Genomic DNA, 58844 nt, shown 5'->3' with positions numbered 1-58844 from the left:
AACCTTGGCAACATCATGGACCCTTCTTTGTCCCATTGATCCAACAGGCAACGCTCAGCTCTACCTTGACCATCAATCCAGAATCTGATTGCTTTGCCAGAAATGTTTTTCTTGTTTCTGAGTCATGAAAGGTCACAGCAGGACTTGAAACTGGCCCTCCTGGGCAAAACACCCTTTCTGGGTCCCCCATTTCTTATTTGTAGGATGAAGGCTTCAGCCTCCTAGACTTTGCCTGAGTTCCAAATGGCAGATTCAAACAGCTGCTAATCAGGGAAACAGGGAATGCAGAAACAATGGAGGAATAGTCAAGAAACTATAGTGCAGTGATTAAAGCAAGATCCTGATCCTCCTCAAGGGATATACATAACAATATCTTTGAGTTCTTTTGAACGAACTAAGGTCCCCAATAAGGCCCCCACCCACGTGGACGATGGTAACTTCTGGCTGAGCACAAGATTCCTTTAATACCGCCCTGTTACCTCACCATCAACCAATCAGAAGAAAGTCAAAAACCCTGCAGCCCTCACCCCCAAATTTTGCCTATAAAAACTTCTCCCAGGAAACCACCAGAGAGTTCAGACTTTTCAAGCATAAACCACCCATTCTCCTTGCTTGGCCCTGCAATAAACCTGCCTCTGCTCCAAACTCCAATGTTTTGGTTTGTTTGGCCTCACTGTGCTTCAGGCACAAGAACTTGTGTTCAGCAACAAGAGCCTTTCAGTAGCTCTGAAGGGACTGCTTCAAAGAGGTAGGGGGAGAAGCCAGTATATATATGATTTTTGGCTAGGGAATACATGCAGTTAAGCACATATCTCGGTAAAAGATTATTACTACTCACAAGGAACAGATATCTCAGTTAATGATTTTAGTGCTTTTCTATGTATGGGAAGATCCAAGAATCTGGGTTCATTAAATTTCTTCTTGAAATATACTATCTAAAGGGCCTGTTTTCAGGCTTCCCTGGTGGCGCAGTGGTTAAGAATCTGCCTGCCAATGCAGGAGACACAGGTTCGAGCCCTGGTTCAGGAAGACCCCACATGTTGCAGAGCAGCTAAGCCTGTGCACCACAACTACTGAGTCTGCGCTCTAGAGCCCACAAGCCACAACTACTGAAGCCTGTGTGCCTAGAGCCCGTGCTCTGCAACAAGAGAAGCCACCGCAATGAGAAGCCTGCGCACCGCAACAGAGAGTAGCCCCCGCTTGCTGCAACTAGAGAAAGCCTGTGCGCAACAAAGACCCAACGCAGCCAAAAATAAATAAATTAAATAAATAAATAAATAAATTTAAATAAATAAAATAAAGGGCCTGTTTTCCTAAAGCACAGAGTGCCTCATCTTGTTTTTCATCCTGAATTCCTCTCAGGAGGCACTACTCTCCATCAGCAACTGCAGTGGCTAATGACTTAATCCTTGTAGCACTTGGATGGAGAGAAACATTCTTTGTTTTACAACAAACATACAGAAAGTCCACAAATAAATTTTTAAAGAGAACATACCTATGCGCAAATTATAAAAAAATGTCCACAAAATGCACACACCTATGCACATACTACCCAGGTTTTTCAAAAAGAAAATTACCAATAACACAGAAGCTCCCTTCATGGCCCTCCTAGTCAGTACAATTCCTCATCCTCCAAGGGAAACCCTATTATTGAGGCAGGAGATAGATGGCCTCCAGGCTGAGCAACTGGAGTTTGTCCCCTGTGGCCAGATACTCCAAGACAAAGATAATAGCAGGGTCAGAGAGGAGCAGAGTCCTGCCCAGATAAAAGATAAAGAAACCATATATTTCTCATTCTCCAGGTCAAGGAGACCTTCCCAACTACACATGCACAGAAAGGCTCCTTGGGGGTCAAAAAGGGAGGGGGCGCCACCCCATAGTAGGTGATATCAACCTACCCATAGGCCTCTTTGCTAGAATCCATCTTGGCTAAGAGATGCACATGCACACAGTGGAGGACCCTGAGATAAACCAAATATGGACTCAGAACCAGGCTAAGCCAGGTGACTTGCCAAAGGAAACCTGGGAAAAATGCCCTATAAAAGTGATTCAAACTACCAGCAGGATGTGACTCTCTCTCTGAGTTCGCCCATGTGAGTCTATTCACACATACTCTTTTTCCTTCTAATAAACACTTTACTTGTTTCACTACTTTCCATCTCTCAGTGGAAATTCATTTCTACAAAGCCAACAGGCCAGGGCCTTGTCACTGTCCCTCATGGTCTAGCAGTTAGGATTCAGGGCTCTCACTGACACAACCTGACTTCAATCTCTTGCCAGGGAACCAAAATCCTGCTTCAAGCCACTGCAAGCCAAGGCCACTGAGATCATTTTAACTTATTATAATATCTGTGGCCAAAAAATAAAATAAAATAAAATTTTAAATAAAAGGGAATTCCCTGGCCGTCCAGTGGTTAGGACTCTGCACTTCCAATGCAGGAGGCATGGGTTTGATCCCTGGTTGCGGAACTAAGATCCTGCATGCCACGTGGCACAGCCAAAAAATTTTAAAAACAATAACATCTGACATGGTTCAGGACACAACTACCCTAAAATATGGCACCTTAGCATATCAAATATTTTAAGTTGAGGGAATCAGAGAAATGACTCAGGGAGGATTCTTTGACCTTCCCCTGAAGCAGGTCATAGGACCCTCCTGTGATAGTTGTCCTTCCTACACCAGAGGAAAGGAGTGTCCTTATCTCTGAAGATGGAGGGACACATAAAGGAATCCAACTGTACAAGACTGCTAAATTTCCTTCAGTTTACTACCCTTAGCTCATATCCTTTTGTTCAATCACATTTTTCTATGGCTTTCCAGTCTGCATCAAACCTAGCATAAAAAAGTGCTCAGACTTAACCACTTTTTTGTGTGTCTTCATTTCCTTATGAAGGTTTTAGGGTCATGTAAAACAGATTTGTATGCTTTTCTCTCGTTACTTTTGCTACAGAGCCCCAGCCAAGAACCTATAAATGTAGAAGAAAAGTTTTGGGATTTTTCCTCCCTTACACATCATAGAAGAGTTTTGCCTGTTTCTTGAACTTTATGTAAGTAGAATCAAGCCTCTCTCCTTTGGGATTGGTGCAAGAGTAGAAAATTTGGGACTTGCCTGGTGGCACAGTGGTTAAGAATCTGCCTGCCAATGCGGGGGACACGGGTTCGAGCCCTGGTCCGGGAAGATCCCGCATGCCACGGAGCAACTAAGCCCGTGAGCCACAACTGCTGAAGCCCACATGCCTGGAGCCCATGCACCACAACAAGAGAAACCACTGCAATGAGAGGCCCAAGCACCACAACGAAGAGTAGCCCCTGCTCGCCGCAACTAGAGAAAGCCCATGCCCAGCAACAAAGACCCAAAGCAGCCAAAAATAAATAAATTAATTTATTAAAAAAAAAAAGAGTAGAAAACTGACCAGTGCAAGAGGACAGAACCACACACACAGGACCACCTAGTATGACAGCAATGACTACAGTGGGACAAGGACAGTCTTTCCAATAAAGCTGGGTCCATTGGATATTCACATGGAAAAAAATGAAAATTGATCCCCATGATTCCAAAATGATGGCAGAACTAAATGTGAAAGGTAAAACAAAATTATAGAGAAAAACATGATTGGGGCTTCCCTGGTGGCGCAGTGGTTGAGAGTCCGCCTGCCGATGCAGGGGACGCGGGTTCGTGCCCCGGTCCGGGAAGATCCCACATGCCGCGGAGCGGCTGGGCCCGTGAGCCATGGCCGCTGAGCCTGCGTGTCCGGAGCCTGTGCTCCACAACGGGAGAGGCCACAACAGTGAGAGGCCCACGTACCACAAAAAAACAAACAAAAAAACCCATGATTTTATGGCTTGGAGTAGGCAGAAATTTCTTAAATAGGAGACAAAAGGGGGAAAAAAAAGATTTGATAAGCTGGAATACATTAAAATTAAGAACTGCTTGGGAATTCCCTGGCGGTCCAGTGGTTAGCACTCAGTGCTTTCACTGTGGCCCCAGGTTCAGTCCCTGGTTGGGGAACTAAGATCCTGCAAGCCACATAGTGTGACCAAATTAAGAACTGCTCATCAAAAAACACCACTGATGGTGAAAAAGTAACCCACAAAGCAGAAGAAAAACATATACATCTTTATGTATATGTGTATATATCTACTATATATAAGATAGACATATATAAGATAGATAGATAACCAACAAGGACCTACTGTATAGCACAGGGAAATCCACTCAATATTCTGTGATAACCTATATGAGAAAAGAATCTGAAAAGGAATAAATATACATATACATGTATATGTATAACTGAACTACTTTACTGTATACCTGAAACTAACACACATTGTAAATCAACTATACTCCAATAAAATTAAAAAAAAAAAAAATTCACGTGCAGAATATGTAAAGAAATTTTCTCACTCAATAAGAAATAGACAACTCAATTTAAAAATAGGCCAAAAATAAATCTGGTCATATCACAAAACAAGATATTCAAATGGCCAATAAATATATGAAAAAGTGCTCAACTTTATTAAGGAAAGGCTCATTAATTTAAACCGCAATGAGATACCACTACTTAACTAACAGAATGGCTATGAAAAAGGCCAAGGTTCAATCCTTGGTCAGGGAAATAAGATCCCACAAGCTTCATGGCACAGCCAAAAAAAAAAAAATTGGGAAATTAAGTGGTGTGACACCTACTTCACTGCTGTGACAATAATGATTATAAAGTTTGTAGAGTTCCCTGCTTCTTAAGGATATCCCTTGAGAGAGGCACAGGCAAAGAGAGAAATGAAAATCTGTGAATATACAGTTGAGACCACACATGGAAAGTTATCTCCAATGAAAGAAGAACTGCTTGAAACTTCTGAGTAGAGTAGCAGAATTCAACAAAAATGTTTTATAAACTGTAACATTAGAAATTGAAGGGAGTTCCCTGGTGGCCTAGTGGTTAGGATTCATGGCTTTCTCTGCTGTGGCCCGGGGTTCAATCTCTGGTCAGGGAACTGAGATCCCACAAGCCACGTGGCAAGGCAAAAAAAACCCCAAAAAACATTGAAGCCTTGGTTGCCTTCTGAGATGGCCCACACTGTCTCTGGAGTGTATATCTCTCTCAATAAATCTACTTCTTACCTATCACTTTGCCTCTTGCTGAATTCCTTCTGCACTGAGAAAAAAATAAAATAAAAAAGAAAAAGAAATCGAAGCCTCTAAAAATTGTCAATGGAGCATTTATTTATTTTATAAATTCCTACTAACTGTATATAAAAAGGGTCTGAACTATGCTCTGTGGTGCTACAGCTTCCTCATCCCCCCCCCCTCCAGTCTGTGACTGTAGAAATTCTCTCCTTTTTCTCTAGAAATATAGCTCTATCTCCAGGGCCCACACTTTTGCAACTTCCACAAGTGCCATTCATGTAAAACTTCAGATCCTGCCTGCTCTATATAGAGAGACCTGAGGAGAACATATTGATTTCAAATATTACTTTATTTTTTTTCACATCTTTATTGGAGTATAATTGCTTTACAATGGTGTGTTAGTTTCTGCTTTATAACAAAGTGAATCAGCTATACACATACATATATCCCCATATCTCCTCCCTCTTGAGTCTCCCTCCCACCCTCCCTATCCCACCCCTTCAAATACTACTTTAAATAAATTGATACTAGCGCCACAGTTAAAGTTTAGGACTACATTCCCCAGCCAGCTCTATTTATCTAAAACTCTGGTGTGCCAGGTTGGATTTCTGTTAGTCTTTCTAAAATAACTGGTTTTAGGAAAATAAAGTTTTCTTATGGTTTTCATGTGTTTGGCACTTTACTGACAAGAATGATTCTTTAAAAAAATTTTTTTAAATTTATTTTTTATTAAAGTGTAGTTGATTTACAATATTGTGTTAGTTTCATGTGTACAGCAAAGCGACTCAGTTATACATACATATATATGTTTTTTCAAATTATTTTCCTTTATAGGTTATTACAAAATATTAGGTATAGTTCCCAGTGCTGTACAGTAGGTCCTTGATGGTTATCTATTTTATACATAGTAATGTGTATATGTTAATCCCAAACTCCTAATTTATCCCCCCCCCCTTTCCCCTTTAGTAACCATAAGTTTGTTTTCTATGTCTGTGGGTCTATTTCTGTTTTGTATACAGGTTCATTTGTATCTTTTTTTTTTTTTTTTTTTAAGATTCCACATATAAGCAATATCTTATATTTGTCTTTCTCTGTCTGGCTTACTTCACTTAGTATAATATGCTCTAGGTCCATCCATGTTGCTGCAAATGGATAAAAATGATTCTTTTAAATGAATTATCAATGTCATAGTTTTTCTACATAGTTTTTCTACATGGGATCAGCAGTTAGAATGATGCTGGTAGTGGGCTGAGCCAACAGGAACCTCTTCGTTCCCAGCTTTTTTTTTTTTTTTTCCTTTACCATGTTTTGCTTCCACCTTTGTACCTCTTAAAGAGTGCAGAGTTATCTGAAAGTCCCCTGGTCAATACCAGGAGGGTGAGCTTTTCATTAGTGCTCTGCTGAGGTTCCCAAATCTTTTCTTTTCTTTTGCTTTCCTTTTTCCAACTTTATTGAGCTATAATTGACAAATAACATTGTGTAAGTTTCAGGTGTACAATGTGTTGCTTTGATACATTTGTAAATTGCAAACCGGTTACCACCAGAGTGTTAGCTACCACCTCCATCCCATCACATAGTGGCCATTCCTTTTTTTGCTGCAAGAACATAAGCGATCTACTCTCTTAGCAACATCCGAGTATAGGATACAGCATTATTAGCTATAATCACCTGTGCTCCACCTCGGATCCCCAACCTTGTTAATCTTATAACTGGAAGTTTGTGCCCTTTTCCAATCAAGTTCACTCATTCTTCCACCTCATTGTTTTTTTTTTTTTGTTTTTTTTTTTGCTATTTTTTGTCAAAGGCAAACAATAAAAAGTGAGCTAGTAGGGAGATTGGTTTTATTCAGGCTAACGCAATAAGGAAAACACCCCCAATCCAAACATCAGAGTGTCTCTGCAGAATGGTTTTGCCTTAGACTTTCATAGGGAGGAATAAGCAAATTATAGGTGGAGGGATTTTACACTTGGGATTGTTATTGTAACCAGGGGACTCTGTTAGTTGAGCAAGAAATGCTTAATCTCTATGTCTAGCTAAGTTTGTCAGGGAGGGGGACAAACAGTCCACCTACTCATTTATGAGACAAAAGAATGGGAATTGGAGAGTGTGTGTCTGGCCCTGTCATAGGAAACAAGGAGGTCACTAGAGAGTCCTATCCTCCTATGGGGAAGAGAGGTTCTTTGCAGTACTGGTTTCTAGAACACAAAATTGCGGGAGGTGGGGGGATTAACTGTCTGGGTTTTCCAGCAGCACAGGTAAAGCTCAATATTGTTGCTCGCCTTTATATATTAATAATTGAACCATGCATATAAATGCCTACTTTATGCTAAGAGAACTTACCTGTCTTCAATTAAACTATTTTTCCCCCCTAGCGATGGTTCACAATGGGGAATGATTGGGCAACGCTTGGAGATTAGTGTTGGGTAGCACAACTTGGTTTGGGTGGGGTGCTACTGGCATCTAGTGGTGGAAGCAGGGGATGCAGCTAAACACCTCAAAATGCACAGGATGGCCTCCCAAAACAGACTTATTTGGCTCCAAAGGAGAATAGTGCTGAGGTTGGAGGCGGGGTGGGAGGGTTGGGGGATTTAGGGGAGTACTGGTAAAATTGCTCAATACTTCCCTTTGGGAACCAGGGCTTTAGAGGCCGGGCAAAAACGTCTGAAAAACTAAATTCCTCCTGAGATGCAGAAAACAAGCAGGCTCAAAGGATTTTCAAATGCATCTTGAATTTCCCTTGGAGTTGTTGATCATTATTCATCTGTCTGTTACCTTTTTTTTGAAACACTGCAGCTCAACTTGTATAATTTTTATATGAAGTTTGTAAAACTTTACTTATAAAAATTCATGGAAGAGTCTCAGATTTTAGCTAAGAGCAAGGATAGGGTAGGGAGCAAACTTTTTCTTTTCTTTTCTTTTCTTTTTGGCTGTGTCACGCGGGCTTGCAGGATCTTAGTTCCCCAACCAAGGATCAAACCAGAGCCCTTGGCAGTGAAAGCGAGGACTCTTAACCACTGGAGTGCCAGGGAATTCCCTATAGATGCGTTCTGGCTCACCAACCTGGAAGCTCTCTGAACTCTGTCATTTTAGGTTTTCATGTTGGCTTCATTACATAGACAAGGTGGATTAAATCATTGGTCATTGGTGATTGGTTCAACCTTCAATACCTCCACAGGTGGGGGTTTGAGGCTGAAAAGTTCCAACCCTCTAATCAAAGTTCAGTCTTTCTGGCAACAAGCCCTGAAGCTCTCTAGAAGCCGCTTAGCCCAGAGTTATCTCATTAACATACCAAAGACACTCTTTTCACTCAGGAGGTTCCAAGGGTTTTAGGAGTCTGTGTCAGAAACTGGGAACAATGACCAAATATTTTTTATTTCTGTTAGTCATCATAGGGACAAATACCAGCCCTCCATTCATACAAGCGTCCCCCCTACCCCACTCTCAGAAAGTACACAGAACTCACCTCAGAAAATAGGTACTTATGGGGAATTCCCTGGGGGTCCAGTGGTTAGGACTCCGTGTTTCCACCATAGGGGTCAGGGTTCAATCCTGGTCAGGGAACTAAGATTCCAAGTACTGGCAGGCGCAGGCCAAAAAAAAAAAGGTACTTCTGCTTTAGAAGACTGTATCCTCCATAAGTCTGATTTAGCTAGTACAGAAATTTAGCTTCAAACCTAAGATAGTATTGATTTAATAATCTGTATACGGGACTTCTGCTGCTGGTAATTGAAGGCTGGGAAATTTAGACCAACTCTCCAACTGAAGACAATGAAAAGTATGCATGTAGTGTACATTAAAAAAAAAAAATCTAAAAAGCAACAAAGATCTAAATACTAGTAAGAAATCACTGCAGTGGAATCTTAAAAAGCCGAACCCATTAAAATAGAGAATAGAATGTGCTTGCCAGGCGCTCTGGGAGGAGGGGTTGGGAATTGAGAGATGTTGGTTAAAAGGTACAAACTTCCAGTTATCAGATGAATAAGTTCTGGGGATCTAATGCACAGCATGGTGACTCTGGTTAACAATACTGTATTGTATACTTGAAAGTTGCTAAGAAAATAAATTAAGCGTTCTTACTACAAAAAACAAAGGGTAATTATGTGATAGAGGGGGTAGCTAACACTATGGTGGTAAGCATTTTTCAAAATATAAGCATTTTACAAATCAGTACATTGTACACCTTAAACGTATACAGAAAAGAAATCACTGCATGGAGACTAGGAGAGGACAGGGTTCCAGAGAGGTGAGGCAGACACTGGGGCTGGTTTTACCCTTGAGGTGGTCTACAAGAAGAGCTAAGGGACCAAGTGAGCTTTAGGTCTCTACAAGACCAGGGATAAAGAGTGAGAGTAAGGGTCTCCCCTCTTTGGGCTGGCTTCCCAAAGGAATGTCTCTGGGGAATAGAGGGGAACTGGAAGCAAACCAGTACGGACTGCAGCCAGGTTTCCCATCACCTGGTAGATGCCAGAAAAAGCTTGTGTAACTACAGTGCATTACTATCAGACAAAGTAGATTTTAATGCAAAAACGTTTGTTACACCCAGAGATAACAAAGGTAACTTCATAAAGATAGAAGCTTGGGTCCACCATGAAAACATAATAATTCTGAATTTGTATTCAATAGTCTATTGATTTTTTATATATATATAACTTTATTTATTTTATTTTTGGCTGCGTTGGGTCTTCATTGCTGCACGTGGGCTTTCTCTAGTTGCGGTGAGCGGGGGATACCCTTCGTTGTGCTACGTGGGCTTCTTGTTGCAGTGGTTTCTCTTGTTGCGGCGGAGCACAGGCTCTAGGTGTGCAGGCTTCCGTAGTTGTGGCTCGCGGGCTTCGCTGTTCCACGGCATGTGGGATCTTCCCAGACCAGGGCTCGAACCCGTGTCCCCAGCATTGGCAGGTGGATTCTTAACCACTGCACCACCAGGGAAGCCCCTCAATAGTCTATTGATTGAACTGCAAGCAGAGATAGTCAAATTCTATATCACACTGGGTGATTTTAGCATATATCACTCCATAATTGATACAATAAGGAGACCAAAAAAAAAATCAGTAGGGCTTCCCTGGTGGCGCAGTTGTTGAGAGTCCGCCTGCTGATGCAGGGGACACGGGTTCGTGCCCCAGTCCGGGAAGATCCCACATGCCGCGGAGCGGCTGGGCCCGTGAGCCATGGCCGGTGAGCCTGCGCGTCCGGAGCCTGTGCTCCGCAACGGGAGAGGCCACAACAGTGAGAGGCCCGCATACCGGAAAAAAAAAAATCAGTAAAAATAAGATTTCAACGTGATTAACCAACTTGACCTATTGGGCATATATAGAAAATGCACTCAATCGTCCACATTGATCTTTCAGCGTAAACAGTTCACCTACTAAGTTTAACCACAAGTGCATGAGAGCAAATCTCAATAAATTTCAAAGAATTAAAATTATACAGAGTATGTTCTTTAGCCACAATGCAATGATACTAAAAACCAATAACAAAAGAAGGAAAAGAGGTCCTCCATATAATTGGATACTAAAAAACGCACTTCTATATAACTCATGGATTAAATAAAAACTCTCAATTGACTTTATTCAAGTCAATTTCTCTGCATAGATTGCAGCAGAAATGAGGAAAATGAGGATGACTCAAAAGGGAGAGATGAAACGAGAACTGGTTTATCTAAGTATAATGTGAAAGCAAATGAGTGTTCACTACAAGTTTACAAACACATGGCCTGCACATCTGATAATAATTTTTTCCTCCAGCTTTATTGAGATTAATTGACTTTGGTTAACACCGGATAATTACACATTTGATTTTACTAGTGCTTAATATAGACAAATTTCTGTACACATATATTAAACTATCTCATATATTCCCATATATGAGATATATTCCCTATATCACTATTAAATATGTAATATTTTGCCAATTTATAGATGTCAACTGAACTCAGAGAGTTAAGTTAGCTGATAAATGACAGGTAGTGAAACACAGGATAGAAGGATTTTTTTTTTTGCTGCTGCTGCTGCTGCATTGCAGCCTGTGGGATCTTAGTTCCCCGACCAGGGATTGAACCCGTGTTCCCTGCAGTGGAAGCTCAGAGTCCTAACCACTGGACCTCCGGGGAATTCCCAGGATAGAAGGATTTAATACAAAGATATCTGATTTGAAAACCCATGATTAATCACTTTGCGAGGAGAACTGAATTATGGAAGAGTCGGGAATTCTGGCATACCCAGTATTTCATTCCCTTTGACTCTTTCTAGAAGCCCACACCCAAGGCAGATGACAGAATCATGAAAAAGAAAATGTTCCAGAGATCAGCGTCCTCAAGTCTCCCTTTATGGCTCTGTTCCTCAGGCTGTAGATGGAGGGGTTCACCATAGGGCTGACCACAGTATTCATCACTGAGGCCACTGCCCTCCTCCTGGGGGAGAGAGTAGCTGCAGAACTAAGGTAAACTCCAACACAGGTCCTACAGAATAAGAAAACGACAGACAGGTGAGACCCAAAGGTGGAAAAAGCTTTATACTTCCCACCAATTGATGGGATCCTCAGGATGGACAAGACAATGCGAGTGTAAGAGAAAATTATCCCTGAGAGGGGACCGACACCTAACAGGCTAGTCACTAGATGCATCAGGATGTCATTGATAAGAGTATCAGAACAGGCGAGTCTGAGGATCTGAGCAAGTTCATAGAAGAAGTGGGGGATTTTCAAGTCTGTGCAGGACAGATGCAACACCATCAGACTGTGGAGCAAGGTGTTCATAACGCTAATGAACAAGGAGCAAAGAATCATCAGACCACAGAGACGGGGGTTCATGATGACTGCATAATACAGAGGGTGGCAGATGGCCATGTAGCGGTCATAAGCCATTATGGTCAGGAGCAAATTGTCCATACATATGAAAACCATGAAAAAATACACCTGAATGAGGCAGCCTGCATCGGTGATGACTTTGTTCCCTGTCTGGATGTTCACCAACATCTTGGGGACTATAGTGGAGGTGAAACAGATGTCAACAAAGGACAGGTGGGAGAGGAAGAAGTGCATGGGGGTGTGGAGGTGGGAGTCTGAGCTGATGGCCAGGATGGTGAGCAGATTCCCCAGCACAGTGATCAGGTTCATGGACAGGAAGAGCCCAAAGAGAAGGGGCTGCAGTTCTGGATCCTCTGAGAGGCCCAGGAGGAGGAATTCTGAGACACCAGTCTGGTTTTCTGATTCCATGTTGTTGATGAGTCTACTGGAAAATAGAGACATGAATTACCATGAAACAGACACACAGACGTCACTTGTTTGAGAGAAGTCATTTAAACAATTATTCCCTTCTGGTTGCTCTACTCATTTCTTCCTTCACCAAGTAATTTTTTAATGACTTCTAAGTACCATACATTTTGTTCTAATACTAAAATTTAAAAATTAAAACATTTTATTAAAAATTAAAATATTTTATTCTTTTAAGAACTATCATGCCTGCATGGCATTTTAAAATCTATGATTAGGGCTTCCCTGGTGGTGCAGTGGTTAGGAATCGCCTGCCAACGCAGGGAACACGGGTTCAAGCCCTGGTCCGTGAAGATCCCACATGCCCTGGAGTGACTAAGCCTGTGTGCCACAACTACTGAGCCTGTGCTCTAGAGCCTGAGAGCCACAACTAATGGGCCTGCAAGCCACAACTACTGAAGCCCGTGCACCTAGAGCCTGTGTTCTGCAACAAGAGAAGCCACTGCAATGAGAAGCCTGTGCACTGCAAGAAAGAGTAGCCCCCGCTCACTGCAACTAGAGAAATCCCATGCACAGCAGTGAAGACCCAACACAGCCAAAAATAAATAAATAAAATAAATTTATTAAATAAATAAATAAAATCTGTGATTAAATTCTCATCGTTTCTTCACATAGGGTCAAACCTGGTTGGATGACTGCACTTTCTCAGAGAATTTTAACTCTGTAGTTAACTTTATACTGAGTCTGCTCAGAATGGCAAATCTCAGGTATTGCTGGAAATTACAAGCTCAAATTCTTTACTGTCTCAATGTGAGAAATAATATCATTAATCCATTCCTTTAAATATTCTACTTTTTACAAATTGGATCAAACCACTCTATTGGAACCTGTCTATATAGAAAGAATTGTTTTGCTGCAATCTGTCATTTGCCATCAGCCTACAGTGAGGGACATTTATAAGAAAAGGTTAAATGATTCTACATCTTGTCTATTGTGGAAGTGTCATACCTGTAGGGGAAATTCCTCCTGTCTGGCCCTTAAAACAAGAATAGCTAATGCTTTTTCTGAAAAACTGATTTAGGGAGTTCCCTGGCAGTCCAGTAGTTAGGACTCGGAGCTTTCACTGCCGTGGCCCCAGGTTCAGTCCCTGGTCAGGGAACTGAGATCCTGCAAGTCTAGAAACTCAGAAAGAGTCATTTTATAGCATATTTCAACTAGTTGTTCCTTGGTAGCTACCTTTTTGGACATGTCTATATGGCAATGGCTTTGTAATTATCCCCTACCCTCCAAGTACTCTTTCTTTTAAAAATTTATTTATTTATTTTTGACTGCGTTGGGTCTTCGTTTCTGCTTGCAGCCTTTCTCTAGCTGCGGCGAGTGGCGGCTACTCTTCGTTGCGGGGCGCGAGCTTCTCATTGCAGTGACTTCTCATTGCGGAGCACGGGCTCTAGGCGCACGGGCTTCAGTAGTTGTGGCACGTGGGCTCAGTAGTTGTGGCTCGTGAGCTCTAGAGCTCAGTCTCAGTAGCTGTGGTGCATGGGCTTAGTTGCTCCGTGGCGTGTGGTAACTTTCTGGACCAGGGCTCGAACTCGTGTTACCTGCATTGGCAGGCGGATTCTTAACCACTGCGCCACCAGGGAAGCCCCTCCAAGTACTCTTGAATGCATTTAACCCTGTGCATTTTTGCAGAGCAATCTTCTTCCCAAGCGTGCCAGGGAAGGTCCAGCACATCCTTCTGGAACACTTCAATGGCATTCTACCCAATAAACCCCCAAGTCTTCACTTTGGCATTCAAGTTCTTCCAACATCTGGGCCCTGTAATAATTACACATGGGGCAAGGTACTCTCAGCAATGAATTTACCTTGTAAAACTGACACTCCATGTGGTTTCATTGAGAAAGCTTCAAGAGTGAATAATTCTAGGAGCTGGTGTGCAAATACCAGCAGGACACATAACTGATGAAGATGTGTCATTTCCTGCTCTAATCAAAAGCAAATTATTCATCTCAGAATACGAGCTTTGGAAGGACACATATTTGTAACAGAAGTGAAGGGAGGATGGAATGCATAGAGTCTTGAGAGAGCAAAGGAAACAAGTGAGCATTTTTAAGCTCTGCCTTCACACTGGCTGGCATGTGGGAGGGAACTCATGAACTAGCCAATGCTAACATCCAGACCCCTTGACAGGATCAGAACCCAGGCAATGGTTTATGAAGCAAAGGAGGAAGGTCAGGTGTCTAGTCACAAAGGAAAAGAAGTTGAACAAAGTTCAAAGGACATTTGTGTCCTTCAAATTAATAAGACATATGCATTAGATAGGAAACGTTCTGAGTACTAGGGACATAGGGAATACTCCAGAAATATTGGCTCTCATTGCCATTATTGTTTTTTATTAATAACAGAATAGTTATTGTTATATTAGTCTTTATGGAAGAGAAAATATTGAGCTTACTTAAGGATGCTCCTCTTCCGCTTAATTTTCTGATGCACAGACTGATCTGTTTAACTGTCACAATTCCAGAAACATGAATGAAATTTCAATATTTGGAAAGTTTAAAAAGGCAAGAAAGAGATTTTGTAATTTTTCTGTTTTTCTTTTTCGTTCTTTTTTTTTTTTTTAGCTTATAAACAATAGGAGTTTATTTCTCATAATTCTGGAGGCTGGAATGAAAGTCTGAGATCAGGGTGCCAGCATGTTGAGTGATGGAGAGAGGTTCGGCCTGGAGGCTAGAGACTTCTTACATCCTTACCTGGCAGAAGGGGTGAGGGATCTCTTTTATAAGACACTAATCCCATTCATGAGGGCTCTACCTTCATGACTTAAGCACCTCCCAAAGGCCCCACTTCATAATACCATCATATGTGGGGGTTAGGATTTCCGCACATATATTCTGGGGGTACACAAACTTTTAGACCATAACACACATATTGGCATAATCCTTTTCATATTTTTTCAGTGTATTTAGGTTTCCTTTCTGTTATTGATTATTTATGTTTTTTAATTTAATTTAATTTTTTATTGAAGTATAGTTGATTTACAATGTTGTGCCAATGTCTGCTGAACAGCAAAGTCACCGTTATATATAATATATATAATATATATGTTATATATTATATATATAATATATATATATACTCTTTTTCATATTCTTTTCCATTATGGTTTATCATAGGATATTGAATATAGTTCTCTGTGCTATACAGTAGGACCTTGTTGTTTTCTGTTTTTCTTAAAGAAAATGTTGAAGACCTTCTCAAAAAATTAAAAATAGAATTACCATATGATCCAGCAATTCCACTTCTGGGTCTGCATCCAAAAGATCTGATAGTAGGATCTCCAAGAGCTATTTATACACCCATGTTCTTAGCAGCATTATTTACAATAACTGAAAGGTGGAAGCAGCCCATGTCTCCAGTGACAGATGAATGAATAAGCAAAATGTGGAATATACATACAGTGGAATATTAAATATTATTCAGCCTTAAAAAGGAAGGGCATTCTGACACATGCTACAACATGGATGAACCTTGAGGACATAATGCTAAGTGAAAAAAACCAGTCACAAAAGAAAAATGCGGTAAGAGTCCACTTATATGAAGTACTTAGAGTAGTCAAATTCATACAGAGAGTAGAAGGCAGAAGGGTGGTTGCCAGGGGCTGGGGGGATGGCAGAATGGGGAGGGGTAGCGTTTCATGAGGACAGAGTTTCAGTTTTGCAACATGAAAATTGTTCTGGGGATGGATGGTGGTGATGGTTGCACAACAATGGGATTGAACTTAATGCTACTGAACTGCATACTTAAAATAGCTTAAAGGGTACATTTTATTTGATATATTTTGTCATGGTTAAAAAAGTAAATGAATTAATAAAAAATCCCGAAGGAACTCTTTCTGGTTTGCTTTACTCATGCTCCGGCCCACTGTGCTGCGAGAAATCAGTTGCCCCTCATTTCTCGAACTTCATAGATGTTCTTAGGGAACAAAACCCCACCCTCGCTTCTGTTTTATGCTTCTCCCTCAGCCAGAGAATCCTGCAGATCAGGGAATACTTAACACCATTCATGGAGACTCAGATCTTACCTCCTCCTGTTCTTGGTAGGATCACATCCAAGTCCGGCTTAGAAGTAACTGGGTGAGTGCTGTCTCCTGGAAGAATCCACGGCAGGAGACAGACTTAGATCCTTACCAACTCTGTCCCCTCAGTCTACTTCAGGATCTTTGGACCTTTCCAAAGAGGCAAGAAAGGACTGACTAGGCGGTTCTCCAAGTGTCTACCAATTGTTCTTAGGAATGAGGGGGAAGGAGCCATCCATAATGAGTCCCCAGGGATCAGAAGCTAAAAGGATAATGAGAATTACAGAGCTTTCAACACCCAGCCTCCATGCTCCACCTACCAGGGGACAAAATAAGGACACTGATAAGTTGGTTATTCTCAAGGAAGATAGTACTTACGATGGCACTATGGTTTTTAGACTTTAGTGTGCATCAGAATCACCCAAAGTGTTTGTTAAACAGATCTCTGGGTCCTACCCTAGAGTTTCTGATTGACTAGGTCTGGGGTGGAGTCCAAGAATTTGCATTTCTAACAAGTCCCCAGGTGCTGTTGATGCTGATACTGCTGGTCAGGGGGTCACACTTCAAGAATTACTGCTGTAGAAATTCCTAAAGCGTGGTGTGGAATCAGCCACATCTGGATTCAAATTCTGTATAAAGCCAAGGAGGAAAATCCTTGAACATGTTGAGCTTTTGTTTCCCATCTGGATAATGGGAGTGAGAATGTAGGAGTACCTTACATTTCAGGAGTACATGTGAAAAGGAAAAAAATAAAGCCCACAGCAGAGTATGCATTTATTGGGACTCAGACCAGGCCACCCCCAAATATGCCAAAGTGTCATAATGATTATTTTGAATTAAAGTTACTTTAGGGACTTCCCTGGTGGTCCAGTGGTTAAGAGTCTACGCTCCCAATGCAGGGGGCCTGGGTTCAATCCCTGGTCAGGGAACTAAGATCCTGCAAGCCACACAGCTCAGCCAAAAAAAAAAAAAAACTTCACAAAAATGTCCAATGCAAGAGGGACACTTTGACCCTCCCCTCTGTCTCCTTGAAAGCAGAAAATAAATCTCCCCTGTGAAAAGGTACCCTCCCTGTACCAGGAGGATGGAAAAATCCTTATCACCAGAGATAGGGAGCCCAGGGCCAAGAAGGCTATATAAACAGATCTTGTTACTTCTTCATTAATTAGCCATCCAAGCCTATTTTTCTTTGTATGGTCAACTCCTCACAAATTTATTGTTCTTTTGTCTAAAAAGTATAAAAGCTGCCTGCCTTGGTCACTTCTTAGATCCTATTTCTATGAGACTTCTGTATGTATGACTTAATTTTTGTTTCTCCTTTTAATCTGTCTTGTGTCAATTTAATTATTAGATCGCCCAGAAGAACTCAAGAAGGAGGAGGGGATATTTCCCCTCCCCAACACGTTCATTGTTCATATCCTTATTATTTTTAAATTTTATTGGAGTATAGTTGATTTACAATGTTGTTTTAGTTTCAGGTGTACAGCAAAATGATTCAATTATACATATACGTATATTCATTCTTTTTCAGATTCTTTACCCATATAGGTTATTACCTAATATTGAGTAGAGTTCCCTGTGCCATACAGTAGGTCCTTGTTGTTTACCTATTTTATATATAGTACTGTGTGTATGTTAATCTCAAGCTCCTAATTTATCCCTCCCCACCACGTTTCCCCTTTGGTAACCATAGGTTTGTTTTTGAAATCTGTGAGTCTGTTTCTGTTTTGTAAATAAATTTATTTATATCATTTTTTTAAAAAATAGATTCCACATATGAGTCATATCATATGGTATTTATCTTTCTCTGTCTGACTTACTTGACTTATTATGATAATCTCTAGGTCCATCCCTGTTGCTGCAATTATTCATATTATTTATATTACGATTACCAGGACTTGAGGAGATCGCGACCTGATTCCTCCCTTTGAGCGGCGTGTGTTGGAGGGTTTAGGGCGGAAAGGACAGGAATGTAAAGGAGGAAGAGGAAGAGGCAGAAGAGAGAGAACATCCAGGGACAACACTTATGAGTTGTGAAGAAGGAGGACCATCTTGAAAATTCCATGAGGATCCTTAATCACAGCAAGGAGCAAGTTGTCTGGGGAGACTGACCCCCTTTCCTTGAATCTCAGTGTCTTCCTTAAAGGGTTGGATCCAAAACCAGCAGTGTGAGGATTCAACAGCACAGTTCTCCTCCTTCCCTTCCCGGGACATAAAGGGATGCATTGGAGCAGCCTGGAATTCTCAGAAAATTTTGAGAAGTATTGATTCCTTTGAGTAGTGAATTGGCCCATGCAATTTTAAGGTGAGAGAAAGGGGTCAGGAGAGCCACAAGCAATTGCAAATCTAGTGCCAGGGGACTTGGAAATAGGCCAGAAAAATCGGGAGGGCAGTTAGACAGTGATTCTCACTCTTGACCAGGTGTCAGAGTCACCTAAAGGGTTTCTTAAAACACAGGTTGCTGGGCACCACCCCAGAGTTTCAGCATGTCTAGATGAAGTCTGAGAAATTGCATTTCAGAGAACTCCCCAGGTAATGCTGATATGACTGGTAGAACCTGCTGCATAATTTTTTGGGTCCCAGTGCAAAATGAAAATGTGGGACCCCATGTTGAAAAAATGTCAAGACAGTGATAGCAGAGCATTCAACCAAGAGTGGGGTCCTCTGTGGCTCTCCTGGTTGCACACCCATGAACCCAGCCCTGGCTGCTGGTCTAGGGACACATTGTGAGAACAATTGGTTTAGACTTCCTACTTAATTAACCTAGGACTACCTCCAAATAGGAAAAATAATGATAACAATAATAATGTTGCCCCCTTTCCTCTAGAACTTACAAGGATTTCTGTGTCTCCAGGATGGCCCCACAGGAGACCACAGGGGCTGAGTTTCTCCCCAGGATGTAGATGTTGAAGATAAACGGATGCTTGAGAATTTCAAGGAGACAGTCATGTGTGCCGTTTCTGGACAATACACATTCTCTAAGAAGCAACAAGGTAGCAAAGCTTTCTGGTTGGTTGGTGTGAGATTGTGTTGATAGGGGACACTCAGTATATTTACAGTTTTTCTCTGGCCCTAGGGGCCTTGTCTCCAAAGCTCCTCATTAGCGAAAGTGTTCTATCTTCACTCCAATCCTGCAGCAGACGGAAGGAAACTACTGGCTTGCTAATCCCCTGAGCCGGGGTAAGCATGTGGCCTTTCCTCTCTCCTGCCTCTTGTACCAAAGCTCACAGTCTGGGATGATCAAGATGCCCAACAGGCTCAGCGGCCATGGCTCACGGACCCAGCCGCTCCGCGGCATGTGGGATCTTCCCGGACCGGGGCACGAACCCGTGTCCCCTGCATCGGCAGGCGGACTCTCAACCATGCGCCACCAGGGAAGCCCTGGCTCTTCTTTTCTTTTATTATTATTATTATTATTTTTGCGGTACGCGGGCCTCTCACCGCTGTGGCCTCTCCCGTTGCAGAGCACAGGCTCCGGACGCGCAGGCCCAGCGGCCATGGCTCACGGGCCCAGCCGCTCTGCGGCATGTGGGATCTTCCCGGACCGGGGCACGAACCCGTGTCCCCTGCATCGGCAGGCGGACTCTCAACCACTGCGCCACCAGGGAAGCCCTCTTTTTTGTTTTTAGTATTTATTTATTTGGCTGCGCCAGATCTTCGTTGCCACGTGCGGGATCTTCCTCGCGGCATGTGGGATCTAGTTTCCTGACCAGGGATGCAACCTGGGCTCCCTGCATTGGAAGCGCGGAGTCTTAGCCAGTGGACCACCAGGGAAGTCCCGTCATTTGCTTTCTTCCTTATTTGATTTTTCTGTGTATATGTTGTGTTGTTTATTTTACATTCCTGGTACTTAGAATAGTGCATGGTATACAGTAAGTACTCAATAAACATCAATTCAATGAATGAATAATTACCCTGTAAAAATACGCAACAATTTAGACTTCCGTAGGCAGCGAACCACTCTATTGATACCACTGAATACAGTCGACCCTGGGGGTCGGTAGATCCGCGATTGGCTGAATCCGCAGATGCGGGACCCGCTGAATGGGAGGGCAGAGTGTAATACTACACCATGTTACATAAGGGACTTGAACATCTTTGGCTTTTGGTATGCGTGGGGCGGTGGTCCTGGAACCAATCCTCCGCAGATACTGAGGGACGACTGAACTTGTATCTTTACTTGTACAATTAAAAGGAACTAGTGTAAACAGCGTGTGTATTCTTTGGTTTAACAATAATCCTATATAAATCAGTAACACTGAGCCTGTTACTGTTTGGGCTAGATGACTGTGTAAATCTAGTCAGGGAGAATAGGGTGTGTCTTTTAAGCCTTTAGTCCTTTCAGTTGTCATAGTTATCATAGATAAAAGTCAGTGACCTTGTGCATTTCTCCAGACAGAAAGCTTGCTGTAGCTGAGAAGTATGTGGACATCAGCCTGGTCCAAGCTCTTACCTCGCTGACTGTGGATTTCTGTGTCTTTCGGTGAGTAACGAATAAGAGTTTGTGGCAGGGGCTCCCCACTGCCCTTCACGTTGTAAGATAATTTTTACCCTGCAGAACATTTTCTCTTGACTGTGGGCATCCGGGTGCATTTGAGATTGAGGTATCTTGTGAAATGAAATTTTTCAGTTATTTATGTTGGGTAAGCGTCGACTGAAAAAAGTGCACAACGTGCGAGTTGTGAGTTAGGTTTTATTTGGGGTAAAATGAGGACTGTAGCCTAGGAGACAGCCTCTCAGATAGCTCAGAGGAACTGGTCCCATAAAGGTAAGGGGGAGGTCAGTATACATGTGATTTGGGTGAAGGGGGACACGTGCAATGAAGCACACAGGTTGGCAGAGGGTTGCTACTAGTCATGAGGAACAGATGTCTCTGTCAATGATTTTAGTCCTTTTCTAGATATAAGAAGATGCAAGGAATTGGTCTCATAAAATCTTCTCCTGAAGAATATCTAACTATCTGAAGACCTGTTCTGCCTGTTTTTCCCAGAGCACAGAGCGCTCATTCCCCAGCTCTGCCCCGAACTCCTTTCAGGGTGTATTGAAGGTCAGCCACTGCAGTGGCTAGTTACTTCATCCTTGTAGAGGCAGACTGCAGTTTTTCATCCACAAAGGCTTTGTTCACAGGATGTCAGGATGGACAATTTATTACCTTTTAATTATGAGTTCTACTATTAAGGTCAGCTTTGTTCTTTTCAAGCGAGCTCAGCTAACCTGACAACCCCCAACGCTTGAAAGTCAAGACATTCTTTAAAAAGTGATGCAAATTTCATTAAGGTACTACCTGAAATGAGAGTTCAATTGACTTTGTATGGAATGAGTTTTACCTCGTGCTGTGTTAATTAAATATTTGTTTTTCCCCAAAGCATATAAAACATAATAAAAGCAAATTAGTCATCAACTTTTAAGTGCAAGTAATTTGGTTATAAAAGAGTATTCTCGTACAGAATTTGATGCTTCCTTTACTTAAATAGAATTCACATTATTTTAAAAGCTCACTAACAAGCTTCTTGGTTTTTTTGTTTTGTTTTGTTTTTTTGCGGTACGCGGGCCTCTTACTGTTGTGGCCTCTTCCGTTGTGGAGCAGTCTCCGGACGCGCAGGCTCAGTAGCCATGGCTCACGGGCCCAGCCGCTCCGCGGCATGTGGGATCTTCCCGGACCGGGGCACGAGCCCGTGTCCCCTGCATCGGCAGGCGGACTCTCAACCACTGCGTCACCAGGGAAGCCCAAGCTTCTTGTTTTTATCACGTATTACATATATTTTAGTGATTATCATTTATTATTTATTTTAAAAAATTTATTATTTATTTATTATTATTATTTTGGCTGCGTTGGGTCTTCGTGGCAGTGTGCGGGCTTCTCATTGTGGTGGCTTCTCTTTTTGCAGAGCCGGGCTGTAAGTGCACAGGCTTCAGTAGTTGTGGCTCATGGGCTCTCTAGAGCACAGGCTCAGTAGTTGTGGCGCACGGGCTTAGTTGCTCTGCCGCACGTGGGATCTTCCTGGACCAGTGCTTGAACCTGTGTCCCCTGCATTGGCAGGCGGACTCTTAACCACTGCGCCACCAGGGAAGTCCCCTATTCTTATCATTTAGTGTGTGCACACTGAAAAATTCCCCGGGTGAGTTTTTGTCTCCTGTCAGTGGTCCACAAATATTTATTACATGCCTACATCGAGCCTGTTCCTGTTTGCTCAGGCCCACGGGTACAATGGCAAATAAAATTTATAAGGATTAGGTCCCCTGGAGTTTACAGTCCAACCATCAAGCCTACTTGTAAATGATAGCTGGTTTTGAGTTATTTTATTTTTTAAATTATTGTTTGGCCCTGCCCATGGCATGTGGGATCGTAGTTCCCTGACCAGGGGTGGAATCCATGCCCCCTGCATTGGGAGCAGAGAGTGTTAACCATTGGACCACCAGAGAAATCCCTGAGTTATTTTAAATGAGAGCATGTCAATGGAGGACTCAGTCTAAGGGCTCATAAAGCCTCTTGGAGAAAAAAAATTTATTGAAGCCAAAATCCAGTCTTAGAAATGACTAGGATACAGACAGGCAGTGGGCTAGGCTGTGATGGGGCCAGGAATGGGGAGAACATTTTAGCAGGACTCTGCACATGTAAAATCCCTGAAGCAGCTAAAATCCCTGGATTGTACCAGGATGTGAGCAAGACAGGACATGGCTGAGAAAAGCAGCAAGAGAGGAGGAAAGTGAACTAGATTGCAGGAGTCTCAGCCACATGACTTGTAATCTGGAAAGCAAGTTCAGGGTTTAATTTAATTTAATGCTGGTTGGAAGCCATTGTGAGCCGGGGCATCAACCATTAGATTTGTGTTTAGCAGAGCTAGCTGCACCGTGAGGATGCTGGGTGAGGATGGAGTACAGAGGACAAGCTTGACTGGTGGAGAAAAGATGAAGGGTTAGTAGTAGGATTTAGGAATGAGTGATGGTCATCTAGACTCTTGGTGGCTACAAAGTAGAACAAAGTGATGATCTGGGGGGATAGATTGAAGGTGGAATCCATACTCATTCATTTCTGCACCCAGAATGCTGTACACTTTACGATGTGGCTAGTGATGTGCTAGTGACTGGGTATAGGGTTTTAATAAGAAAAGGCCATTCTCTTGGACGTTACAATCTAGTGGAAGAGAAAATATAAGTAAGCAAAGAACTAAATATATAATTACAAATTCTGAGGGCTACATAGGGAGACTCAGACAATAAGATTGGCTTTATATTAAATATGGGGCTCACAATAAAGGTGATTCTGAGGAAATGACATTTAAATGGACAGAAAAATGACAAAGGAAAAATTATCCATGTGTGGCAGGGAACGGGGAAGAATTTAGTAGTTGAGATTTTCTCTGGAGAGAGCACCATTGAAATGATTGGAGTTGGGTGGAGAGAGGGTGTGGCTTGCATTAGTCTCTGTCAGTTTCTGCTGTGGGGTAGGGTGAAGTCTACAAAGGAATAGTTTTAGGTTTCAGGTGATTGCTGCCTTTGGGGGATGGGGGAGGAAGTGTGCCCATATTTTAAAATTTCAATGGCTGTTGTGGGCTGAGGGGAGAGGAGTCAAGGATTCTGTGGGTTTTAGTTGAGTCCAGCCCACAGGAGGGGAGAAGTGCTTATCAAATAATTAATCTTCAGTTTTAATTAATTACAGCTGTGGGGTGGGGTAAAGGATGTGATACCAGTGATGCCTTCTGCCTGCTCTGAATACCTAGAGCATTAGTACTCCTTACTGAGAGTGCAGATGCTTGAAGTGAAAAGTTCTGGGGAAGAGATAAGTTCAGTCTGATAAGCTTCATCCAAGGTGCCTGCAAAACGTTTAGATGGCCATAGTTGAAAAGGCAGCAGGATACATGGGTCTTAAGCTCAGATTTGAGTTCTCAAACTGGAGATTTGGGTGTTATGAGCATAGAGATGGAATTTATTTATTTTTAATATTTATTTGGTTGCACCGGGTCTTAGTTGCGGCACCTGGGCTCCTTAGTGTGGCAGACGAACTCTTAGTTGTGGCATGCATGTGGGATCTAGTTCCCTGACCAGGGAATCTAACCCGGGCCCTCTGCATTGGGAGCGGAGTCTTCCGCTGCGCCACCAGGGAAGTCCCGAGATGGAATTTAATTTCAAGGGAATGCATAGATGTGGAATACACAGAATAAGGTGAGAGATAAGGGCCAGGACTGAGCCTTGAGGACAGTCAACAGTGGGAGAGGAGCTGGCCAATGATCCTGAAAGACAGTGGCCAGAGAAATAAGATGCTGTAAGGAACGGCACCAAAAACGGAGGAGAGCTTAAACAAGCTTTATTTGGGAACGCTCCCGGGCGAGGTTCACCGGTCCGAGAGAAAGGGGCCAGAGAAGTCGCGCCTGGGTGCGGGCGCGAACAAGATTTATAGGGGTGGACGCAGGGGAGACGCTTGCTGTGTGAAGCAACCCCCTTTTTTGGTAATCTTTTGGATGTTACGGCAATGTCGGATGTCGGTTGCATCAGCTTCAGAGCCGTTGGTTCCGCCCCTCGGGGAGCGGACGGTTGCATCAGCCTCAGAGCCGTTGGTACCGCCCCTCGGGGAGCGGGCGGTTGCATCAGCCTCAGAGCCGTTGGTTCCGCCCCTCGGGGAGCGGGAAGACCAGGGCCGAGTGCAAAGTCGTGGGCGGATGCCGTTCGTGTGTCCGGCTGCATTAACCACCCTGGCGGGGGATCCGTCTGACTCCCTGGGCCCTTCCCCGGACCTGCTGGCCTTACGGATGCCAACCGGGAGATTATGGTAACAAAAGCCCAGAACAGAGGCTGATTTACAGAAGAAAATAGTGATAGAATTTTTCTGATGAACGAACTAAGTCAAAGACAGGATGGCATTCACTGGATTAATCCTCTTAAATCCTTGGCAGTCTTGGCAGAGCAGTGTCAGTGAGGTGGTGGTGAGACAGAAACCAGTTTGGAGTGTAATTAAGGGAGGTGAGGAAATGGGGAGAATGAGAGGGTAGACCGGTCTTTCCAGAAGCTGGATGGAGAAAAGGAAGAGGGACTGAGCAGTAACTGTAGGGCTAAGGGGGACCCAAAGGCATGAATTTGTTTCAAGATGGGAGATTTTGGGCTTCCCTGGTGGCGCAGTGGTTGAGAGTCCGCCTGCCGATGCAGGGGACACGGGTTCGTGCCCCGGTCCGGGAAGATCCCACATGCCGCGGAGCGGCTGGGCCCGTGAGCCATGGCCGCTGAGCCTGCGCGTCCGGAGCCTGTGCTCCGCAACGGGAGAGGCCACAGCAGTGAGAGACCCGTGTACTGCAAAAAAAAAAGGGGAGATTTTTAATTTTTTTCAGATGAACAAGAACATTTATTTACAAAGAAGAGATGCAAGGCAATATGTATTAGAAAATACAAGGCAATATTTAGAAGATGTAAAACTATGCAATCACTTATTTTAAGATAACTCTCAAACTTTAGAAAAATTACAAAGGAAAAAGGAAAAAAAAATTAGTAAGGAAAATACCTGTCTCCAAGCCCATGCACTTTCTCTTCATTTTTTTTTAACATTCCTTTTTTTTTTTAATCTTTTGCATTAGGGTTTATCATAGGATATTGAATACAGTTCTCTGTGCTATACAGTAGGACTTCGTTGTAAGATGGGACATCTTTGATTATGTTTCAATGTTAGAAGTATGAGTACAGTGGAGTAGAAGTTGATGGTGATGGAAAAGAGCAAAGGAATAATTAATAAAGCAGGCTTTCTGAGAAGGTAGGAAGGGATTAGACCAGTGGTTCTTAAAGGGGAAATTTTGCCCTCTGGGGGGCATTTGGCAATATCCCTTTCACAACTAGAGGGGATACTACTGGATAGAGTCCACGGATGCTACTAAGCATCCTACAGTGATAGGATGGTACCCCCATAACAAAGAAGTATCCAGCTCAAAATGTGCCAAAGGTGGGAAACATGACGTAGCAAAGTAGCAGATATTGACGTTAGATAAGAAGGCAGACATATCTTGTTTGCAAAGTGAAAGAAACCATGATGCTGTGGAACTACTTTTGTACTAGTGGCAAGAAAATGAGGAATCCTTCTTTCATTGTTAAGAGTTTCTCTGCAAAGTAAGATGTAAGATCATTTGTTATTGAAGAGATAAGGTTGAGACCATATGAGATTCAAAATCTTGGAGGAATTGTGGAAAGGTCTTTGGATAACTAGGAGTTTAAATTGCCTGTTGGGCTTTTCCTTTAGTGTTGAAGCCTCATTTAGAGTATGTGGACTGAAATTTTTGGTGCTTCCCGTATAACTTATTGGATAGGAATTACCCAGGCAGGATAGACAGATGGTTGGAATTATCTAAGGCAGGTGTTATGATTCCTCAGAGAGGAATTTGAGGTTTTAGAAAATATATTATTGAAGGGATGGGCCATGGCATTTCATATGTAGTGCCAAGGAAATGAGGATTATAAATAGCAATATGGTGGAAGTATGGATGGCTTGGAAGCTTCTATGAGGTAGGAGAGCAGATGCAATACAGGCAAAAAAGTGAACAAGATGGAAGTATACCTACTGTGTTCAGAAAGTGGAATGTCTGACTTTTTGCCTTCGTAGAGAGCAAGGTGATGATAAATTTAAGGTGTTTGGTTGAGATGTGGAAGCCATGGACGTTTGCTAGTTTATGCCCAAGAACATGGAATCATCTTCAATCCGAGCAGGGATGGGAGTTAAAATGAAGAATGGGAGTCAGGTGACAGTGACTTTAATGGGTCAGGTCTATATGTTGGTGCTAATTCAGGGGAGAAGCCAGTGAGGTGCCTCAGTGGAGATGGAATTTTTGATAAGTGGTGGGTAATGTGGTTTCATAATGTGGAGAATGTACATTAGGAATGGAGAAGGTCAAGAATACCCACTATATTGCTTTGAGGTTGTACATGGCGTGCAAAACAATGACCCAGGATCACAGACAGCTTGAATCTGAAAGGAACACATGTTGGATGCATGGTGATGTAATTGTCCTAAGTGCAAAGGAGAAACAGAAAGCTTGTGAATTCTCTTGTTAGTATTTCTTTATTTCAGAGCCCTGCCTGGAGTGGATCATAGAAGCAGTAAGAGAAGCATCCTTGTTCTCCTGGTTGCTGTCTGATCATATTTACTACTTACGGACTTGCAGAATGGCAGCCCCACATCTGTCCACTATATGTGGTGAGTTCCTAGGGTAGATTCACTTTACCAGGATTAAGTGGGCACAGGATAAGGGAGTTGAGTAGCCACAGGGGACTGGGAAGAAGGGGCTGAAATGAAAGGAGGTGGGTATGGAGCTCTGTGAACACTTGGTGCCCCAGAATTTGCTCATGTCGGATTCAGTGCCCTTTGGGATTCTAGAGGAAGGGCGTATGTGCGTGGTGGGGAGAGGGAAGAAAATTTCGGGGTGGCATCTCCTTATCCCATCCATTTGTTTTATAAAGCTGGGAAGGGTAACAACTCAACCTTTCTGACTTTCAACTTCCCTTGCTAGGAAAGTTGAGACTATGTATGTGCCTAGAAACTCATGTCACCCTCTCCTCTAGCTCTGCCTGTCCTAGACCCTTCCTGTGCCCATGAGAGGATCACAGAGATGGAAAACTTGCACTCTGGGTTACAAGTGAGTCATAATTTTTTTTCTTTCTCCTAAAATACATTCCTGTCCCCTGGGGTGAATGCATCTCCTTCCAGTACTCTGGAACCTCATAACCCCTCCTGCATTTTGAAACTTCTGATGGTGGTTAAGGGACTTCCAAAAAAAAATTCTTCTATTACCTTACTACTTACAGTTTTTTTTCAGGCATCTCTCCTGCTTAGTGCTGTTAGTAAAAGAAGTAAAAAGTAAAAGAAGGATATAAGACTGTCTTAGCCTCAAAAATGTATGGCCACTCTGTGGGAAATAATTTTTTCATTTAGGAAGTATTTCTCTCATTCTTGCAACGTGTTCAGGTCTCTGATTAACCCTGCAGATAGAAGAGAGTACGATTATGAAAGCTTTCAGGCTAGGAGTGGAGAGATACATTTCATCATGTGTTAGAGAGGCCTTAAATTCTTGAGGCTGGTTGAAATTCCTTAAGGCGTGAGCATGAATAGAGAAGGAAAGATTCTGAGAACTAAATCCTGGGTTAAATGAAGAGCCCTCATCAGAATCTTGAATTTACTGTGAAACAGGTGTTTCATTTCCAGTGCTGTGGTGCATGATCCTCTCCCCAGCAACATTGGTGGGGTTGGTGGCTGGTTGAGACAGGATGTGTTGTCATTTTAGAACTCAATAACCTTTGAGGATGTGGCCGTGGACTTCACCCAGGAGGAGTGGGCATTGCTGAATTCATCTCAGAGAAAACTGCACAGAGATGTGATGCTAGAGAACTATAGAAACTTGGTTTCACTGGGTAAGACTAACAGAATCCCTTGATTTATTTACTGAATTTGAGCATGGATTTCTTGGGTGAGTAAGACCCAATCGACTTGTGATACAGACTATAGGAGTTTTTTTTTGTAGGCTTTTACTTTTAAGAAAAATTGCCATATTGAGACCTAATTCACATACCATAATTTACTCATTTGAAGTGTACAATACAATGGTTTTTTTTTCTAGTACATTCATATAGCTGTGCAACCGTCACCACTGTCTTAATTCCATAACATTTTTGTTGCTCCACCTACAGGGTGTTTGATTCCTCCCTGCGTGCAGCCCCTGGCAACAACTAATCTACTTTCCTTTTCTACAGGTTTCCCTATTCAGCATTTCATATTAATGGAATCATACCAAATGTGGTCTTTTGTGACTTATTTTTTCACTTAGTGTAATGTTTTCAAGGTTCATCTTTGTTGTAGCATATGTCAGTACTTCTGTCCTATTCATTGCTGAATAATATTCTCTTGCATAGATATACAACATTTTGTTTATCCATTCATCAGTTGATGGACATTTGGCTTTTGACACTTGCTGTTACGAACAGTGCTGCTACAAACACTCACATACAAGTTTTTGTGTGGACATATGTTGTCCTTTATCTTGGATATATGCCTAAGAGTAAAATTGTTGGGTCATTTGGTAACTTTATACTTAACATTTTGAGGAGCTGCCAAACTGTTTTCCAAACTGGCTGTATCATTTTACATTCCCTTCAGCAACTTCCAAATTCTCCACATTCTTACCAACACTTATTTCCCGTCTTTTTTTTTTTTGCGGTACGCGGGTCTCTCACTGTTGTGGCCTCCCGTTGCGGAGCACAGGCTCTGGACGCGCAGGCTCCGGACGCGCGGGCTCCGGACATGCAGGCTTGGCGGCCATGGCTCACGGGCCCAGCCGCTCTGCAGCGTGTGGGATCTTCCCGGACCGGGGCACGAACCCGTGTCCCCTGCATTGGCAGGCGGACTCTCAACCACTGCGCCACCAGGGAAGCTCGGGATGGGAATATTCTTAAATTAAAATGTCACAGATCCTGTTCACTTACCAAGGTTCAGTAATTTCTCTTGGAAAGACAATTTTCCATTTATGGAAAGTTGATCTCTGAAATGCTTTACTTTTGCTTTCTCTGTTAGAATTTTGTCATTTTGCTGCTTATAAAGTCACAACTGCCTGTCTTCAGAACCTCAAAGAACAAGTTGTTGTCACAGTTTGATGGTAGTTTTTGTTGTATACTGCATGGTCCTCTCATATGTACCTTTCCCCATAATAGGACATCAACTCAGCAAGCCTCCTCTCATCACCCAGATGGAGCAGGAAGATGAAATGGACATAGTAGAGAGAAGAATTCACCAAGACACCTGTTCGGGTGAGCACCAGGCATATATGAATGTCTTGCCTACAGGATCAGTTCCCTGTGCTAAACATCCCACCATTTTATACTCTAGGAACTTGAGGTTATGTTTCCCATTTGTTTCAGATTGGGTTGGGGCATTACCTGCTTTTTGTCAGCATATTGTCACCATGTCTTTTCCAAAACTTTTTCCCACTTTGTTCAGATGAGCTGATTCTCCTTCAAACCAAACAACAACAGCAAAAACAAGGTATTTTGGAGAAATATACGCTCAATGGCAAGAAGGTAAGAGTCACATGGGATAATTTCTTGTCCTCACATTAGAAGTCCAGAATTCTATAAGATAGAAAAGGACTAGAGGGTAATATGAGTGATATCACACTCATTTCACCAATAGAAAGCAGAAGATTCTCTAAGTATTCATTTGAAGGAAACTCATAACTTAGTTCCAAAAATGGTTACAGAGAATCCCCAAGGTAAATAATTGCATAATGGGATTAGTTGTTAAATGTTTAAGATACTCACTCTAAGGCAATTTTATCTTAAATCTGTTGAAGAGACTCCAGTGAAGCCATCTGGTAGAGCAATCAGCTTATTCAAGCTGATAAACTCAGTCAGAAACTGCATATTCACTAAGAAAATGTGAAACTCTCATGCTAATAAAGTGCTCATGAGATGTATCAGAATTTATGTCAGGGGAGATTCTCAGTCATGAACATGATAAATCCTGTGATTGTAACTCATATTTTAATCAATAGGAACAAAGTCTTGGAGGCAATCCCATTCAATGCAGTGAAATTGTTGAAGCCTTGAGTGTGAAATTTAACATTACTCAGAATAAAATTTACCCTAGCAAGAAAGCCCATCGATACCTTGACTCTGCAAAAGCCCTTAGAGATTCTTCACATCTTAAGCCATCTGAGGGAATTCTTCCTCGGGAAAAATCTTATGAATGTAAAAAGGACGAGAATGCCTTCCTCAGGAGTTCTAACTTAGCTGGGCACAAGAGACAACATACAGAAGAGACATCCCATGAACGCAGTGACTTGGGGAAAGTCGTAAATTCAATCTCACACCTTAAGAAGGATGAAAAAACTCACTCTAGAGAGAAACCTTTTGAGTGTAATGAGTGTGGTAAAGTATTACAGAGCCATTCATCCATTAAGTTGCACATGAGAATCCACACTGGAGAAAAACCGTATAAGTGTGATCAGTGTGGGAAAGCCTACAGCTCAAGCTCTTACCTTACGCGTCACAAGAGAATTCATACCGGGGAGAAGCCCTATGAGTGCCGTGACTGTGGAAAAACCTTCCGAGATAGCTCACTTCTCAGACAACATTCAGGGACTCATTCAGAAGAAAAACCCTACAAATGTGATCAATGCACCAAAACCTTCAGTAGAAGCTATAGGCTTGCCATACACCAGATAACACATACTGGAGAGAAACCCTATACGTGCAATGACTGTGGGAAAACTTTCAGTATTCTCCCATATTTTAAAAGACATGAGAGAATCCACACTGGAGAGAAATCCGTTGAATGTAGCCATTGTGGTAAAGCCCTGAGTAGTCAGTCATCTCTTAAGGTACACCTGCGGATACATACTGGAGAGAAACCTTTCAAGTGTGATCAATGTGGGAAAGCTTTTAGGCTGAGCTCCAACCTTATCACGCACAAGAAAATTCATACTGGAGAGAAACCCTGTAAGTGCAATGACTGTGGGAAGGCTTTCAGGGATCGTTCATGTCTTAAAGAACATGTGAGAATTCACACTGGAGAAAAACCCTTTACATGTAATCAATGTGGAAAAGACTTCAGAGTGAAATCTTTCCTTATTTTGCACAAGAAAATTCACATGAAAATGAAACATGAATGTAAGGAATGTGGGAAAACCTTCCATGGTCTCTTATCTTATGGGAGGCATATGAAAATCCATACCAGGGACAAGAAACCTTTTAAGTGCAGTGAGTGTGGAAAAGCTTTTAGCAGGCATGTGTCCCTTACAGTACACATGAGAATTCACACTGGAGAGAAACCCTACGAGTGTAATCATTGTGGAAAATCCTTTAGTGTAAAGTGTAATCTCAATGTGCACAAAAGAATACATACTAAAGAAAAACCCTACAAATGCAATGTCTGTGGGCAAGGTTTCAGTAAATCCTTTCCCCTTCGGCGTCATGAGAGAACTCATGCTCGATAAATCCCCTTTTAATGATATCCACGTAAAGTAGCTTTCAGTGAACTCTCAATCTTTAAGGCATACAACCAAATGCTAAGTGAAAAGAACTGGTTGTGAAGAATGTGAGAAAGCCTCTAAGTAATGCATATATGGAAGAAACCTAAGTTATGCAATGACTGTGAGAAATCCTTTATTCATTCATTATCCCTTAGAAGATATGTGATAACGCTGAAGGGAAAATGTTTTAAGATCTTCAAGACTTGTTACTTGGGCTTCCCTGGTGGCGCAGTGGTTGAGAGTCCGCCTGCCGATGCAGGGGACACAGGTTCGTGCCCCAGTCCGGGAAGATCCCACATGCCGCAGAGCAGCTGGGCCCGTGAGCCATGGCCACTGAACCTGCGCGTCCGGAGCCTGTGCTCTGCAACGGGAGAGGCCACAACAGTGAGCGGGCCAAGTACTGCAAAAAAAAAAAAAAAAAAAAAAGTTGTTACTTGAGAAAAATAAATACCTAATGTTTTAAGCCAACATGTTTTCCATGTGTTTGTTCCTTTGTTTTGTGTGTGTGGTGGTGGTAGGGAGGTTTTTTGTTTTTCTTTTTTCACTCCTAATTGACTAGTCACTAATCAACAGAGTCCACAGATGGTCAGTTTTTAAAAATAAAGTTTTATATATAGTAACAAAAGTGAAAAATTATTTGGTACAGGGATGTATGTTTAATAGAAGTTTACCTATTGGATAAAGCTCTTAGGTTGTGCTTACAAATCATCTGTGTACCTCTATATTTCATGTGTGCTAACCTACCATTGCCTGCACAAAGTCTGTAATGAACCTTCCCATGAAGATTGCAGATGGTGAAATTCTCCTTGGAATTCTGAACTTTTTCCAACACATTTTGTTTACATTTAACATGTAGAAGAATGTACAACTGCATGAATTTTTACAAGGTAGAACACTTCTATATTAACTGCTGTACGCTCTGGTTAAGATATAGAATATTAGGGCTTCCCTGGTGGCGCCGTGGTTGAGAGTCCGCCTGCTGATGCAGGGGACACGGGTTCGTGCCCCGGTCCAGGAAGATCCCACATTGCCGCGGAGCGGCTGGGCCCGTGAGCCATGGCCGCTGAGCCTGTGCGTCCGGAGCCTGTGCTCCTCAACGGAAGAGGCCACAGCAGTGAGAGGCCCGCGTACCGCAAAAAAAAAAAAAAAAAAAAAAAAAGGTATAGAGTATTATAGGCACCTGAGAATCATTCTTTAATGCTCTTTCCATTACTAATCACTCTGATTCCTACCACCAGAATGTAGGTACTCTATGGAATCGTGTCTTTTTAATTTTTTAAGTCAAACTATAGTTGATTTACAATGTTGTGTTCATTTCTGGTGTACAGTAAAGTGATTCAGTTATAGATATATATACATATTATTTTTCATATTCTTTTCCATTATGGTTTATTATAGGATATTGAATATAGTTCCCTGTGCTATACAGTAGGATGTGGGACTTTGTTGTTTATCTATTTTATATATAGTAGTTTGTATCTGCTAATCCCAAACTCCTAATTTATCCCTTCCTCACCCCTTTTCCCTTTGGTAACCATGAGTTTGCTTTCTATGTCTGTGAGTCCGTTTATGTTACCTAAATAAGTTCATTTGTGTCTTTTTTTTTTGGCCACGCTGCGAGGCTTGCGGAATCTTAGTTCCCCGACCAGGGATCGAACCTGGGCCCTGGCAGTGAGTGCTGAGTCCTAACCACTGGACTGCCAGGGAATCCCCTGGAGTCTTGTATTTTAAAATCAACTTTATTGAGATATAATTCACATACCACAAAAGTTCACCCATTCGAAGTGTAAAATTCAATGATTTTTAGTGTATTTAAGGTTATGTGCACTCTGTGCCTGATACTGTATGTTATCATTTGTGCCTGGCTTCTTCTGCTCAACATTACATTTTCAAGATTGATTTTTGCTGTTGCATTTAGCAGGAGTTTATTTTGATTGTTGCATAGTTTTCTATAGAATGAATATGCACACTTTATCATTCAACTGTTTTGAACATTTTATCTGTTTATAGCTGGGATATTTTACAAATGGCTCTGCCACAAACATTATTGTACATGTTTTTTGATTCACAATTGTACATAATTTTGTTGGGTATGTGTTTAGGAGTGCGTATTTATTCAAAACTACCAAACAATTTTCCAAAGTAGTTGCACCAATTTACATTCCCAGTCTCTTGCCAATATTTCACATTGTCTTTTCAGTTTGGCCATTTTGATGAGTATGGAGTACCATATTTTGATTTTTTAAAATTTTATATTGAACTACTTTTACACTTAGAGAAAAGTTGCAATAATAGGGAGTTGCTGTATATCCCTCAGGGTTTCTCAGTATTAATGCAATCAGTTTATCAGTCACTTCCTTTATGATTAGTGCTTTTTTGTGCTTTCTTTAAGTTTGTTGGTTTATGTCTATTTTTCAGGCAACCTCGAAAAGCCTGCCCAAGTAACTAGTAAATTGGTTTCCTTGCTATCTCTTTCCTACTAACTTCATTCATGTAGGGACTTTAATTAAGAAAGGAGAAAATTTTCTTAAGTGACAGTGTGACAATGATCTCATGATACATTCCCTGCATCCCTGAGTCTCTGTCCCTATGGAGACTTAAACCACTCTTCCCTAGTCCTTTAGTGATAATCTCTGGCTCAGAGAAGGCTGGGAGTTGGTCTTAGGAGGAGGCCATCAGGTCCCTTAAGGTTAGACCTGAGAATCCAATAATGCGATACCCTGGATGTGAGAGGAGACGCGGGAAGAAAATGACATATACCTGTCTGTCCTCTCAGGGTCAGGAAGTCAGCAATGCAGGAGCTCTCCCTTCTAGCATCTGTGTTCCTTAAGGATATAAGCTGCCTGGGGGAAGTAATGACAGTACACATGTGGCTAATGAGGAGCTTTGGAAACTGAGCCCCCCGGGCCATAGAGACTGCGTATAGTCTATCTGTGACCACTCTACTCAACAGCCCTACTCAGGTCAGGAAAGAGCATACTGTAGTCTCCTGAGGTGATCCCTCTTGCCCAGCATCCAGTTGCCTTACTTGGTCCATCTGCCCTTCCTGGAGACAGATCTTCCATCCCCATCCTTCATTATCCAGAGGAAAGGTGAATGAGTACATTGATGGCTCCAAGGTAATCTGAAGTGCCCAATAAATGCAGTGAGAAATGGAACAGTTTATTTTTTTAACCAGCCTATCTGGAGGACATCCAAGAGGTAAGATAAAGTTCAGTGGAATTACCAGTGAGATGACAAGTTTTTGACGTTCTTGGTATATTTACTTTTCCACATTCATCCTATTTGCAATCAGCTTTCATCATTTCTGGCTCCTATTCTGTCTTCTAAATCCAAGGGACTCCTTCCCCAGCTGAGTATGAATTAGCCTCTTCAGAAATCTGGCAGATGTTTTTACAATTCTCTGGTTTCCCTCATCTATTTGGTAGTGAGTGGGGCTGGAGTGACGTGAGTTTGGCTTCTCAATTTTCCCAGTCCTCATTCCAGATTTCATCTTTAGAGAACTCAATCAAGTCTTGTCCTTATCTCTTGCTTCTGAGGACTCTGAGAGAGGACGTTGAGTCTACTGTTTAGTCTTTCTTTGAAAACCTCCAAACAAAACATTACAAAATATTTTAAACCATGAGAACTGCACAGCAAGCAGTAAAATAAACAGCCATGCAACCACCTTCCAGAATTAATGCCAAGCTTTTGCCATATTAGCTTCAGCCACCTTTAAAAGATTGTGACGAAGGCAGACATCATTACAGGGCATGCTAGGTGCTCAGAAGAAAACCACCAGGACAGAAGTCCAGAGCCACAAGCTTACAGAGTAAGCAGGGTCTCAGTGCAGTCACAGGAAAACTTACATGTGTGTTGGAGCACATGGGCATGTGAACCTGCCTTTTCAACTATAAGTTGTATGAAATGTAGGTGTAGGTCAAGTATTTCTTTTTCTTTTGGCTGCGTTGGGTCTTTTTTGCTGCGCGTGGGCTTTCTCTAGTTGTGGCTAGCGGGGGCTACTCTTTGTTGCAGTGCGCAGGCTTCTCATTGTGGTGGCTTCTCTTGCTGCAGAGCACGGCTTCTAGGCATGCGGACTTCAGTAGCTGCGGTGTGCGGGCTCACTAGTTGTGGTGCACGGGCTTAGTTGCTCCCGCGGCATGTGGAATCTTCCCGGACCAGGGCTCGAACCCCTGTCCCCTGCATTGGAAGGCGGATTCTTAACCACTGCACCACCAGGGAAGTCCCTGTAGCTTACTCTTGACATTTTCTTTCTTTTTTAAAAAATTGAGATGTAATTGACATAGAACATTGTATTAGTTTTAGGTGTACAATATAATGATTTGATATATGTATCTATTGCAAGATGATGGGCAAAGAACAGCTTTCATGTCAAAGTTGAGGGAGATATGAGGCTGCTGAGTTCATTTCAGAAGGACTGCAGAGGCAAGCTGAGGAGACTTTCACTGGCCAAAAGACAATTTGAGAATATAAATAACAACTGCAGTGTATTGAAATATATCAAATGCATTTAAAATCCAGGAGTTCATGATGACAGCATTTATCGTTGGATAATGCTGAAAACCAATTATTTTAAAAAGTGATGAACACAAGAATCAAGAAGTATTCTTTCTTATAAGAACTCAATTTCTTATAAGAAATAAATCTATTTTTTACAAAATATTTATTTAGTTATTTGGCTACGCCTGGTCTTAGATACAGCACGAGGGATCTTCATTGTCAGTGCGGGATCTTTAGCTGTGGCATGTGGGATCTAGTTTCCTGACCAGGGATTGAACCCGGGCATCCTGTGTTGGGAGAGTGGAGTCTTGGCCACTAGACGACCAGGGAACTCCCAGAAATCCACCTATTTAATTCGGGAAATTTCATCTTTATGGAAGTATTTCAGCCAATAACTGAAAAAAGAATTAAAATGTCAGTGTTTTGTAACTCCTGGTGAATTAATAGATCCAGGCAATCATTATTACAAGAAGACAAATAGGCAATATGTTCTTCCTCATGAATATATTTAAGGATGTTTGCCAAAAATTGAACCTAAATTTAATCAAGATTCTAGACTAGAAGTAGGCACATTTTTTTCAGTAAAGAGCTAAATAGTAAATGTTTTAGGTTGTGTGGGCTATACGGTCTCTGTCACAAGTATTCGCAACTCAGACGTTGTAGCGGGGAAGCTGCCATGGACCATAAATAAACGAATGGCTGTGTTTCAGTAAACCTTTATTTACTGAAATAAGCAGCAGGCAGAATTTTGTCCACAGACTGCATTTTCCCAAACTGTATTCTAGAATACAGTCTTAATAATTTTATTCTGGAGTTATTTGCTTGGAGGCATCTTAAGGGAGAAGACAACATTCCATGACTGTTTTCCTGTGAGTACATAACCCTACTTGACAAAGAATAGATGGACTATAAAAGCTTGGAACAGGGCTTCCCTGGTGGCGCAGTGGTTGGGAGTCCGCCTGCCGATGCAGGGGATACGGGCTCGTGCCCCGGTCCGGGAGGATCCCACGTGCCGCGGAGCGGCTGGGCCCGTGAGCCATGGCCGCTGGGCTTGCGCGTCCGGAGCCTGTGCTCTGCAACGGGAGAGGCCGCAGCAGTGATAGGCCCGCGTACCGCAAAAAAAAAAAAAAAAAAAAAAAAATTGGGACGGGGTGGTGTGGGGCGAAGCTTTATGGGAATGTAAAACAAGAAAAGGAGAGGAAAGAAGAGGGGAGAGAAGGAAGGAGAAAAGACCTGTAACTGATTGGTTTCAAAATATGGACAAGATTAAGGAAGTGTCTCTGAAGTTTTGTTTCCTTGTCACCATCTTTCTAACAGACCCTTTGACAACGTGAAACCCTGAAACCTCTCTGATACTGCAGAATTCCTCCTTCTGGGACTGTCAGGGGATCCAGAACTGCAGCCCCTCCTATTCTGCCTCTTCCTGTCCATGTACGTGGTCACTGTGCTTGGTAACTTGCTCATCATCCTAGCCAGTATCTATAACTCCCACCTGCACACTCCCGTGTACTTCTTCCTCTCTAATCTGTCTTTCATTGACATCTGTTTCACCACCACCACCACCACAATCCCAAAGATGCTAGTGAACATCCAGACACAGAGCAAATCCGCCAGTTACACAGGATTCCTCACCCAAATCTGCTTTGTCTTGACTTTTGCTGGACTGAAAACTGGAATTCTGGCCATGATGGCCTATGATCGATTTGTGGCCATCTGTCACCCACTGAGGTACAGTGTCATCATGAACCGCAAGGTCTGCAGGCTGCTGGTTCTGATCTCCTCCTTTGTTAGTGTTGTGGATGCCCTGCTCCACACTTTGATGGCACTGCGGCTGTCCTTTTGCACAGAACTAAAAATTCCCCTCTTTTTCTGTGAACTAGCTCATATTCTCAGTCTCGCCTGTTCTGATATCCTCATCAATAACGTCCTCGTGTATTTAGTGACCAGCCTGTTGGGCGTTATTCCTCTCTCTGGGATAATTTTCTCTTATACTCGAATTGTCTCCTCTGTCCTGAAAATCCCGTCAGCTGGTGGAAAGGATAAGGCATTTTCCATCTGTGGGTCACACATAATAGTTGTTTCCTTGTTTTACGGGACAGGTTTTGGGGTGTACTTTAGTTCTGCAGCCACTCACTCCTCCAAGAAGAGTGCAGTGGTATCAGTGATGTACACTGTGGTCACCCCTATGATGAACCCCTTTATCTGTAATCTGAGGAGCAAGGCTATGATGGGGGCTTTGAGGAAACTCATCTCTAGAATATCATCTTTCCATTGATTTCCAGTTGCTTTAGGCTTACACTGCTGGAATATAACACAGAGAAATAAATTAAGGAGAGGTCCAGCAAGTCTGACCACCTTCTTGAAATACTTAAGACCAGATATCAGATGGTTAAGGGTGAGAATTTGTTTTTAATTAAATAAATTTTTTTGGTGTTTCTTTTTTATTTTATTTTTATATTTCTGGGGGATGAGAATTTTGGAATCAGACCACCTGGATTTGAATCCTACCTCTGCTAAACAGTAGCTATGTGACCTTTGACAGTTTACTTGAACCCTCTAAGCTCAGTTTCCTCATCTGCAAAATTGGCATAATTATATTTACAATTGTGGAAGATTTGAGACACTTCGATACTCTCAGAGAGAATACATGCGTGCTTTCAGCAATAATAAGGCAAAAGTCTCGACTCTCATAGGGAAATGATAAACGATCACTTTATCATCTTTTCTAACAATGACTTTAGAGGTCAGATAGGTCTAGGCACAAAAACACAGGGCTGCATTTCATTCTGCCTAAACCTTCCTCCTAAGGCTGTTCCCATGATGGTCATCAATGCCTATAGCTGTGCAGGGACATTACAGACACAATAACCAGAAACAGCAAACTGGCTGCCTCTCCTTAGGTCTCTTTGCAATGCAGAAAGAATCTTTCCAAGGAGACACCCAAAAGACATTGTTTTTATTATCAGCCTGATTTGGGACATATGTCCTGTATTAGTTTCCTATTGTCATTGTGACACATTACCACAAGCTTAGTATCCTAAAACAACACAAATGTATTCTCTTGCAGTCCTGGAAGTCAGAAGCCTGAAATCAGCTACATTGGGCTAAAGTCAAAGTGTTGGGCTCCTTTTGAAAGCTCTAAGAAAAGAATGAAATGTGGAGTTATTGGTTTTTGTTTGTTTGTTTGTTTTTGGCTGTGCACATCATGGCTTGTGGGATTTTAATTCTGTGACCAGGGATTGAACCCAGGCCAAGGCAGTGAAAGCGCTGAGTCCTAATCACTGGACTGCCAGGGTTATTCCCCGGAGTTATTGTTGAATGCGTAAAGAATTTCTGTTCAGGGTGATGAAAAAGTTCAGGAGATGGTTAATGGGGGTGGTCCCACAACATTGTGAATGTTCTTAGTGCCATGGAATTGAACACTTTAAATGGCTGAAATGATAAATTTTATATCTATTTCGCCACAATTTAAAAAAATCAAAAAAAGGGAATTGAAACAGATAAATAACATCGTTCTCTCTAGACAAAAACAAACAAAAATCATTCCAATGTTAAGCAAAAGTCAAAGTGATTAAATATTTTGGAAGACAATATACAAAGATATTTTTATGACCTCAGAGGAGTTGAGCACCTGAGAGACTAATACAATCCAAAAGGTAAAGACTGAGGAATTTAAGCACTTTAAAAATAAGCCACTAGGGCTTCCCTGGTGGCGCAGTTGTTGAGAGTCCGCCTGCCGATGCAGGCAACACGGGTTCGTACCCTGGTCCAGGAAGATCCCACATGGCCGCGGAGCGGCTGGGCCCGTGAGCCATGGCCGCTGAGCCTGTGCGTCCAGAGCCTGTTGCTTCGCAACGGGAGAGGCCATAACAGTGAGAGGCCCCCGTACCGCAAAAAAAAAAAAAAAAAAAAAAAAAAGCCACCAATAAAAAAGTTAATACAGAAAAAAAAAGCCACAAAGAATTTTCGAGAATGAAAATTCAGAATTATTCTTTCAATATAATGAAAAAAGCAGGGCAAATAAACTTCCAGTGAAATATCTCCACATGTGACCTTATTCACTCCATCAATATCAACGTGCTTTGATTACTCAGTACGGAAATAAACAACTTTTAATATATTCTGGCACTCTCAAAAATCAATCCTTCTCACCCTCTCCCCTGTAGCCCCCAGTCTACTTTCTGCCCTTATGAAGTTGCCTATTCTATGTACCTTATAACTGAAATCATACAATATTTGTCCTTTTTTGTCTGGCTTATTTCGCAGAGCATAATGTTTTTAGGGTTTATCCATGTTGTAATGTGTCAGAATTTCATTCCTTCTTATATGGCTGAAATGAATGAATGAATGAATAAATAAATAACTTCATAACCTACAGTTATAACCAGGCTTCCTGATACCATTGATTGCATAGATATGCCATTGGTTGTATCTAAAAAAAGACTAGAGTCCAGTTAGAGAAGAATGGTTTGTCCACATTTGCATTGTATGTGAAATACATGTGAACAGAAAGAGGTGGAGCAGTGAATGATGAACACCTGGCTTCATAGCATCAGGGAATCAACCACCCTGAATTGTTCCATTATATCTTCTTGGCCTTTAAGGATTTGCACTGCACTGGCATCAGAGTGATGATGAAATTGTTTGGCTAATGAGGAGCTTTGGATATTGGTCCTCCAAAGGTACAGAGACTACAAATTGTGAAAACCGCACTCAACAGCATTTCCCCGGTAAAGAAACAGCACACCTGTACCTCCTCCTGGAGATAAGCCTTCTTGCCCAGGAGCCTGGAGCTTCACTCAGTCCCTCTCCTCTTATAGAACTTTAGTCTCCATCACTGAACATCTAGCAGAGATGCATCATTGCATCTCTAGGAGAGATTCCATCATTGCACGGTGAAGTCATCCAGGTAGCAAAATGTCCCTTTGTTAATGTTTGGAAATCAGGGCAGGTGTTTTACCACAAGTTTATCCAGGGGAAACTGTGAGGAAAGGACATGCATAAAATGATTAGAACCAAGGCATTCATTTGCCTCATGCCTGTCTCCCATCTTGACATGTTCCCTCGTACCTTTCCTGAAATCCTCAAAGAGCTCTCATGCTGTCAGTTTCCTACTCTCTCTCCACAATGGCAAAGAACACGCTCATCTACAAACATGGTGATTGTTTTCAACTTGGCGGGCATTTAACTTCATTTCTGTAGTGGTTTCGGGGAGGAGGCTTGGGCAGTTTTACTGTATCTTCCAGTTCTGTGTTTTTAACACAGCTCTGTGTTATCTCTGTTGCCAGGCTGTGAGATCTCTGAGAAAGGAGGGGGCAATCCAGTTAGACTCATCAGCCTGACTACCTGTTTCTCCTAATAAAGTTACCAAATGTTATAAATAATCAGAACATCATAGTGTAATTTTTAAAATGACCATTCCTAGATCCTTTCGAGAATTAACAAATGTTGACACACTGCTTTATTAACTTCAGGTCTTTTTTCAAAATAACAAAATAACAAGCATATGGAAAGCATCCCTCCATTCCATTACTTCCCTTCCCAAACTGGTGTTTGCCTCTGGTGATACTCCTGCTGCTGGACTAGGGACCACATCTTTTCCATCAGGTTTATCAACAGTATGGAACCCAGAAACCAAACAGATGTTTCAGAATTTCTTCTCGTGAGACTGACAGAGGATCCAGAACTGAAGACCACTTTCTTCAAACTGTTCCTGTTCGTGTACGTGATCACCGTCCTGGGAAACCTTCTCATCATCTAGGCTGTCATCTCTGACTTCCAACTCCACACTCCCATGTACTTCTTTCTCTCCAATCTGTCCTTTACTGACATCTGTTTCAGCACCATCACGATCCCAAAGATCCTGGAGAACATCCAAGCACAGAATCAGAGCATCACTTACAGAGGCTGCCTCACCCAGATCAGCTTTGTTCCGACTTTTGTTTGTTGGGAAATTTTTCTCCTTTTAGTAATAATGGCCTACGGTCGTTATGTGGCTATTTGTCACCCACTAAGATACACAGTCAGCATGAACCCCTGCCTCTGTGTTCAGCTGATTCTACTCTCCTTGTTCATTAGCATTGCCGATGCCCTGCTCCATAGTCTGATGGTGCTGCAACTGTCCTTTTGCACAGACCTGGAAATCTCCCTCTTCTGTGAAGTTGTTCAGGTCATCAAACTTGCATGTTCTGATACCCTCATCAGTAACATCCTGGTATATTTTGCAGCTGGCATATTTGCTGGTGTTCCTCTTTCTGGAATCATTTTCTCTTATATTCAAATTGTTTCCTCCATTTTGAAAATGCCCTCATCAGGCAGAAAGTAGAAAGCTTTTTCTACCTGTGGGTCTTACCTCTCAGTGGTTTCCTTTTTCTATGGGACAGCTTTTGGGGTGTACATTAGTTCGGCAGTTACTGACTCTTCCAGGAGGACTGCAGTGGCTTCACTGATGTACACTGTGGTCACTCCTGTGATGCACCCCTTCATCTACAGCCTGAGGAACAGAGACATGAAGGGAGTTTTGAGGAAACTTATTGGTAGAGTATTTCTTTTCTGTGATTGTGCCATCCGATTTGGGATGGGTTCACTAGAATGAATCAAAGTAAAAGGAATACTGATGAGCTAGAATGCCTGACTCTTTCATCAGTAGGTTCTTTGGTAAATAGATAACATGATGGCTAAGTGCATTTTAACTTAGGGTTAAAACCTGAAGTGCTCTTTTTTTTTTTTTTTTAGCACTGTGATTTCCATTCTCTAAGAAAAGTTTCTTCAGTTAAGGTCTATGGAAGCTGAATTTGAGGCAGAGGTTCATGGTATAGTAATTTTGTGGGGAATGTTCTGAGCACAAGGGAAGTGGGAAAAGGTGGATAGGTCAAGGAAATGATTTAAAGAAGTCTGTGGTCATGCAGAAGTAGATTCTGCTCGATTCTATGGGTAGCACCGTGTGAACTGCACCCCAGAGTTAAGCCTACTGTGGGACGTAGTGGTTGATCTTTCATACCCCAGATCAGGAATCCTTGAGACCGGTCACTGGTAAATTGTACATGTGTGGGGCAACATTAGCACCCAGAACACTCAGCTTCATTTTGTATACAATTTTTTGTGATTAGATTATCTCAGTAGTTTGAAATGATTGTGTGATGTTTGAAATTGACCAGTGAGGAAGACTTTCTTCCTAATAAGAGAAATTAGTCCTGAGTCTAATATGTGCAAACAATAAAGATATCTTCATTACAAGGATCTCAGAGGTAGAAAATTGCGCAGGAGCAGGAAAGTAGAGATTCATTCATTCCTCCATGAAGTGGCTTCGTGCTAGGGCTGATTCCCCTCATGGACCCAGGTGGCTTCACAGATGCAGGTATCATATCTAGACATGAGTCCCAGAGGAAAAAAACCCAAATAACAAAAAACCCTGACTGACCTTCCCTGGGTCTGAGGTTAATTGAGGGACTATTTATAATGGATATTTCCGTGGCATCATCCATAAGGTATTACCTTCAATCTTATCACTAAGAACAGGATCATACGCCACCTACTTAATCTAATTCCTGGTATAGGGGAAATGATTACTATGAGAACCTTACTCTTATCATATGTAGTGTAATTACTGGACAAAAACAGGACAATGCTTCAATAAAATTTAACTAGTATTGCTGTGTTCCATATCTTGCATATCTTCTTAACTCTTATAATCCTATTGTCTTCACATAACTTTATCACTTGCTTCAGCAGTTAGATTTGTTTTCATTTATTGTTACATTTATCAGCCTTTTCCATTGGTGTGAATAATATGATAAAATAAATATTTGTTAGGTAAGCAGGGCAAAGTTTGGTAATCTTCTGGCATTGTTTTTCCTTTGAAATCTTCTCATTGGCTTTTTTTTGAATTTTATCTTTTTTATACAGCAGGTTCTTATTAGTTATCTATTTTATACATATTAGTGTATATATGTCAATCCCAATCTCCAATTCATCCCACCACCGCCATCACCACCCCCACTTTCCCCCCTTGGTGTCCATATGTTGGTTCTCTACATCTGTGTCTCTATTTCTGCCCTGCAAACCAGTTCATCTGTACCATTTTTCTAGATTCCACATATACACATTACTATACGATATTTGTTTTTCTCATTCTTTTTTTTTAACATCTTTATTGGAGTATAATTGCTTTACAATGGTGTGTTAGTTTCTGCTGTATAACAAAGTGAATCAGCTATACGTATACATATATCCCCATATCTCCTCCCTCTTGCATCTCCCTCCCACACTCCCTATCCCACCCCTCTTGGTGGTCACAAAGCACCGAGCTGATCTCCCTGTGCTATGCGGTGGCTTCCCACTCACTATCTATTTTACATTTGGTAGTATATATAAGTCCATGCCACTCTCTCACTTCGTCCCAGCTTACCCTTCCCCCTCCTGGTGTCCTCAAGTCCATTCTCTACATCTGTGTCTTTATTCCTGTCCTGCCCCTAGGTTCTTCATAACCTTTTTGTTGTTGTTGTTTTAGATTCCATATATATATGTTAGCATACAGTATTTGTTTTTCTCTTTCTGACTTACTTCACTCTGTATGACAGCCTCTAGGTCCATCCAAGTCTCTACAAATGACCCAATTTCGTTCCTTTTTATGGCTGAGTAATATTCCATTGTATATATGTACCACATCCTCTTTATCCATTTGTCTGTTGATGGGCTTCACTGGCTTATTTGTAAGACTGTATCTGAGCTTTTACTTCTCTCCTTAGTCATATTTTTTTCCTCAACTTTTTTTTTATATTTATTTAGTTGCACTGGGTCTTAGTTGCAACACGTGGGCTCCTTAGTGGTGGCACACATATGGGATCTAGTTCTCTGATCAAACCCAGGCCCCCTGCATTGGGAGCACGTAGTCTTATCCACTGCACCACCAGGGAAGTCCCTCCTCAGTCATCTTATATTGCTTTGTTTCTTTTTTTTTTAATTTAAGTTAAGCATTTTAAAAAATTAATTTATTTTTTGGCTGCATTGGGTCTTTGTTGCTGTGCGGGCTTTCCCTAGTTGTGGAGCGCGGGGGCTTGCCTTATTGTGGAGCATGGGCTCTAGGCACGTGGGCTTCAGTAGTTGTGACATGTGGGCTCAGTAGTTGTGGCTTCTGGGCTCTAGAGCGCAGGTTCAGTAGTTGTGGCCCACGGGCTTAGTTGCTCCACGGCATGTGCGATCTTCCCGGATCAGGGCTCGAACCCGCGTCGCCTGCACTGGCAGGCAGATTCTTAACCACTGCACCACCAGGGAAGTCCCTATTGCTTTGTTTCTTACACATCTCTAGTGGAGTCCACATAGAGAAACATCCTTGAATAAAATTAATTGTATCATTGATGTCTTAGCAGATTGGGTGCAGACTTAGGGCCTTCATGGAAAATTATTAAATGTGTCTTATTCTATGGAGAACTACTTTCCTTTGACAAGGAGATGTTGAGAATAAGACAAGAGTGTAAGGCCAACTGGCCCGAGGCAGGGGAACGCAATCAGACTCACAGGTTGCATCAGACCGAAACTCTCCGGACCACCCAGTTCCAGAAACTGACCTGGAGACTTTCCGGACCACCCAGTTCCAGGAACTGACCTGAGGATTTTCCACCCGGCCCAGCCTTCCCGCCTTTCGAGGGGTGGGACTAACGGTCCCAAGACTGATGCGACCGGCACCAGATATTGCCACGATACCCGAAAAGACCACCAAATAAGGAATACCCTGCGCCCTCCCGGATTCACCACACCCCTTTCCCTTCTTCCCCTATAAATTCTGCCCAAACCCTCGCCCGGGCGCGACTTCTCCGGCCCCTTTCTCTCGGACCAGTGAACCTCGCCCGGGAGCGCTCCCAAATAAAGCTTGTTTAAGTTCTCCCCCGTTTCTTGGTGCCGTTCCTTAGGAAGAGGAGAAAGGGAAGCTGGCAAAATAAGCAGGATCACTTCCCCCAGAAGCACAGAAACAAGAGGCCACCAGTCAGAATCATCTCTGTGGGTGAGGTGAAAACAGTGGAGCTGTCAAGGGAGAGTCAAGAGTGGGTGAAGAACTTTCTGTTCACTGGTGGTTGAGGGGTGGTTTTATTTTCAGCACCAACATGGGAAACAGCTCCCTGCCTGGCATTCCTGTTCACTCTAGTGCAGAGCTTCCTCCATTGATGGCCACAGAACAGCTGCAGAGATGAATCACCTGAGACCTTCGTTCATACTGAGGTTTCCCTGACCTCCAGCAAGAACCACTGACTTTGAACCTCTGGGGAGACATGTAAGGGATTATAGAACTCTTAATGAATACTTTTGGAGATTCTGATGACCTCTAAATTCTAAGCTGCATGACCCATATTAGAAGAACATGGGAAATATATTTAGAATTAAGAATATGGAAGGGCCTTTCCTCAATTTTACTTGTTAAAATATCATATACAAAGGAGAGCTTAAAACCTATGTGTAGTTCTGCAGGAATAGTAACATAATAAACATGCACATACCTATCCTGAAGTTAAAGCAATGCCGACATTATAGAATGCAACTGTTCTCCCACTTGCATCACCCCCTCCCCTCCAGGGACAAACAGAATCCTGAATTTTTTTTACAGATCCTTTTCTTTGATGTTCTTCTATTCGTTTAACTCCTATGAATTTGTCATTATTTGGTCATATTTGCACTGTAAAACTGGTAATAGGATTAAATGTCATGTCTTATCACTCCTGTATTTAGGTCTCTGCAATTAATAGATGTTCCTCTTTTCAAAATTTTTTTTTCTTTTTTTTTTGCGGTACGCGGGCCTCTCACCGTGTGGCCTCTCCCGTTGCGGAGCACAGGCTCTGGACGCGCAGGCTCAGAGGCCATGGCTCACTTTACCAAATTCATTGATGATCTCTAGTAGTTTTCTGGTAGCATCTTTAGGATTTTCTATGTATAGTATCATGTCATCTGCAAACAGTGACAGTTAAACTCCTTTTACAATTTGGATTCCCATTTCTTTTTCTTCTCTGATTGCCATAGCTAGGACTTCCAAAACTGTGTTGAATAAAAGTGGTTATAGTGGGGCTTTCCTGGTGGCGCAGTGGTTGAGAGTCCGCCAGCCGATGCAGGGGACGCGGGTTTGTGCCCTGGTCCGGGAAGATCCCACATGCCACGGAGCTGCTAGGCCCGTGAGCCATGGCCGCTGAGCCTGCGCGGCTGGAGCCTGTGCTCCACAACGGGTGAGGCCACAACAGTGAGAGGACTGCGTACTGAAAAAAAAAAAAAATCCACAAACGACAAATGCTGGAGACAGTGTGGAGAGAAGGGAACCCTCTTACACTGTTGGTGGGAATGTAAACTGGTACAGCCACTGTGGAGAACAGTATGGAGGTTCCCTAAAAAACTAAAAATAGAGCTACCATATGACCCAGCAATCCCGCTCCTGGGCATATATCCAGAGAAAAACATGGTCCAAAAGGATACATGCACCCCAATGTTCATTGTAGCACTGTTTACAATAGCCAAGCCATGGAAGCAACCTAAATGTCCATCAACAGAGAAATGGATAAAGATGTGGTGCATATATACAATGGATTATTACTCAGCCATTAAAAAGAATGAAATAATTCCATTTGCAGCAACATGGATGGACCTAAAAATTGTCATATTGAGTGAAGTAAGTCAGACAGAGAAAGAGAAATATCCTATGATATCACTTATATGCAGAATCTAAAAAGAAATGATACAAAGGAACTTATTTACAAACAGAAACAGACTCACAGACTTAGAGAACAAACTTATAATAGTTACCAGGGAGAGAGGTTGGGGGGAAGGGATAGTTAGGGAGTTTGGGATTGACATGTACACACTGCTATATTTAAAATGGACAACAAACAAGGACCTACTGTATAGCACAGGGAACTCTGCTCAATGTTATGTGACAGCCTAGATGGGAAGGGAGTTTGGGGGAGAATGGATACGTGTATATGTATGGCTGAGTTGCTTTGCTGTGCACCTGAAAATATCACAACATTGTTAATCGGCTATACTCCAATATAAAATAAAAAGTTAAAAAAAAAGATGCTAGCAGAGACTGTGGTCATCTAATATCTTGACCAACGACAGGAGATCCGTTTCTAACCTCAGATCTCAGTTCTCTGCTGATTGGTGACAGTTCCTGGACATATGGACCTTTTTATAGGGCAGAAAGACAGAGACAGAAAGGGAAAGAGACTGAGACAGAGAGAGAGAGGTAGGGAGGGAGGGGAAAAGGGAGGAGGGGGAGGGAGGAAGGGATGAGCGAAGATGAGAAGGAGGAGGGTACAACAGGATGAAATCACAATCTTTACAATCCAGTATCAGAAGGAGTTTTTATCATTTTTGCTGTATTCCATTTGTTGGAAGCAAGTCACATGTCCCGCCCATATTCAAGGAGATGCCATTACACACGGAGTAAATACCAGCGGGCAGGAATCTTTGGGATCTTAGCCACCTTAGAGGCTGTCTGATGCACCGACATCCTCCTAGAGGCATCTTTTCAGGCGGATTGACCCTCAGTGTCATGGGAGATTGAGGGCGGCATTCTCAAAGCTGGGCTTAGGTGCTGGTATTGACACTCTGAATTCATGCAGTTCCAAGTTGAGACACACGGGGACAGCAGAAACACATAGCTAGGATGTCTCATGCCCCTCAAGTCCTTGGAACCGAAGTTTCCAGGAAGGGTCTCAGTGGTACCAGACACAGACTTGCTGATCTTGGTTCCTTACTGCACCCCCACCTCAGCCCGTTCACCACAGGGGAGCCACAGACAGCTTCCCAAAGGCTTCCCAAATTGGGGCACATTAGGAAAGTGGCCTTAAGTGTTCTGAGTTTCCCAGCCATCCCATCCTCAGGATTTACCAAATCTCTGCCCCCTCTTCCCCACCGCACCCAGGACCAGCACTGTCTGGGGTCCAAACAGGGAAGGCACAGAGGGTTCTTGTTCTTTCTGAGGTAGAGAGAGAGACAGAGAGACAGAGAGAGAGACAGATAGACAGAGAGACAGAGAGACAGAGAGAGGAAGATACTGCGATCCTGATCAAAAATACAACAAACGTGTATGGAGCCCAGAGGCCAACTTGGAACAAGATTGGTTGTCGTGTCTACTTCATCTGAGCGGTGGGGATCAAGGCAGGATTTGTAGAAGGAGGCCAGGGTGAAGGTGGAGAGACAAGACTGACAGAGTAATTAGACTTTTGGGACACTCAGCATTCCCACAGCAGATATTCATTGGGCGCCTACGATGTTCCTAAGTCTTATGCCTGGGAATACAATGGACTCATTGGTGAAACAACCCAAAAAAATCTGTCCTCCAGGAGCTAACATTCTAGTGTCAGAGTCCATGAATATAATCAGTAAGCAAAAAATTTTTTTCTTTTTTGGCTGCACTACAGGGCACGCGGGATCTTAGTTCCCCGACAGTGCCCTCAGCAGTGAGAGCTCGGAGTACTAACCACTAGACCATCAGGAATTCCCTCAATAAGCAAATTAAGAAAGATATAAGATCCCACTTTTGAGGAACAAAGTAGGGATGAAGGTGGAGGGATATATTCTAGTTTTCTTTTTAACAGCTTTATTGAGATATAATTCATATAACATTCACTCATTTAAAGTATACAATTCAATGGTTTTTAATCTATTCACAGAGCTGTGCAACCATCACCACAATCAAATTTAAAGCATTTCCATTACCCCAAAAAGAAACCCCATACTCAATGACAGTCCTTAGACCCGATTTCACCCAAACTCCACAACCCCCTGCCCTGGGCAACCACTAATCTATTTTCTGTCTCTATAGATTTGCTGATTCTGGGCATTCTTCATAAGTGGAATACACAATATATGGTCTTTGTGACTGGCCTTTTTCACCTAGCATAATGTTTTCAAGGTTTATACTTCATTCCTTTATATAACCAAATAATACTCCATTATATTTTGGATATATGTGTCGAGATACCACGTTTTGTTTATCCATTCATCAGTTGATGGACATTTGGATTGTTTCCACTTTCTGGATGTCATGAATAATGCTGCTATGAACATTTACATACAAGTTTTTGTACAAACAAGGTTTTCGATTTATATTATTATCTTTATTGAGGTATAATTGACTATATTATAACATTATATTAGTTTCAAGGATACAACATAATGATTCAATGTTTGAATATACTGCAAAAGGATCATAGTAAGTCTAGTTCACATCTGTCACCATACATAGTTACAAAATTTTTTTTCTTGTGATGAGAACTTGTAAGCAACTTTCAAATATGCAATACTGTATGATTAACTATAGTCACTGTGCTGTATATAGGACGGCAGTTTTAAATTAAGTAGTTAGGGAAGATCTCTCTGAGAAGGGGACATTTGGTTTAAGGACCTTAAAAAGTGAAGGAGGTGTATATGTTAATCCCAGTCTCACAATTTATCCCTCCCCCTCCCTTTCCCCCCTGGTAAACATAAGTTTGTTTTTTACACCTGTGACTCTCTGTTTTGTAAATAAGTTCATTTGTACCATTTTTTTAGATTCCACATATAAGCAATATCATATTTGTCTTTCTGTGTCTCACTTCACTGATTATGACAAGCTCTAGGTCCATTCGTGTTGCTGCAAATGGCATTATTTTGTTCTTTTCTTTTTTATGGCTGAGTAATATTCCATTGTGTATATGTACTACATCTTCTTTATCCATTCCTATATAAAACAGATAACTAGTAAGGACCTACCATATAGTACAGGGAACTCTACTCAATACTCTGTAATGACCTATATGGGAAAAGAATCTAAAAAAGAGTGGATATACGTATATGTATAACTGACTCACTTTGCTGTACAGCAGAAACTAACACAGCATTGTAATTCAACTATACTCCAATAAATTTTTTTTAATTAAATCAGGTTATGAAGAAGCTAGGGGCAGGACAGGAATAAAGATGTAGATGTAGAGAATGGACTTGAGGACATGGGGAGGTAGAAGTGTAAGTTGGGACAAAGTGAGAGAGTGGCATGGACTAATAATACTACCAGATGTGAAATAGGTAGCTAGTGGGAAGCAGCCGCATAGCACAGGGAGATCAGCTCGGTGCTTTGTAACCACCTAGAGGGGTGGGATAGGGAGGGTGGGAGGGAGATGCAAGAGGGAGGGAGGAGATATGGCGATATGTGTATATGTATAGCTGATTCACTTTGTTATAAAGCAGAAACTAACATACCATTGTAAAGAAATTATACTCCAATAAAGATGTTTAAAAATTTTTTTAATTTAATTTTTTAAAAAAGGTGAAGGAGGATACAGAGGACACAGAGAACAACCAGTGCAAAGGCCCTGAGGTGAGAGTGAGCACACTGGCATGTACAAGGAATCACTCTGAGAATAAGATTGGGTCATATTAATAGAGCTAAATAATGAGCAGGGGTCTTTGGTCTTTTTTTCTTGCGGTACGCGGGCCTCTCACTGCTGTGGCCTCTCCCGTTGCGGAGCACAGGCTCCGCACGCGCAGGCTCAGCGGCCATGGCTCACAGGCACAGCCGCTCCGCGGCATGTGGGATCTTCCCGGACCGGGGCACGAACCCGTGTCCCCTGCATCGGCAGGAGGACTCTCAACCACTGCGCCACCAGGGAAGCCCTCCTTGGTCTTTTTTTTAAATTAATTTTTATTGGAGTATAGTTGCTTTACAATGCTGTGTTAGTTTCAGTTTCAAAGTGAATCAGCTATACGTATAGATATATCCCCTCTTTTTTGTATTTCCTTCCAATTTAGGTCACCACAGAGCATCGAGTAGAGTTCCCTGTGCTATACAGTAGGTTCTCATTAGTTATCTATTTTATACATAGTAGTGTATATATGTCAATCCCAATCTCCCAATTCGTCCCACCCACTCCTGTATCCGTACGGCCATTCCCTACGTCCGTGTCTCTATTCCACGAACAGTTGTTTTTGTTTTTGTTACTGTAAGACAATTGGAGCAGTTCCCAGAGATGATGAAGAAAAAGTGCAGGAGAGGGTGTGGAGAGCAGAGGGATGGAGAAAAATGAAAGGGGGCGGAGGTGAAGGAAGTGTGAGTCTTCAGCAATCGGAGGGTAAATGGCCAGGTGGAGGTGTTACCCTGGGGTCAGAGCCCATGAAAGGGGCAGACCTGGGCTTTAGAAACTGACACCAGTGCTGCAAAGGCCTGGAACTCCCCCTGGTGAGTTGGAATCCCACCCACCCTCCTCCTCAAAGTCTCTAGCAACTCAGACCTGAGCTGAAAAGTCCTGCATCCCTGACAATGCCCTATCCCCATCTGGGCAGAAGGCAGGTCTCAGGTGTCATTAACAAACCACCTGAGGATTTGCTGAAAGATGTCAGATTTCCCTGCTAGACCCAATATCCTTGAGACATGAACCCCACAGTCTGTCCTGCTCATTTCTTTGTTCCCAGTGCCCACAAAATCTAGAGAACAGTCAGGGTTCACCATGGACAGGCTTTCTCTCTCAGCACCGTGGGGCAGGGAAGGAACTGGGAGAGTCCAAAGAGTCCAGGAATAAGTCTGAACTATCAGGTTTCAGCAGATCTAAGGACTCTCCTCCAGGGAGTACCCAAAAAAAAGTGAGGGGAAAGAGAAGAAGCATTTCCCTTTAGGATAGAGAGGGTGTAACCGAGCAGGACCCTATGGGGCCTTCCTGGGACAGGCCCTTCCCCTATATCCTCTGCTTTAGCTCCTCTCTGAACCACCCGGATAACAGTATCTGAGGTACATTTCCTGAGTTGTTTTGCAGATGTAAAAATCCCCCACCAAGTGGAAGATGTTAACTACTTGATGACCAAGAGCACATAGTCCCCAAGGCCTCCTGGAGCCTAAGGATCGATAATGTTAACCCCTGTGACACCGCACTGTGACCTCACCATCAGCCAATCAGAGAATTGTGCACAAGCTGATCACAGACCCTACGAACCCCTGTCCTCACCTGGCTTTTAAAAATTCTTTGCTGGGGACTTCTCTAGTGGCGCAGTGGTTGGGACTCTGTGCTCCTAATGCAGGGGGCCCAGGTTCGATCCCTGGTCAGGGAACTAGATCCTGCATGCATCTCTCAACTGAAGAGCCCACCTGCCACAACTAAGACCCAGTGCAACCAAATAAATAAGCATTTTTTAAAAAAATGCTTTGCTGAAACCCTTCAGGGAGCTTGGGGTTTTCTGGGGCATGAGCCACCCGGCTCCTGCAGTAAAACTTTCTCTGCTCCAAACTCTGACTTTTTGGTTTGTTTGGCCTCGCTGTGCCTTGGGTACACAAACTTGCATTAACAAGGGGGGTCCCTAGGACATAGTGCAGAGGGTGCCAGCTGAGCTGACTAGCAGTAAGACGTGTAGCCCCTTCCCCAGTCTTTGAGAGAGAAGGACATGGTATGTCCTCTTGAGAAATAAGACATCTTAAAGCAGGTGCCCATACCCTCTTGGGGGGGGGGTCCCAGACCCTACTGAGAATCAGACAGGAGCTGGGAGCCTCCTCCCTGGAGAAATGCACATTCGTGGTCACTCCCATAATTGCAGTGGTTTTAGTGATTCAGAGCACAGACTCTGGGGTTAGGCTGCCTGGTCTGAAATCCTGGATCTACCGCTAGCCAGCTGGGTCAGCTTAGGTAAAGCCCTAATTTCCTCTATACCTCAGTTTTTTCTCTGTAAAATGGGGGCAATTGTAATAATAAACGTCACCTTCCAATGCAGAGAGTGCAGGTTCAATCCCTGGTCAGGGAGCTAAGATCCCACATGCCTCGTGGCCAAAAAACCAAAATATAAAACAGAAGCAGTATTGTTACAAATTCAACGAAGACTTTAAAATAAAATGGTCCACATCAAAAACATCTTTAAAAAAAAATAATAATCATACCCACTTGGTTAGGTTATTGGATGATTAAACACGATAAGGTGGTGGAGAGTTTCAGACCACATGCGGCAAATAATAACTATTATTATTACTGATGAACCCCATTGTTGGTTTCCTAGGGGCACATAGAGCTGTTTATATCCTGTTTTAGGGTCGCGAGGAAGATGCACAAGTTTGCAGTGTGGACCTAAAAAATTATTCACAACCTAAAAGTTGAGAGTTATGTTTTATTTGGTGGGAATTTTTAGGACTTCAAGCCCAGGAGGCAGCATCTCAAGTAATCCTGAGAGAACTGCTCCAAGGAGGCAAGCGTGGTAAGCCAGGTTATATAGGCGTTTTGTAACAAAGAGCAGGTGGTTGGGAACATCAAACGACTATCGTCAATTAAAGAAAACCAGATATCTCAAGTTAAGGAATTTAGCACTTTTCTGTGTATAGGAAGATGCAAGAGTCTGGGCTCATTGAAATCATTCCTTTTTTTTTTTCTTTGTCATTTCTTTTTTAACATCTTTATTAGAGTATAATTGCTTTACAATGGTGTGTTAGTTTCTACTTTATAACAAAGTGAATCAGTTATACATATACATATGTTCCCATATCTCTTCCCTCTTGCGTCTCCCTCTCTCCCACCCTCCCTATCCCACCCCTCTAGGTGGTCACAAACCACCAAGCTGATCTCCCTGTGCTAGGCGGCTGCTTCCCACTAGCTATCTATTTTATGTTTGGTAGTGTATATATGTCCATGCCACTCTCTCACTTTGTCACGGCTTACCCTTCCCCCACCCCATATCCTCAAGTCCATTCTCTAGTAGGTCTGTGTCTTTATTCCCGTCTTACCCCTAGGTTCTTCGTGACCTTTTTTTTTTTCTTAGATTCCATATATATGTGTTAGCATACAGTATTTGTTTTTCTCTTTCTGACTTACTTCACTCTGTATGACAGACTCTAGGTCAATCCACCTCACTACAAATAACTCAATTTCGTTTCTTTTTATGACTGAGTAATAGTCCATTGTATATATGTGCCACATCTTCTTTATCCATTCATCTGTTGATGGACACTTAGGTTGCTTCCATGTCCTGGCTATTGTAAATAGAGCTGCAATGAACATTTTGGTACATGACTTTTTTTTTTTGCGGTACGCGGACCTCTCACTGTTGTGGTCTCTCCCGTTGCGGAGCACAGGCTCCGGACACGCAGGCTCAGTGGCCATTGTTCATGGGCCCAGCCGCTCCGTGGCATGTGGGATCTTCCCGGACCAGGGCACAAACCCGTGTCCCCTGCATTGGCAGGCAGACTCTCAACAACTGCGCCACCAGGGAAGCCCATGACTCTTTTTGAATAATGGTTTGCTCAGGGTATATGCCCAGTAGTGGGAATGCTGGGTCGTATGGTAGCTCTATATTTAGTTTTTTAAGGAACCTCCATACTGTTCTCCATAGTGGCTGTATCAATTTACATTCCCACCAACAGTGCAAGAGTGTTCCCTTTTCTCCACACCCTCTCCAGCATTTATTGCTTTTAGATTTTTTGATGATGGCCATTCTGACCGGCGTGACATGATATCTCATTGTAGTTTGAGAATGAAAAATGGAGCTGGATGAATCAGGCTCCCTGACTTCAGACTATACTACAAATCTACAGTAATCAAGACAGTATGGTATTGGCACAAAAACAGAAATATAGATCAATGGAACAGGATAGAAAGCCCAGAGATAAACCCACGCACATGTGGTCACCTTATCTTTGATAAAGGAGGCAAGAATATACAGTGGAGAAAAGACAGCCTCTTCAATAAGTGGTGCTGGGAAAACTGGACAGCTACATGTAAAAGTATGAGATTAGAACACTCCCTAACACCATACACAAAAATAAGCTCAAAATGGATTAAAGACCTAAATGTAAGGCCAGAAACTATCAAACTCCTAGAGGGAAACATAGGCAGAACACTCTATGACATAAATCACAGCAAGATCCTTTTTGACCCACCTCCTAGAGAAATGGAAATAAAAACAAAAATAAACAAATGGGACCTAATGAAACTTTAAAGCTTTTGCACAGCAAAGGAAACCATAAACAAGACCAAAAGACAACCCTCAAAATGGGAGAAAATATTTACAAATGAAGTAACTGACAAAGGATTAATCTCCAAAATTTACAAGCAGCTCATGCAGCTCAATAACGAAAAAACAAACAACCCAATCCAAAAATGGGCAGAAGACCTAAATAGACATTTCTCCAAAGCAGATATACAGGTTGCCAACAAACACATGAAAGAATGCTCAACAACATTAATCATTAGAGAAATCATTCCTTTGATAAGCACCTCAGCTATCTGGGGCCAGTATCCTGTGTTTTCACATCCTGAGTTTCCTCAGGGCTCACTGTACGGAGTGGTTGCAGTCTGATGGCTGGTAGATGGCAGGTATTCTTTCCTTCCTGAGTTCCCTCAGGGCTCACCAGCTCACCATCTGCGGTAGCTGCATTCGTTGACAACTGCAACATCCTTTGTTTCCTGATGTGGCAGGAAATATTCCATTTCTCAGCAGCCAGGGCTGGATGGTAAGTAGGAGGGGAAGGCAATCCTAAGAATCTATGTTTTTTCCATCCTTCAGTCTCAAGGCTGATTCCTACAGAGACCAGAGGTAGATCCAAAAGGTGCTGCTTTAAATGTCTCAAAGCAGGAAGTTAAGGACACCAGGTGTCTGAGCCTTGGTGGCAGCAGGAAAGGTAATCTGTGGGCTTTGGGGACCAGGGCAGGGGGTTATTGGGGAAGGAGGAGACCTCTGAACAACTCACTGGTGGGGGAAGCAGTTCTGGGGACCCCTGGGTCAAAGGGCTTTGGAGGCCTGAAGTCCCCAGCAAATACCATGTGGTTAATAAATTTTCTCCTCCTGTGGGAATAAAATCAGCAAGATTGATTGGTGATGTCTGCCTGGGCCAGAGCAAACGGAGAGTATGGTGTATATTCTGGTAACTGCCTTCCCTGTCATAAGCCTCATTCATTCTTTTACGGAGCATGTTTGAGGTTCCAGAGAAAGTGCCAAAGATGAATAAGGCCTTGATTGGAGTTGTGCTCAGGGCAGGTCCTGCACAGTAGGGCCTCTCGACCCAGCCCAGATGTGGGGGTGGGGGAAACAGAGAAGGTTTTCTGGAAGATTATCCCCTGAGCTGAGTTAGCCAGGTAAAGTGGGGGGTGGGTAAGCAAAAAGAGCGTTCCAGGTAGAAGTGCATATGGAGGCCAGAAATTACAATTGTATTGTCTGGGAAGTTGGTTAAAAGCACCAACAGGGTCTACAAGGCAGATGACTTAAAGTTTTCTTAGAAAAATAAAGTGTTTAGCTTAAAACTTATAAAGAATATAATTATTGGTGTGTTTTAAACTCTCCCCAAATTTCACAAGGGCAGGATCTCGTGTGTCTTGTTTTCTACTGTGACACCAACATCTACAGAAGGACCGAGTCCAGGTGTGTTGGTAAATGTTTAACAAGCAGCTCTTGGGGTGGCAGCGGAGATCCTGATTTGTAGTGTTTGCCAATTCCTGTGGTGTAAACATTTCCCTCATTGGCTGATTTCAAGAATCAGTGTGACATCGTTGAGCTTGAAGTTGGGAAGGGATTGGCAGTAGCCCAGAATTCTCATCATGAACATACAATAGACTTAACATCAAGACCCTATAATGGTAAAATGCAGCACATAATTGGGAAGCGATGAGTTTTGCATATTTATTTATTCCCTTTGTTTGTAATATAATATATTTAACCCTAAGTTTATATAATTTAATTTTTAATGATGCCTATGTTTAAAAACTTGCTCACAGAACTCCTGACAATTTGATAACTGGCTCTTGTGAGATGGGATGAGCCGTCTGCAGCACAGCAGTGACCTTGCTCATAGCAGACATTCAATGAATATCTGTTGAATGGATGAATTAATTTATCAAACAGCACATGCTTGCTGAAAGCATCCAGACAATATTGAAGTATTTTTAGGAAGATGTGAAAGCCCTCCTTTTATTTCCTCATATACTGGGGTAACCACACTTTTCTGTGTGTCTTTCTGAATATTTTCTG

The 58844-nt window shown here is 42.5% G+C and overlaps 4 protein-coding genes across 4 annotated transcripts; 3 read left to right on the top strand and 1 right to left on the bottom strand.

The window, feature by feature from the left end:
- Nucleotides 1-11402: 11402 nt before the first annotated feature.
- On the bottom strand, nucleotides 11403-12341 carry LOC132421818 (olfactory receptor 7A10-like). The gene has a single exon (XM_060006644.1). The coding sequence runs from the start codon at nucleotides 12336-12338 to the stop codon at nucleotides 11403-11405; it is 936 nt and encodes a 311-aa protein (XP_059862627.1). The 5' UTR covers nucleotides 12339-12341.
- Nucleotides 12342-27546: 15205 nt separating this feature from the next.
- Nucleotides 27547-32363, top strand: ZNF93 (zinc finger protein 93). Its single transcript, XM_069540512.1, has 6 exons — nucleotides 27547-27577; nucleotides 27943-28016; nucleotides 28662-28788; nucleotides 30082-30177; nucleotides 30368-30447; nucleotides 30921-32363. The coding sequence occupies exons 1-6, from the start codon at nucleotides 27547-27549 to the stop codon at nucleotides 32361-32363; spliced, it is 1851 nt and encodes a 616-aa protein (XP_069396613.1).
- Nucleotides 32364-34425: 2062 nt separating this feature from the next.
- On the top strand, nucleotides 34426-39174 carry LOC132421678 (olfactory receptor 7G3-like). The gene is given in 2 exon segments (XM_060006473.1): nucleotides 34426-34476; nucleotides 38227-39174. Coding segments are annotated over 2 exon segments (999 nt in total).
- Nucleotides 39175-42516: 3342 nt separating this feature from the next.
- On the top strand, nucleotides 42517-43494 carry LOC132421676 (olfactory receptor 7G1-like). The gene is given in 1 exon segment (XM_060006472.1): nucleotides 42517-43494. A coding segment is annotated over 1 exon segment (975 nt). The 5' UTR covers nucleotides 42517-42519.
- Nucleotides 43495-58844: the final 15350 nt, after the last annotated feature.

Source organism: Delphinus delphis, chromosome 3 (genome assembly GCF_949987515.2).
Source record: "Delphinus delphis chromosome 3, mDelDel1.2, whole genome shotgun sequence".
NCBI classification, from domain to species: Eukaryota; Metazoa; Chordata; class Mammalia; order Artiodactyla; family Delphinidae; genus Delphinus; species Delphinus delphis.
The sequence above is the reverse complement of the archived record's forward strand: the minus strand, read 5'-3'. Positions and strand labels throughout refer to the sequence as shown.

Coding starts and splice junctions, on each gene's coding strand:
- LOC132421818 (XM_060006644.1), bottom strand. CDS start 12,338: ATGGAATCAGAAAACCAGACTGGTGTCTCAGAATTCCTCCTCCTGGGC.
- ZNF93 (XM_069540512.1), top strand. CDS start 27,547: ATGGCAGCCCCACATCTGTCCACTATATGTG. Junction 28,017..28,661: donor ACTTGCACTCTGGGTTACAA/GTGAGTCATAAT, acceptor TTGTCATTTTAG/AACTCAATAACCTTTGAGGA. Junction 28,789..30,081: donor TAGAAACTTGGTTTCACTGG/GTAAGACTAACA, acceptor TCCCCATAATAG/GACATCAACTCAGCAAGCCT.